Below are 72,089 nucleotides of genomic sequence, written 5' to 3'. Positions count from 1 at the left end.
ACCACCTCACATCTGGATCTGCTTTAGGGGAACCCAAACTATGAAAACACTCTGGCCTAGATTTGACATCCTTGTTCTAATGCTACTAATATTCTGGCTTAGAGCTAAGCTATTGCTTTTCCAGATAGCTATTGCTGCATAACAGACCATGACAAACCTAGTGGCTTAAAACAGCAGCAGGGTCTTCTGATGTCTTTAAATAAGAGGGATCAGTGTCCAAGTTTAATTAGTTTTACCTTATTTAAGAGTAATGTCCACAACAAAACCCTGGAATTAGGAATAGTAGAAAGGCAAATCAAGGAATATCAGACTGGCAAGATTATATTTAGTATAAAATTTATAGTAACTTTTTAAAAGTCTTTTTAAAACTTTTTTTTTAACTTTATAATCTTTTTTTTCCCCCAAGCTCCTGAGTCTTCCATCAGGGCAGAACTCAGCAGGGAAGGTTCATCTTTGCTCCATGTGCCATCAGCTGGGCCTACTTGCCTGAAGCTGGAGAATCCTCACCCAAGATGTCTCATTTATATGGTTGGTAATTCAGTGCTGGCTATTGTCTGGCTTCCTCACAGGCTGGTGTCTGCGTTACAAGAACCAGAGTCCCAATAGACAAGGAATGGAAGCTGCCAATTTCTTAAAACCTTAGCATTGCGTCACTTCTACTGTGTGCTATTGGTCAAGCAATCATAGACCCCAAGTTCAAAGGGAGATTCCACCTTTCAATGAAAAAATGTGCAAAGAATTTGGCGTCCATGTTTCAAAACTGCCTCAGTGAATGGCTCAACCATGGTTCAGTGTAGGAAAGAGATCTCACCCTAGATATTTTAAGAAGAAAGTATGTAATATAGGTAGATGCTTATGAGAGTACAGGAAGGTTAGAAGAAGCAAGTTTTAGGTTGGTCTTCCTCAGACTTCTGGAACAATACAGGTGCTTCACTAGGGCAGCTCCTGTCTTGGAGGCTGCCTCAGAAACTCTGCTAAACACAAGACACCAATGTGAGGGATATAATTGCCTCTCATTTCAGAGAAATTGGAGAATGGACACCCATCTTTTCAATTAGGAAGTCAGATCAGAAAGATGTGTCTGCTCAATTGCACCTCAACACTCAGGAAGCTGGAGAATAGACTGCTGTACAAAGAAGCCTCAAGTGTCCACTATCTTGTTAATCAGCTACCAATAGCCTAGAAGTGGTTTTCAAACTTCAGTGTACATCAAAATCAAATGGAAATCTTGTTAAAATACAGATTGCTGGACCTACCTCAACAATTTCTAACTCAGTAAGTTGAGGGTGGGGTCAAGAATTTACACTTCTAACAAGTTCCCAAGTCACAGTACTGCTGCTGGTCAGGGACCAAACTTGGAGAACCACTGACCTAGAAGTATCAGAAGGTGGCCCTTCCCTCAAGTCTACCCCCAAGTCTCTTATTGAGTATAATGTGTAGAAACTGATTTGAAATCAGAACCATGGTTGTGAGACAGCATAAGAAATGTAGTTTTTAACTTTCCAACCCTACCAACAAGAAGAAGTTTATAAGGGGGGATGAGAGATCTAGTCCAGACACTTAATACTCAGAGATCTAAACCACTGATCACATAAACCATTGATGTACTACGCTGAGTTGATTTTCAGAAATTCAGAATGGGTTAACATTCACCACTATCAAATTCTACTGCACGTATTTATTGAAATTATTGTAAAAGTACTAAAGTCATCACTGTGAACACGAAACATCTCTATTTTCTATGTGCATACATGTGAAAATTAAGCTTACAATGTAGTTTTCCATGTCTTGGTGTCCAAAAAAATCCCAATATGCACATGTATTTTGTATGTGGAAGATTTTCATGGGACCTAAAGGAAAGTTTTTATTTCATGCTATCTTAAACTAAATTGGCATTTTCTCAATGAGAAAGAGAAATGATTTTATTATTTATTGATTCTCTTTCCAAATAATAAGATTTGACACATGTACATACCCATCAGTTTTTTATATCCCTCCTTCTTTAGCAGAGCAGCTTTGGTGACCATAAATATGACTGTCTTATATTCATTCCATACCTCAGACATAAAATTGGAGATGGGAAATTTGTATTCAGTGGTGATTTGAAGAAGGTGCAGATGAATTTTATGCTGTTTGCCAAGTTAGTCTCATTTGATTAAATAGCATGTTTGCACTAAAGAGAAGAAGCAGGAAAGGTATAAGGAGGAAGACAGCCCACCAGTACACAATGAGTTGGCACATATGCTGCACTGAACATCCCCTGGGTGATGGTGGCTTGTGTGATAATTATTTCGCAGGTGCAACAACCTCATTATTCAGGTACATCAGGAAGTGCTAAGACAATTCCCAGCAGAAGTAAAAGTGGAACTCAAACAATGGTAACTCAGCTGGGTACATCAAATGACATTGGGTGTTTCTGAGCTTGAGGCTGATCAATAGCTACAGGCTTGTCATAATAGTTTGCCTTAACTCTTCATAAGCAAATATCTTAGTTCTATATTCTTGTTTGATAGGCAAAGCTGAAAGAGTGTCTCACTTAAGAGTATATGACTTCTGTTTAATTAAGCAGATATGCATCCACAGCATAAATTTTCAACTCTCTAATCCATAACTCAGTCCTGATTTCAGCATCCATACCTCCAATGCCACTAGGCAATAATCAATACTTTTAAATGACCACATAAATTAGGGCACCCTTAAGAGCCTTTCTGGAAAAAATAAATATCCCATGGCTATCTCCTAAATAATGATTGCTAAATCACTTTCAGCAAAAATGGCTGATGGTAGCCCTCTCTTTGCTGAAAAACATTCCCCAAACAAGTCTGCTAAGTCATTGCAGCATTTTTTTCATATCAGCTTCTGTAATAAGGAGCATTTTATTTAACACTAATATAAACTTTTGCAATGAGTCAAATACTATGGGAAAGTGAGGAGTAAGAAAGGGAGCTAAACGGGGAATTCTTTTGAAATGTGATTAAAATGTAAGTAAATTAAGATTTCTGAAGGCAGAGGTGTCTCCTTCAGGATAATACAGGTCAGGGTTTCCTTTCCTCTGAGTGTTATACTATCATTTCATATCCAATTCATTCAGAAATCAATCACTAGAATGATCAATCAATCATTGTCAGCACCACTAATTTGGCACTTAGTATATACTGTCTAGTGTGTTTCCCTGTTTGTAGTGTCCAAGTTTGCTAAAAATAAACATATTTTATTATTCAGAAAAAAATTTAAAAATAAAACAGGTTACTCTGAGCCTTTACAATGGTTTTCTGTCAATGTACTATGATTAACACAAGTGTTTTGAACAGTTTATGTTTGAATAAGATCCATTTTTTATCCGGGAAAGGTGTCAAAGGCTCAGACGGGTGGCGTAGAACACAAGGACTGAGAGGAGAGAGAAACAGAAAATGAAAACACAGGCTAATGGAGTCGGCAACGTCTTCCTGCAGCCTTCATTAACACAGCAAATGAGAAACAGTGGGTTTACATACTTTGAGTTTTAATCTACATTCTTTAATTTACTTTCATCTAAGTGCAGAAGAAAATGAGTTTTGGGTAGGTTGTTCTAATGGACTAATACTAAGGTTTCTTTTTAATGTCAAAGCTATAAATATTTAAAAGACACAGAGTTTTGTTTTAGCAATGATATTGAGAGGATATCAATAGAAAGACTTTATGGTCAAGCAAAATTATAATTTTTAGTTATATGAAGAATTATTTGTGCAAGAGTTCCAAGAACTCTTAGAAGTAATGATTGGTAAGATGATAGAGACACTAAACTGTGAGAATCCAGAGCTGGACAAAAGACAAACACAGATAAAGTTGTATAGGAATTCAGGCAGTTGTGTCTGAGAGGTTGGGAAGAATGTGGCAAATCATTTATTCTTTCACTCATTCGTTCATTCATTCACCACATACTTACTGAATGTCTACTATGTGTCAAGTTTTTGCTCATCTAGCTAATAGTCAGGGTGGGTCAGAAGGGGAGGGAGGACAAGGAGACACATAACCATGTAAGAAAATACATGAGTGAGTTAATTTCTGAAAGTAATAACCCATAGAAAACAGAACACAGTGACATGACAGGGTCTTGAAGAATAAATAAAATGTAGACATTGGTAGTTGAAAAAAGTTAAGAACTGGGAATATATATAGTAGGAGCAAAAGCAGAGAGCCTAGAATGGGGGTCAGGCAGAAAGTAGTAAGGTTTGAGTTAGTGTGGGCCTGGAAAGGAATGGGGGGAAATTAAACAGGGAAATGTCAACAGGCTTGGCTGAGGACTAGATATAGGACCTGAATGATAGGAAAGACCTAACGATGGCAGGACTAAACATCAAGGAAAAGTTAAGGCTGGAGACTTGGATGTGAGTGGAACCCAAAAGCAAGTGATAATTGAATAAAGCTCAATATTAATAATTCCTCATATATATGCAATTATATTTTTAATTTACATGTTTATTTCTCTCACTAGACTTTGAGTCTTTCATGAAAATAGTGTTTATCTATCTCTATATTCCCAGTACCAATAGAGCATCTGGAGCCTAGTACATGTGTAATAAATATGTAATAAATAGATGAGTAAATGAACAAACAAAATTATATGTCTCCCAGAACTTTGTAAACAAGGCAAGACTGATAGCCAATGATTGGTCTGGTCATATTGGTTGTTTATAGCTAGTGTCCATTCTGATTAGTCAGTGCACCCGTTTTGTTTGATCAGGATCCATACTATACTAATTGTGAAATATTTTTAATACCACTGTGGGAAATAGTTGTTGTTATTCCTAGTTTACCAAATAGGAAACTGATGTTTGAAAAGTTTGGGAATGTTTGCACTACATAAGCCAGTAAGAGCTACGGATGGGCTTCACAGCCTTTTCTCAGGTTGTTTGATCCTAAACTGCCTGTCTTTCATCAGTCTTCTCCCATAGTTTCAACAAGATGGCTAAAAGGCAAGGAAGTTTAGCTGAGACTGTTCTGATATTGTGATCTATAGTAAGAAATATATATTTGGTCTTTGTCCCCATTTCTGGCACAGAGCTCCTAAAACTCTTGGAATTTCCTAAGTGATAAGAGCAATAAAGTGTCTTTTGTTGTGATAATGATGACTTTTGGAAAGCACCTTAGGATGGGAGCTGGTTGCCAGGACAGCCAACCCTGTGACCTCTGACTTCTGGGGAGGGGAGAAGACCTGGAGATTAAGTTCAATCACTATTGGCCAATGGTTTAGTCAATTATGCCTATGTAAGAAGCTTCCATTAAAAACCCCAAAAAGAAGGAGGCTCAGAGAGCTTGTTGGTTGGTGAACACCTAGAGATGCTGAGAGACTGGCACCTAAAGAGGGCACAGAAGCTCCACACCCTTTCCCCACACCTTGTCTCTGTGCCTCTTTTTCATCTAGTTGTTCCTGAGTTATATCCGCTTATAATAAACTGGTGATTTAGTAAGTAAGACGTTTCTCTCAGTTCTGTGAGCCACTCTAGGAAATTAATAAAACCTAAGGAAGAGGTCATGGAACCTCCAGTTTGTAGCCAGTCTGTCAGAAGCACAGGTAACAACTTGGACTTCTGACATTTGAAATGGGCTTGGTGGAGGCGAAGCGAGGAGGGGAGTCTTGTAGGACTGAGCCCTTAACCTAGGAATCTGACCCTCTCGGGTAGATAGTGTCAGAATTGAGTTGAATTCTCAGACACCCTGCTGCTGTCTGAGAATTGCTTGTTGGTATGGGAAAGCCCCACTCCCCCCCACACAAAACACAAACTCACATAAATGCACTTTGGAATTAGTTTCAGGAAACCCAAAGTGCTATACATTGTTGAGAATCTTTATTTTCAACAGACTGGATCTGTCATGTTTCACACACACACACACACACACACACACACACACACATGCACACACACACACACCCCAACCCACCACGATTTTATTGAATCTTGTTAATTTTAAATTCCTAGTAGGGTTGGAAATTCCAAGTCTGCCTTAAATTTCACAAAGCATTAGAATATTCTCTAACATATTCTAAAATGAAGTGTTTTTAAAAAATTTTTTTTAATGACTGAACAAGGTAAAATATACTCCTCTAACCAAATTGATTACAATACACATTATATGGAGATTTCAGAACAAGGAAGATGAAAACTCCCACAGCAAGAATGCTCTGTGCTGAGTTTAAACTCCTATTTGGTTGGTGTTCCACCCTTACCTTTGTTGGTAGCCCAGTTAGCCGCTCTCTTTCTTTCTTTTTATCTCCCAAGCATTGGGCACTTGAAACACTGATGCTGTATCTTGCATTAAAGAGTATTTCCTAGTCCCTTTCTTCTTCTTCTGTACTTCTCAGATTGGTCCATCTAATAGTACTTCTTGTTACTGGACTTCTCCAGGACTTTATCAAGTGTCTCCATTCTCTTGACAGTCAGTATAATTTTCTGGATGCCCAGCCATTCACATCATCTTTGGTCTTTATTTCTGAACAAATTTTAGAATTTTTTTCATCTGCTTTCTGTTCTAGGACCTTCATTGATCTTTAATCTAAACATTTCCTTTTTACTCCTTTATTTTTTCCTCCCAGGATTTGTTTTCTCTTAAGGACTATTTTGCCTTATATTCTGGCTCTGCTTGTTTGCTTTCTGGTTTTCTCCTACTTTTATTTCCATTGTTTTACAGTCTTTATCACACTTTCCAATCAAACTAAAAATCTATCTGTAAAGAATTTTATTTCAAAAGTTGTTTACCTCTATTTCATTTCTTTTAAAACTCATATTTATAAACCAGGATTTCTCAACAATCACACTCTTATATTTTGAACCAAATAATACTGAGCTGTGGAGACTGTCCTGTGCATTGTAGGATGCTGCTAAATGCCAATTGCACCCTCCAACAAACACACAGAAATTGTGACAACCAAAAATGACTTCAGATATTGTGGAATATTCTCTGGAGGGCAATATTGTTCCCAGTTGACAGCCACTGCTGCAGAGGCTGATAAGGCTAGCTTTTTTGAGTTAATTTGGCAGGAACTTAGGAAGGGCCACAGAATCTTGGGTTGAGCCCTGGTTCCTTAAGTTATTAGCCAAAAATCTTGAACACATGATTTCATTTGGGCTTTCAGTTTCTTTATCTGTAAAACAAGGTGTGAAAAATTATCCTAACTGGCTCAAAGAATAATCTTGAAGGTCCAGTGAAATAATATGTGTAAAAGCTCACTGCACACTCTGCAACATCAAAATAACAGTTCTTCCCCTAACTTTCTTTTTCCTTTTGGACTATGAACGAGAACAGGGGAAAAAGTCTTTAAAATTATATTGGATGAGACAATGAAGCCTTCTATTTAAGGGGGAAAATTGCCCCAGTTGGCAGGTTAACTAGATTGCCCACCCACTCCTTCCTTTTCTAATTTCCCAGACTATGACGAAAATACTCAAAGAGCTTTGTTTCCATTGGAAAATTATAAGCACACAAAGTTCTCTTGGGCTTTCTAATCCCACTTGTCCAATGCAATTGGTATGTCAAAAACCAGAAAGAGTTATGTTTATGATGGCTCAGAGTAGAACTGACATCCTTTAGGCACTGATATTATTTTTATATGGAGCAAATAGGTTGAGAGTAAATATAATGTGCTACCCACAGCACCTTAGGTCGAAAACATTTTGCATATAAACATTTTAACACACAATTTTCATCACATTAAAAGAAAAAGAGTGCATAACATGAAGAAGATATACTTAACTTCTCTCAGAATGAGATTCAAAAACAACATCATCTGGAAATTTGGTTTTCTCACGGGGTACTCTTGATTACAAAGAGAAAGGTGCCACTTAGTAAGAAAAGAAATTCATTTCCTTGCATTTCATTTTTCCCTTGTTCACATTATATTGCAATTCAGTTGCCACTTTAGCTAAGTGACCCCCTTGAATAATCTCATTTACACCTACACAGTTTTTTAACTTGGTCTGGATTTCTTATACCAACATGTGTTGTTCGTAGATGGAAGTTGCTGAGCTTTTCATTCAATTGGGATAATTTCAAGACCATGATGATACCCCTGAAATAAATTATTTAATATATTTTTTGAAAATAGTAAAGCAACTCTTCTGGGTAATTGATGCGAGGTAAGCTACAGCATTGGTTGTATATTCATTTTTCTTCAATGTATGCAATTATCCACTCAGCCTGTACCCATTAATATTATTTTTCTTCCTAAGCTGGAAGTATTTAAAGCCATTAGAAAATAATCCAAAGAATTCTATTTGCTGAATAAATTTTAATTTGCATGGCACCAGGAATTTTTTATTAATGGGAAATAAATTATTGCAATCTTTGGGAAGGAGACAAGTTAATAGCTTTGTGAAAAGCAATGGAGAGAAAATGATCTTGAAAAGGTCAGGTCTCCTGTCACAGTGTCTTCATGCACAATTAAAACAAGTCAAAAAAGTGGCTATATAATCAGGACCATGAATATGCATTATATCCTAATGAGAGTGTGAAGATGTAGCAGGCTTAGTGCTAAAGTCATGGTGGGGTGGTGACATAAAAATGGTAATTTGTGATGTAGTACTTAACTGTGTTTCTCTTCTTACAGAAAACTTAACTCTTTAGTAGCTAGTCCATCCTACCTTGGTGTAATTAAGCTCTTTCTACTTTTCATGGAACAACAACAACAAAAATAAAATTAAAAGAACAACCTTATTAATTCTGTGAGAGAAAGAAATAGACAAACATTATCTACTGCTATGTTTGTGTTAATTTAAGGACTAAATTTTTCATTTTGCCATCAATTGCTTTGATCTTTCAAATAGTTGTATATGTCTGTGTGTGTCTGAGCACATGTATAAGTACATTTTAATTCAAAATAAATTTTACTAGTCCTATCCTTTACTAGTCATACCTGAGCTATCCATGTCACCTCTATTTTTCTATCACCCTTCTTCACTCAGTCACCCTAGGATATTGCATGAATCCCTAACAAATGACAAGGCAAAAGAATAGCATCATGCTTTGATGGAATTTTTAAAATCATGAGCAGTTTTTATCTTGAACACCTTATTACATGATATATTATTTATGAGTGCTCTTTTCTGTAGGAAAAGCCTTTAGAAATGACATTAGCAGAAATAACTGGCTACATCAAGAAGTTAACTTAAGTTCTTAAGTGGTCAATTACCTCTGGGTAATGGCAGCTTCACTGGGTCATTCTGCTGCTGCCCTGTGTGCTATTGAGTCAGTTCTGGCTATTCTACATTTTAATTGAAAAGCAGTATGAACATTCTGATTCAGTGGTCATTTAATAAAAATGGTCACTGAACAATGATTCTGATTAGCTAATGGCAATTTAAAGGTTTATAGAACCTTTCACAATTCTGCCTGCTTATTCTGGAATATTAATAGAAGAACTTGAACTAAGATTTCTGTTTTTATCTTGATAAGAAGGAAAAAATTTTGGAGAAAAGCAGGAGTTTCTCTTCTTGCATTTTGGATGGCAACTGTAAATAGATAACTCTGAGTGTTTTTGACAATCAGAACCAACATGGGAGGGGTCTTTGTCTCTACCTCTGCTGGAAGTGAACACCAGTCATCCTGTTAGCCTGGTTACATTTTTCAAAGAATTGTTTCAATGTTTCTACCTAGGATCTCAGTTTATATTCTCTAGTCATTTATAGTGTGAGACCTTACCTCTAGGACTCTGTAAAGCTGAGGGGTGAACCTTTCTTACAAATAGTACAGAATGCTGTGATTTCAGAACAAATCAACAAGCCCCCACAAATATTCTTCTATTTGATGCATTTCAACAATTAGAGACTCGCTTATTTGGCTGTTTAAATGTGTGGTCATTAAGAATAATAATACGTGTTACAGAATGCTACAAAGAATTCAGAAAGTAGGAGCTAAGGATGTTGAAAACAAGTTTCATCCCTTTATAATTTTCCCAAGGGTCAGCCCTAAACATATTCTAAATTGCATAGCACTACGTATTGCATAGTTTTTTTTGTGTAGGACTTAAATATATGTAGGGTTAAATATTTTCTTTCTTTGCATCAATGCTATTCTTGCCTTATATTAATCATTAAGTACATATTGCTAACTATATAGTACTGATAAGCACAGGAATCAGGAGACTGGAAACAAAAGAAGTGTCTACACTGGAGCGGGTTTTGAAATTGAATTCATCCCTAACAATACAGTGATGGAGTATAATTTTTTTAGGGGGTAGTTAGGTAAACATACTCTGCAATATCCACTAAGTGCAGTCAAAAACAAGCTTGATAATACTTAACTAAGCATAAAACAAAAGCATTATCTGGACTTAGTATCATGACTACCCTGAAATAGAAAACATTAAATAACCCAAAGACCACTCACCTTGAAAGCTCTGGGTTGGGTTGGGTTTGGTTTGGTTTGGTTTTGTGTGTGAGCTTTATTCAAAGGATAATCCCCTTGGACCTTGGTCAGTACCTCTTAACATGTAATATATGCACAATTCTAAAAGTTGGTTTCCTTGGGCCATTTTGAGGAGTGTGTGTATCAATGTGGATTTAAAGTCATTAAACATGGAGTTTGAGTCCAGTTCTCACATTTAGTTAATTATAGTTCCATTTCTTAGTAGTTGTTTGACTTAAGCAAGCTGATTAAATTTTGAGCTTAATTATCTTTTTACCAATGAAGAAGTAACAATAGCCACTTCACAGGGCTGTAGCAAAAATATGTCAGTGTCTTAGCAGAGTATCTATTTAATAGCAGAACATTGAGACAGGTTAGTTTCCTTTTTTTATTCTCTCAGTCCGAAGCAGATTAGAAGTAGGACAGTTTCTCCATTGTCCATGGCACTTCCTTATCGATCAAGTCACCCTCATTGATGGTGTTGAGGGGGGTATCCAAAGCCCTGAGGTGTACCACTTCCAATGGTTCCCCAGGAAGAGGCAAGAATGGACATTGCCTGACAATTTCCTCCCTTCCTCATCCTGCAAGATGAAGCTAGAAAGCAGCATGCTTCAATCAACAAGGGAACTGCGCAGAGTAGAAACTACATGGAAGCTGTATCTGTGCTTCCCCCTCCTTCCAACTACTTCTTTTCCTCCCTTCCCTTTCCCATCCAGACGCCTTGGGAATATGAAGGGGATGGAAAAATGTCTAGACTCCACAAACAGATCAAACTGTGGTCCTCATCAAACAGAAGGCATAACATCAGATCTTCCTCAGCCTTGGCCTAGGAAATTATGGGGAACAGAAGGAAGAAAGGACAACAAAAAATACCCAAAGAAAATAAAATATAAGATAAAAATGGAAATTGTAAGAACTATAGGATGGTATCTATATACACTTATTAGTAGACTAACCACAAGATTATAAGTTTAATACTGAATCCAATGAAGGTGGATGATATTTTTTAAATGTTGCTACTGTCATGATAAATTATCAACATACTGATAAATTAAAAATATTTTTTCTAAAACTATACAGTAATTGAATAATAATATGATTTAATTCTCAAATTATTGGTTTAAAAGGCTTGGGTGCCATGAGAACAGCTGAATATTTTGCAGGAAATGGGTCCAACATCACATCATTCACTCATTAAGTAGATAGTTATTAAGAGGCCTAAATAGGGAGAAAAGGTTTTAAACAAGCAACCATTTAACTAAATACTACTGAGTAAAAAATTTAAAAATACCTTGGTTCAGATTTTATTATAAAATGTTTTTGAAGAGAAGATGTGTTTTTCCAAACTGTTTTTCCATATCATAATGTATTTACTATTTATAGCACACATGAAATAGGAATTTCCATAGGTATGCTTCCCATTTGAAAGATGAAAACCTTGAGGCAAGGAAATGCTATAAAATTGACCAGACCACCCAGGCAATTAATCTTAGGGCTAGAAATTGATGGAATTTCTCTGTTCCTTAGGCATGATGGAATTTCTCTGTTCTTAGACAACATTAATTGATTATAGGATTTGCCAGAATAAAGTCTAATGTCTAAATAGCAAGTGTCCTATCTGAGTTTTTCATTTTTTAAACTTACTGATTCAAAATACAATTTAATTTAATGGCTATTTTCTGAGTTCCTATAATGTTGTTGAACTTAGATGAGGCTAAGGTTTTTGCTATTCCTACAAGAAACTTACAGTCTAATAAAATTCACTAACCTGCAGGTTTATAAAGTACCTTCATGATTATCATTGTTTTCCAAATTCTGCTTAACCAGAAGGCATGTTAAATGAAGTATGACACTTTAAAAATGTATCACGATGCACACATTTTCGAATTTCTGTCTGCTTAAGAATTTCATGGGCTGGTCAGATTCTGATTTAATAAGATCCAAGGATCTGAATGATGTTCAATAAGCACCTCACGTGATTCTTATGCCTGCGGTGGAGACCCCACTTTCAGAAGATCTGCCTCAACCTCCTTCCTTGTCCTGTGCTCACTCGGCCACTGTGTTATTTCTGATTTAATGTAGGTAGCCAGAGTCTCAGCTGCAGGTTATAGCACTCACACAAATGCTAAAGAAGCACCAATTATAGTGTACAGGGAGGTCTGTATGTTAGGGAAGATTTTTATTTTAAGATGAGATACTATAGTGGAAAGATGAAGACCACAATAGGAAGGAGGCAGGAACACATCTAAAATGGAAGAAACATGTTGTTGGAAATGAGGATATAGGACTGATCAGAGTAAAGGCTATGCCAGCATGGAGACAGATCAAAGTCCTTTAAATGTAAGAGAGAAATCACCAAGAGGGAAGGCTGCCCAAGCCCTAGGTAATCAGGTCAGTTGAATATAGAACCCACTCCCCTTTCTTCCTTCCCCAATCTTAGAAAAAAGGAAAATATTAATGTCAAGGAATGGTGAAATATTTTTCATTTGCATGGACTTCAAAGACTGTTATGTGTTAAACCAATACTAACATAATGAAGGGACATGCTTGATTAGGGCTTCAGCACTAACGTGGCTTCTTCTAGAACAAATTATGGAAGACTGTGACTTAGAAGGACTGTATATATGCCAAATCTCATACCCAAATGACAGAGTTCATTATTTTAATATGCAGGAAATAGAATATCTTTTTGTTGCACAGAAATGTCTTTGCTATGAGTGGTTCATCTGTGTGCATTTTTTCACATTCAAACCCATTAATTCACTCATTCATTCATTCAAGAAGTATAAATTGTGTGTTACTGTGCATGGAATAATAACAGAGAAAGAGGAATTTAAAAATTAAAAGTATGTTTTTTCCTGAAGGAGCTTAAATCTAGATTATAGAAAGGAGACAGATTTTAAAGTAAACCACTGTAGATAAAAAGGTAATCTCTTTATTGGAGAACTAGACAAAATGTAGAAGAAAAATCACACCTGGTATAGGCCAAAGAACTCAGGGAAGATGGAATTATAATGAAGTTGTTAACCAGGTGGACCAGAAAGACGAAGGTGCACGAGGCAGCATACATAGTGGCTGCAGGTCAAGGCAGCCTGAGAGAATATGATGTGTTTGGAGGCTTGGAGAGAGATGAGGCTGAACGAATTAGTAGGGAACAGCTTATGGAGGTTCTTGTACACTGTGCAAAGAAGTTTTAAATATTTCTTCTATGGAGAGAGACACTGAGAAAATTTTAAACAGAGTTTGACATTGTGTTTTGGGGCCAGAAAGGTCATTCTAGAAAGTTCGTGAAGAAAAGTTGGAATGAGAATAAGTCGCAAAGATTGATCATGAAAGACTTAGTACATCATTATAAAGGTTTTTGAGAGATCATGGAGAGCTACTGAGAGGTTTTAAGCAGGTGAGTAATCTTATTATATTTACATTTTAGAAAGTAATTTTTCCTTTTTTGGAAACAACATGAAGGTGGGGTTGAAGGCGACAAGACTAGCTCGTGGAATGGGCAGGTGTGAAGTGAGGGGGAGGAGACAGATACCTGAGCTCTTCGTGAGATAAAAGCCACCGAACTTGGCCTTGGTTGGATTTGGTGTGTTAGAGACAGCCAAGTAGAGGATGACTCTTAGTACTTCTAGATTTCAAAAATCTGGGTGCTGCCATATGCCAAATATAGGCAGATTTTGAGGGGAAAGAGTATGAGTTAGTTTTTTAGATCTGTAGAGTTTAATGAAACTTGGAAAATTCAATTGCTATTTGAGGCAGATTTGCCACAAAGCTGATGAAACTTAAGTTTCAGGGCCCCTCCCTCATACAGATCCCTTCCAAGGTCCCAAAAGCTAACCTAGCAAATTTGTATTTATAGTTTTATTTTCTATAAAGAGAGCCTCAAAAGTATAATTTTCAAGTTCCACAAACCTGGATCTTCCCCTCCTAAGAGGCAGATGACACTGTGAATCTAAACCCATGCAGAGAGATGGGTGTAAGAGAGCAGCATGTACAGAGGGAAATGAAAATGTTATTGTGTTGGTGGTTGCTTGAAATAAATGAGCTATCAGCTCTGCTTTAACTATTTGTTTGATGTAAAGATATTTGTTTTAATAGATATTTGATATACATAAGGTTTAAAGCATGTAGTGATACTGATCCCTACATGTCATTTTCACAAATTCTTTCTGGACTGTTGTAAAAGTATCACTGAATTGATGAGTAATTGGGTAGAGAAACTTTAAAATTCCCTTGAGCTTAAAAATTTCATGACTGGCATAACATGGTGGTTATGCTCTGTGGCCCAGCCATTCCAAACCACTTGTAGTTCCTGGGAAATGTTAGTTTGTCTGTTCTTTTCTTAGTACACTTGACAGAAACCTATTCATTTCTTATACCAAGTTTCTTCTGACCACTTCTACCCCAGAGAACTGGCACTTTCTCTTTCATGCCCCTGTACCTATTACTAGCAAATTACTTATAACACTTTACTGCTCTTAAATTTTATGTCCCTCAATTATATAGAACAGGGGTCATCAGACTGTAGCTCAGAGGCAAAATCCAGTTCACCATTTGTTTCTGTAAATATAGTTTTATTGGAAGACAGTCACATCAACACATTTATGTATTTTCTCGGGATGCTTTTGTGCTATATATAGACAAAGTTGAGTAGTTGTCACCGTGGCTTTATGGCCAACAAAGTTTAAAATATTTACTACCTGGCCCATTACAGAAAAGAAGTTCACCAACTCCTGATATGAAGAATTCTTTGAGAGAAATTAACACAATGTATTCCTTTTCTGTATCCTCAATATTTAGCAAGTTCCTGGAATAAAGGAGGTACTCAATAAATATTGAGACAAACAATTTCATCACCATCATCCTTCTCATCACATTGGACAGTTACATATCAGTGTACAATTTTCCAAAATGTTTAAAAATAATCAGAGATGTTTCCAAAAAGGACAAAGAAAGCCACTGAATTGGGGGGATTTGGGAGATTTTGGAGACTCAAAATTGAATAATTGAGTTAAGCATGATGGTCTCCAAAAAGCAAGAAGAATGTAAACAAAACAAGGATGAGGTCAAGACATGTGGGATGAGTAGAGCACCTTCAACCTTTCTCATTTTCTCTCTGTCTCTCTTTCTCGCTATCTCTGTCTCTGTCTCTCTCCTTTCCCTCAGAAATTCATAGATATATACACAAACACACACACTAAAAATTGATTTCAACCTATTTATCATCAAGAGAATAAAAGAAGAGAGGGAGAACTTAAAAAGAGGGTCTATGACCATTAACAAAAGACTTTCTAAATGATAATCTAGTGGATTTCATGATCAGATTTATGGTGATTTTTTTCCGGAAACCCAGAAGTGTCATCTACACTAATAAGGCCTTCTATTTATCAACAAATTATTCTGTTTGGTATCCTGACTTTTGAAGAAATGCAGACACAGGCGCAAGAAACTTGTCAGTCTTTGCAGCCTGTGTGGCCATTTGGAATGCAAACAATAAAAGGAATTAAAATATAAACATCAACTGTATTTTGCTTTATTGAATTCACAATTCAAAAGCTCATAATGTCAACAATGTTGACATAATTAAATAACATAATTAAAACAATTTTAGAATTAAAATATGCTGGCTTCTTTGATGATTACAAAGATTATATCTTGGAAAGAGGGCAAAATAAATGGGGACTACTCTTTTTAAGCTTATAAATTACAAAGTTGAAAGTCAATTTATGAATAAAAAGTCAGCACAAACTTTGAAGAAATTTATCTACTTCCCAAATACAATGTATAGTACAGTTCTAACATGTATACATCAATATAAAAATTACAGTCAACATTTAGGCCAAAGGTCTAAAGTTACAGGTTTTAAGGGTGGACAGAGGCAAAATTATTCCTTAGAAATAATTATCCCTCTCTTGTTAAGTCTCCTTCTTACTCCTCAGTAATGGCTAAGAGGCTGTGGTAGATTATTTGCAAAAATGACCACAAATCTCTCTTCCTTAGACATGGGCCCCCTTGCAGTGTGGCTTTGCACTCTTCTCATGAGGAGGTGGGATCTAATTCCCTTCCCTTGGAATCTGGACTGTCCTTGTGACTAGCTTTGATTAATGGAATGTGGTGGAAGGAAAGCTGTGTGACTTCCAAGTGTCTGTCTGAAAAGACCTTGCAGCTTCTGCCCTTGCAGAAGCTGAGACCCCCATACTGTGAAAATTCCAGAGATGCAAAAACATGGAGAGAGAGTCCCAGCTATTGCAACCATCCCAGCCACTTAGCCCGATCCTCCAACTGACTGAAGCCTCATGAGTGAGCTAGGCAAGAACAGCAAAAGGACTGCCCAGTTAACACAAGTAATAACTTGTTGAAGTTTTCAGCCACTATGGTTTGGGGCTGGTTTGTTATGCTGCAACAGATAACTGATACAGGGGTCAAGACTATTTTAGAGACTACATAGGACTTATCACCATTTATCCTAAGACTATCCATGTGAGAGTGGTAGAAGCAGCTGCAGCACTCATTTTTACAGTGTTCATGATATTTTTAAATGCCAAACTATCATTATCTTTATTGGAACAATGTTATATTTTTTGTTTATTAAAAAACCTAAAACCTAAATAATTTATGCCTTGAGACTTACTCAGAAAATCAATGTTACAATAAAATTCTGATTCCAACAAGTTTGCCCTCATTTGGAATGTATTCTGAACATATCTTTTCATGTGCTTAAAAATCTAGTTATCTCCTTATTTTAATTTTCATTTCTTAAGTTGATTGGGAATCTCTTATCTTTTATATTTATAATTCATTTTTATTTCCTGAGTCAATTTTGACCACCATCAATTCCAAGGTCTCTGCTGGAGTGGTCTTAGAATGGAGGTGTGTGATAGTACTGAAAGCAGGGGGAAAGTACCATTGGGGACTAGCAGGGGAGAAAAGAAGAGAAGTAGATTCTGGGAACCAATTCTCAACCTTCTGAATTCTGATAAATTCCTTTCCTCAAGGACTGAATTCCTTTGGAATCCTTCTCTTTCACTTGCTAAACCTTCCAGGTCTTGACTTTATTTGTTAGGACCTGGCCTACTCCTCTCCAGTAAAATTTGTCTTAATCAAAACGTGCTTCACCAAACATCCTACCTAAAGAGACTCAGCTAGGGAGACTCAGGCCTGAGAGATATGGTCCTGAGCAGACATCTTTTCAAGGACAGTAATAACTAATAAGTCAGAGTAGAAAATGATGGATATTGTATCTGACTTTTTTTCCTGCTATTTCAACATTGGATAAATAAATATAAAATTCTGGTATGCTCACTGTGCCCCAACATTAAAATCAGTAAGAAAAGCTTGTTCACTGCTGTCAAGAGATGAATTCAATTTGAATTTTAAGGTTTACCACTTCCATAGGGCTTTGGCTCACCTCTAGTTATAGCCTCTAGCTTGTTTCCTCATCAGCCAGCTCCCTCCACCCCCAACACTACCACCAACCACCATTCCACATTTGGCTCTTTGAGCAATCCATGACCATCACTCAGTCTCACATGTGGGAGGGGATAAGGCATGAACCAATCCTCCAGGCCCTGTGAGAAGACTTCACAATTTTTGACTTCCTGTCATTGAGATTTATACAGCATCCTTGCTTCTGCTTGATCAAGAGTGTGTCCATATGTCTTCTCTCTCCCACAGCCCATCAAGTCCCCAAATAATATAATAACTATCACTTCTGAGCATTTACTATATGCAAGGCACTGTTCTGAGAGTTTTATAAGTACTCACATTAAATATTTACATCAGCATCGTTATTACCATATTGTCACCCTTAAGTTCTGTGATAATGTGTTTAGTAGCTATTCTTTATAATATGAAGCTACTTACACCAATTTTCCTCTGCCTGGGGGCTTTACCTAAAATCCCAAATACTTATTACAAAAGTGTAAGAAATATTTTTTCCCTCCCACAGCCTTTTAGAGAATCACAATATACATTAGCATGGTGAAAGTCTTGAGAAGTCTTATAGTTATTTTTTCAATTTATTTAATCTTATTTAACTAATTGCTTCCTAAACTTATTTACCATGGAAACTTTCTCCTTAGCCACTTAACAGTTTTGCAGACACATTTTGAAAATGGTAAATTCTATAAATATAATCAGCAAAACAGTGGGATTCTGATAACAATTTCTATTTCTTCTTCATGCAGAGCTGGTGAAAACTCCTCAGCAGTACGGCAAAAAGAATAGCTCATGTTCTGGTTCTATCTGGATCGTTCTCCATTTTTTATTTTTTAATATCCCACACTTTTCTAGATCTTTGCTGGTCTATGATAGAAAGTCATTATTTCATATGGAGGCCCTTAATCTTAGTCATCATGTATAATTTATTAAAGGTTCATTTTAAGAACATGAACAAGAGGTCTCTTAAAGGTTCACTCCTTTTACTGCCCAGAGGTGATTGACCTCTGTTTCTTGGATATTGCATCTCTTTTTTCTAATTAGAGTGATCTGTTTGTTATCTGCTCCTGGGTTCTGGGTGATCTTTTTTCTCTTTGTGATGCAGGGACGGTGTAGTCTTTAAATCTCCTTTTGGCAGGAAGCATAACTTTCTGATATAAATCTGAACTGGAAAATGTATCTCCTTAGGCAATGACATGCAGATACCAGAACACTTCCTTTTGAACACTTGCTTGTAACAACTAAAAGAGGTGGGGTAAGGGATGAGGTATCTACTCTCAATATTCCCAGTGACGTTTGTCTCTGTTTGAGGACAGAATACCCAGAAAACATGCTATATGTATGACATTCTCCATTGTCCGACAGTAATCTCTTATAGAAATAGGCCAGGCCAATCTATAAAAACATTGGTGCATTATTGAAACTGTTAGGAAAAGAACCAAGGGAGCCACTACAAGTCCTTTGACAGATATAACTCCTGGCATTTGAATCTTACTCTGTGGTTTTGTTGGCAGTCAATTTAAGGTCATTTTGATCCACTTAGTGCCAGGAATGGTTGTGCCTATATTGTATGTCTGAAGTAGCAGAAATTTTCTCAAGAAATATGAAATCAAAAAGGAAGGAATTTTTGTCATTCTGCAATAGTCTACTTGGGGTGCTCTTCTAAGATAGCATTCTAAGGCAACATTGTCCAAAAGAAGTTTCTACAATATGGAAAATCTTCTATAATCTGCATTCTTCAATACAGTAGCTAATAGTCACATGTAGCTATTGAGCATATGAAATGTGGCAAGTGTATTGGAAAAAAATGAATTTTAAATTTCATTTACTTTTAATTAAATTTAAATTTGTATAGGCACATGTGGCTAATGCTACTGTTTTGAACAGTGCAACTCTAAAATGCTTACAGCACAAGTAGTCAGTAGAACTGTCAAATCAAAAACATCCATTACTTTTATTTTCCAAAATTAATAAAATTAAAGGAAAAACACACAGGTCAAAATCTGTAGTGTGCAATCCATGTTTCTGTTTATAGTAATGTTTATGTGTGAGTTATCTGTGTGTGAGACATAGCAACTATAGGTCATCAAAAAGATAGAGTATCTAGTAGGCATCATGCCTGGTACTAGGTACAGGAGAAAATAAGAGACATCAAGGTAAACAAAGTTGTGAAGAGCAATTTATAGCATCTGGGATGAATTGGTCATGAAATAAGAAACAAAACAAGCAAAATAGTAATTAACTCACTAAAGGAAAATGTTATATACTAAAAAGCAAAATGTTTAAACGATTTGGGGTTTCCTTCACTGACCACAAAACAAAAAATGAAAACATAGAGTTAGTGAAAAGAAAGTCTAAATTCTGGACTTGTTTTGTGAGGATCTCCTGTCCCTGTTCTTACGTCCTACCAAATAAAGTTCAACATCCAGATCTTGATTGAATGTTTCTGGATTCTAGAGGGTCCAGAAGTCAACCCATTCAACAAAAATAAGGTCTTCCCAAAGACTCCTGAAACTTAACTTTAGCCTGGATTGACCCAGGTTTAACTTTCAGTCATTTGTTTTCTTGTAACTTTAGCATGCTGCAAAACAAAATTGAAATGTCAATAAAAAACATATATTGCCAAATACATTGGAACATTAAAAAGGCCACAGGGGAGAATTTGACAACTAGTGATAAAGTTAAATTTGAAGTACATAAGTACATACAATTGGCTGAAGTAAGTATAATTTACTTGTCAATATAACAGTCCTTAAAAAGATCACATTATCAGGAGGTTATAAACTATTACACTAAGGTTGAGTTATAATATTCTTTCTAAACATTAGCAGAGTAAATTGAACTGGATGAAGCAAAGAAATGTACAATGTGGAGGAGGAAGAGGGATGGACTGGGAATTTGGGGTTGGTAGATGCAAACTATTACATTTAGAATGGATAAACAACAAGGTCCTACTGTATAGGACAGGGAACTATATCCAATCTCCTGGGATAAACCATAATGGAAAAGAATATTTTTTAAAAATTCTGTGTGTGTAAAACTGAGTCACTTTGCTGTACAGCAGAGATTGGCACAACATTGTAAATCAGTTATACTTCAATTTAAAAAAAAAAGAAATGTACAGATGTGAAAAAAAAAAGATGAAGAAAAAGTAAAATGTAATACAGGAAGAATAAGTTAGTTGAAAATATCAAAGCAAAATAGCCAGACTCCAGCAAGAAATGAATTCTTTGATGTGTTGTATCCATTATCTGATTTTGGATTTAAATACAAAGTAAAAATATGAGAAAAGCTTTGACATCATAATGTATTCTCTTTGCAGATATCTGAATTGATTCTTACATGATATGATAAATATCTGTGAATAAAAAACCCACATGGCTTCTAGTTTTATCTCCTCAGCCAGTTATTAACGAATCTTTTCTAAAGTCCAACATTAAATGGATACCAAAAAACCTAGCTTCATTTATTTTGCTCTGAATGACATTTAATAATTTTAAAGTTTTTTAACATGAAGACTTTTCTTATACTTTTGTTTAAATGCTATTTGATTTTACTTTGTCTTATTAAATACCCTTAGTACACCCCTTAATGTGTCTATGTATTTTTTTCCTTCTTTTTAAGTGATTTGTTGAATTGATTTCTTTCTTTCTTTTTTTCTTTTTTGTATTGAAGTAGAGTTAACTGCCAATCTTATATTAGTTTTGGGTGTACAAAACTGTGATTCCATACTTTTATAGATTATGCAAAATACAAAGTTATTACCCTATTACTGTGTGCTGTACACTATAGCCTTTGACTTATTTATTTTATAACTGATAGGTTGAAACTCTTAGACCCTTCACCTATTTCATACATCCCCTCACCCATTACCCTCTGGCAACTACTAGATTGTTCTCTGTGTTTGTGAATCTATTTCTGTTTTATTATATTTGTTTGTTTTGTTTTTCAAGTTCCACATATAAATGAAAACATACAGTATTTGTTTTTCTCTGTGTGGCTTATTTCACATAAATAAGGCCCTTTAGGCCCATCTGTGTTGTCAAAAATGGTAAAATTTCATTCTTTTTTATGGCTAATAATAACCACATCTTCTTTATTTATTCATCTGTCAATGGACACTTAGGTTGCGTCCATATTGTGGCTATTGTATTGAATAAATATTGCTGAAATGAACATAGGAGTGCATTATCTTTTCAAATTAGTGTTTTCATTTTTCAGATAAATACCCAGGAGTGGAATTCTGGATTGTATGGAAGTTCTATGTCTTTGTTTGTTTGTTTGTCACTTTATTGCAAGATGGTTGAATTAATTAAAAACTTAAACTATAACTTGATAATCTTTAGTCCAGTACCAAATTTTATTCAAAACAAACTGCTTATTCAGAAGTGATCATGGAACAATTCAATGCAGAGCAAGAAGGATAAGAGAAACATCTTACTGGCCAATAGATTGTTTTATTTCTCACATTATATGAAACTCAAACTTTTCATTTTTAGGAAAGGTCAACCCTAACTTCAGTAGACAGCAATATACAAAGATTCTGTCACATAGGCTAGTTTCCATTTAGTCAGTCAACTATTTCTAGCTCTCTCAGTTGGGATAGATGCATTTACAGAACTGGCTGTACTTTAGTCTTCTTTGCGAGCAGCTTTAGATGTGCAATGCACTTGTCAATTGTCTCCTTCTCCTCCTGTGCAGAGATGCTCTGCACCACGTGCTTCTCCACCCAGTCTATCATGTGCTCTTGTTCCTTTTGACGCATCATATTCTGCACAGAGATATGACAGTCCAGGCGATTCTTTACCTCCTTGTATACTCTATGCAACTGTTCCTGTTAAGTAACCTCCAAGGCCATAGCAATGTTATTCCTCTGGATATCAAAAAAGTAATGGAGCTTTAGAACCAGTGCCTGCTGTGACTTCTTCAGATCAATCGCATCCTGGATTTGTTTGATGGAAGACTGTTTTGCCTCTTCCAGTTGGGCAATTTTTTGCTCATTGAGTTTATCAGCAAATTCCCCAATAGAGGCACCATATTTTTTAACTACATAGACAAGCAATCCTATTGTTGATATTGTGGAGAAAGTCTCTGGAGTTATCACGTATATTTCTTTGGAGAGTAAATATAAGATAAGCCCAGTTCTGAGCACATAGGGTCCTGTTACACCAGTTTCAGGGTAAAGGAACTGGAAGAACTCCTCAGGGATCAGCCCAAAATGAACTTTTCCTCCATATTCAGGAAGAGGTGGTACAGGGGCAAGACTTGGCAGCCCTGTATGAAAGATCCTTATTGCCTGTAATACACCTGGACTGAGGAGGGCTGCATTCTTCAGAGAGGGGGCTGCTGCAGCAGCAGCAGAAAGTACCACCCGGTAGCATCTACACAGCAGTATTGGTGCCCCAGTAGCAGTTCTATTATTAATTTTTGAGGAAACTCCATAATGTTTTCACAATTGAGTATGATGTTAGCTGTAGGATTGTCATAAATGGACTTTATTATATTGAGGTATGTTCCCTCTATACAATTTTTGTTGAGAGTTTTTTTTTTTATCATGAATGGATGTTGAATTTTATCAAATGTTTTTTCTGCATTTATTTAGATGATCATGTGATTTTTATCCTTTGTTTTGTTAATATGGTGTATTGCATTGATTGATTTGTGGATATTGCACCATCCTTGCATCTCTGAAATAAATCCCACTTGATCATGATGTATGAATCTTTTAATGTATTGTTGAATTTGGTTTGCTAATATTTTGTTGAAAATGTTTGCATCTACGTTCATTGGGGATACTGGCCTGTGATTTCTTTCTTTTTTTTTTTTTTTTGGTAGGGTCTTTGGTTTTATTATCAAGGTAATGCTGGATTTGTAGAATGAATTTGGGACTTCCCTGGTGGTGCAGTGGTTAAGAATCCATCTTCCAGTGCAGGGGACATGGGTTCGAGTCCTGGTCCTGGAAGATCCCACATGCCGTGAAGCAACTAAGCCTGTGTGCCACAACTACTGAGCCTGTGCTCTAGAGCCCATGAACCATAACTACTGAGCCCATGTGCCACAACTACTGAAGACAGCGCTCCTAGCACCCTTGCTCCACAAAAAGAGAAGCCACATGATGAGAAACCCTCACACCACAACAAAGAGTAGCCCCCATTCGCCACAACTAGAGAAAGCCCATGTGCAGCAACAAAGACTCAACACAGTCAAAAAATAAATAAATAAATAAAATAAAATTTAAAAATATATATTATTTAAAAAATTATATGTTTAAAAAAAAAGAATGAGTTAGAAGTGTTCCCTCCTCTTCAATTTTTTAGAACTCGGTTGAGAAAAATATGTGTTAACTCTTCTCTTTAAATGTTTGGTAGATCTCCTCTGAAGCCATCTGGTTCTGAACTTTGGTTTATTGGGAATTTTTTGATTATTGATTCAATTTCAATACTAGATTTTCTATTTTTTCCTGATTCAGTTATGGAAGATTGTATGTTTCTAGAAATTTATCCATTTCTTCTAGGTTGTCCAATTCAATGTCATATAATTGTTGGTAGTATTTTCTTATGACTGTATTTCTGTGACATCAGTTGTAACTCCTCTTTCATTTCTAATTTTCTCTGTGTTCTCTCTCTTTTTTTCTTGATATGAGTCTGGCTAAAGGTTTATCAATTTTGTTTATCTTTTCAAAGAATCAGATGTTAGTTTCATTGGTCTTTTCTATTGTTTTTGGTCTCTATTTTATTTATTTCCACTCTGATCTCTATTATTTCCTTTCTTCTACTAACTTTGGGCTTTGTTTTCTGTTTTTGTTTTTTTTCTAATTTCTTTAAGTGTAAATTTAAGTTGTTTATTTTAGATTTTTTCTTGTTTCTTGAGGTAGGCTTGTATAGCTGCAAACTTCCTTATTAAAACTGCTTTTGCTGCATCCCATAGATTTTGGAAAATTGTGTTTCTATTTTCATTCATCTCAAGGTATTTTTGATTTTCTCTTTTATTTCGTCATTTACCCATTTGTTTTTTAGCAGCATGCTGTTTAGTCTCCAAGTGTTTGAGGTTTTTCCAGTTTTCTTCCTGATATTGACTTCTACTTTCATAACATTGTTGTTGGAAAAGATGCTTGATATGATTTTAATCTTCTTAAATTTATTGAGACTTGTTTTGTGACCTAGCATGTGATCTGTCCTGGAGTATCTTCCATGTGCACTTGAATAGAATGCATGTTCTGCTGTTTTGGATGGAATGTTCTGTAGATGTCTATTAAGTCCATCTGGTCTAATGTGTCACTTAAGGCCAATGTTTCCTTACTGAGTTTCTGTCTGGATGATTTATCTATTTTTGTAAGTGGAGTATTAAAGTCTCCTGCTATTATTACATACTGTCGATTTCTCCCTTTATGTCTGTTAATATTTGCTTTATGTATTTAGATGCTCTTATATTATGTCCATATATGTTTACAAATGCTATATCCTCTTTATGGATTGACCTCTTTATCATGATGTAATGCCCTTTTGTCTTTTGTTATAGCCTTTGTTTTAAAGTCCCCTTTGTCTGATAGGAGTATTGCTACCCCAGCTAGCTTTCTTTTCATTTCCATTTACATAAAATATCTTTTTATATCCCCTCACTTTCAGTCCGTGTGTGTGTTTAGCTCTTAAGTGAGTCTCTCGTAGGCAGCATATAGATGGGTCTTCTTTTTTATCCATTCAGCTACCCTGTGTCATTTGATTGGGGCATTTAGTCCATTTACATTTAAAGTGATTATTGAAAAGTGTGTATTTATTGCCCTTTTGTTACTTGTTTTCTGATTGTTTTTGCAGTTCTTCTCTGTTCTTTTCTTCTTTTTTTAGTCTCTTCCCTTGTGATTTGATGATTTTCGTTAATGTAATGTTCGGGCTCCTTTCTCTTTGTGTGTGTGTATGTATTGTAGGTTTTTGGGTTTTCGTTACCATGAGGTATGTTTATATGTAGATTAAAAACATATGTATATATACATATGTAAATGTACATATATATTTAAGCCAATAGTTGTTTAAATTCAAACACATTCTAAATGTTCTACATTTTTTACTCCCCATCCAACTTTTATGTTTTCATATCATATTTTATGTTTTCATATCATATTTTATGTTTTCTTATGTATCCCTTAACTACTTACTGCAGTTATTGTGATTTTATGACTTGTCTTTTAACCTTCCTACTAGCTTTTTAAGTGGTTGATCCACTGCCTTTGTTATATATTTGCTTTTACTGGCAAGATATTTTTCCTTTGCATATAAACACATTTCTTATTATGGCCTATTATTTTCCACTTAAAGAAGATCCTTTAACATCTCTTGTAAGGCCAGTTTAGTAGTGATGAACTCTTAGTTTTTCTTGTCTGGGAAACTCTTATCTCTCCTCAATTCTGAATGATAACCTTGCCTGAATGATATCCTAGGTTGTAGGTATTTTTCCTTTCAGTATTTTAACTATATCATGCCATTCCCTTTTGGCCAGCAAAGTTTCTGCTGAAAAATCAGCTGATTGCCTTAAGGAGTTCCTTTGTATGTGACTCTGTTTTTCTCTTGCTGCCTTTAAAATTCTCTCTTTAACTTTAAATTTTGCCATTTAAATTATGATATGCCTTGGTGTGGATGTCTTTGGGTTCATCTTGTTTGGGACTCTCTATGCTTCCTGGACCTGGATGTCTGTTTCCTACTGCAGGTTAGGGAAATTGTTCACCATTAAGTCATCTCATATGTTTTCTGCCCCTTTCTCTCTCTCTTCTCTTTCTGGAACTACTGTAATGTGAATGTTAATACTCTTGATGTTGTCCCTAAAGTCCCTTAAACTATCCTCACTTTTTCAAATTTTCTTTGTACTGTTCTGATTGGGTGATTTCTGCTATTCTCTCTTCCAGGTTGCTTATGCATTTTTCTGTATCATTTAATCTGCTGTTGATTACCTCTAACCTATTTTTCATTTTATTTATTGTATTTTTCAACTTTGATAAGTACTTTTTAAAAAATTTTCTGTTGAAATTCTCACTGTGTTCCTCAATTCTTCCAAGTCAGTGAACATTTTTGTGGCTGTTCCTTTGAACTCTTTATCAGGTAAATTACTTATCTCCATATCATTAGTCCCCCCTGCCCCCCCTCCCAGGGGATTTATCTTGCTCTTTCACTTGGAACATATTCCTGTTTTCTCATTTTGTTTGACTTTTTGTGTTTCTCTCTATAAATTAGACAAAACAGTTACCTGTCCCAGTCTTGAAGATGTGTCCTTGTGTAGGAGCATTGCTATGTAGACTGAGTGTGTCTGGTGGCTTTAGAAAGAGTGCTGGAGCTAAAGCAAGCCCCAGCTGGGGTCTCTTCTGGTGCATGCCAAGACCACCACCTTGGTGTGTCTGGGGAAGGGATCTGGAGCTGGAAGTGTTAAAGCCAAAGCCTGGCACAGGCTGGGGCTTCTCCTGGGGTGCATCCAGGGCTGCTGCTTTGGTGGAAGGTGGCTAGAGCCAGAGCACAACACCAGCTGGGGCTTTTCCCAGAGTGTGCTGGGAGCCACTACTTTGGCAGTGGTGTTGGAGCCAGAGCCTAGTGTGGGCTGGGGTGCATGCTGGAATAGCCATGGAAGGCTGGCTAGAGTGTCAAGCACTTTTCAATCTGATGCCTGTGTGCTGGGACTCAGAGCAAGTAAATTTGTCTGTGTGCCCTTTAAGAGTAGATTCTTAGTTTTCTACAGCCCTCTGGCTTTCCTGGTCCTAAGCCCTGCTGGTTTTCAAAACCAGTTAGGGGGGAGTTGTCTTTCATGTACTGATCCCAGGGCTAGGGTGCCCAAAGTGAACTCTAACCTCTCACTCCTTAGGGAGGACCTCCAAGTTTGAGATATCTCCTTTCACTTTGTGTTGCCTACTGGGGGTGTGGGTCTTGACTAAATTGCTTCTCTTCCCCTCTTACCTGTCTCAGTGTGTTTTTTTTTTTCTTCTTTATATCCTTAATTGTAGAACAGCTGTTCTGCTAGTTTTTAGATCATTCTCAGAGAGACTTTTTATATACGTACTTGTAGTTTTGATGTGTCAAAACTAGGAGGCAGTGAGCTCACAGTCTTCCTTCTCTACCATCTTGATCCTGCCTCAGTGTGTCTATGTTGAAATGCTAGGAAGACTACTTAATTACTTTATTGAGCTCCTTTTCTCAGAAAAAAAAAGTCCTATTACATTGTATTTAGTTTCCCACTGTAAATTTGTCCCCAAATTCTCTCTTTCCTAGTATTTACATTCTGGTACGTAAGACACAGGATACAAAGTTATTTTTCAACATTTTGAGTTTGTCCTGTTCTAAACATGTAAAATGATGAGGGAACTTCACATCTCAACTACTTATCCAAGGAATACCCAAGATTTTGTTTCATCTGTTTGTTTGTTCAGCTATTGCTTTCATTGAGCCCTATCAGTTGTTTGGTTACCTGAAATCCTCTTACCAGCAGCCCTATGGCTTGATTTTTTGGTCAATTCCCTGAGTAAATTTAAGTGTATTGCCCAATGAGAAAATGATGCCTCCCTCATTCTCACCTAAATAAAGAAGGAGTTATGCCAGTCCAAGTTATTGTAAATTGAGACAGGGTATAAAAAACCTGAAGTGATTCTAGCACCTAGAGATGAGCTATCTGTCTTACCTTGAAGCCCTGAAACTTCTGAGTATTTTGCTTAGCTACAGAGGTTGTGGCCAGCACCGTGGACTGTAGGCTGCTAATAACCCATATAATTTTGTTGCATATACAAATTACAGTCATTTGTAGAGTACTCTAAAAATATTTTATTTTTTATGTTTAAAAACCTATAAATTTATTGTTTGTTAGTATAAATATTTTATTATGAATTTGTTTTTTATGTTCATCCTTTATATCCTGGAATCACTACAGCATAAACTATTATATAAGCTCAGCTATATGGATCAACTATCCTTACCCAACTACTTGAAAACATCTAATGTACTGATGGTTTTTATTTTAGGCTTTTCTCAAAGCAGATTCAAATGTTATTTTCTACCTTTGCCAATCTTTGGATATTTTAACATTATTGCTTTACAAGAATCTCCTTCATCTTAAATAGATATAAATTATTAGTCCATTAATTGGATGTGATAAAGAACTTCCATCAGTTAAAAATATAAATCTTATTGACACAGGGACACAAGAATTATTCATTTGAATATTGCCAACTATTACCCTTCACACATACATCAGAAAGCTGTGTTCTCACTCTCTAATTTAAATGCAATTGATAATTAAAATGTAATCTTAAAGTGTGACCAGAATTTATATTTCTGTAAATTATTTAAGTCACAAACATCAGAGGACTATATAACTAAAATGGCATATATTTCACACATGATGAATAAAAATTTATATTTCCAGGTATCAGCAGAAAAAAAGCAAATATGTACTTTATACAGATGTAAATTAAAATCTAGCAATCCTTTCACCAAAGGACATGTCCGCAGGATATTTCAAATCATGAAGTGTGTGGGTACACTCATTAACTCATGGGAATTAACCATCTGGCACATGATATCCTCACTGGTTTGAAAGAAAAATAGGTCTTTTTAAACAAAACGCTCTCCATTCAGTATGCAGAACAGTCATTAATAGAATACTCACTGTTGGGTTGAAACACAAGGAAATACGATCTGGGGCATAGAACAAGTCATCCTTAAAAAGTTATTAGAATACCAGTGACATTGATAAAAGACCACACAACAACATTTTGCCTAACCAAAGATTTGACAACAAATAAGACAGCTGTATATGAAATAGAGGTTCTACTCACTACCACCTACAGGAGTTTATATTACAGGTCCATCTGCTAACTATATAACTATCTGTGTACTTATACCTATAATAATACCTATATAGCTACTTATATGCCTGTAGTAGGATTCTATAGATTAACATCTGCTCCTTCCACCCATGGACCCAGCTTTGGAAAACTGTGCTCTGCTGATTGAACCTAAAATGTACCTGTGCTAATAAGCAGTCCAATTTTATTTGAATCTCTCTAGTACTCCACTACCAACCAAAGCAGCAACCTAACTCTTTCTCACCCCAAATAAATGGAATAGGTAGAAATGTTTATAAAAGTAAAATAATTTACCCTAAAATTGCCATATTAAGACACAGTACACTGTAACTCTGAGTAATATAAATTATGGAATTTTATATACACTATTAATTAAAAACCACAAAAATTAAACATTTGCTCTGTTACAAAACCAATTCTTATTACTCTATAATAGGGAGTCACAGTAGGGGGATGTCATCATCTGTTTTATAAGCATTACTTAGGTGCCTCCTATGTATTCAAGCTTCCATTTTGAGGCTCAAAGAGAATATAAAAGAAGTAAAGTATGTTGCCCAGGAATTTACCATGTAATTAGGTCAGAAACCTACACATATATGAGTCAACTTGGAAAAAATTCTAAGGCTACATGCAAGTTTAAGAGAGTATATATTATGATAAAATAAAATACCAAAGTTTAAGTAAGGTAAACTTAATAAGCAAATGCTTCTTATACCCAGTGAAACTTAATATGAGCTTTGAAAGAAGAGGAGACTTTGGGTTGAAAGATAGCAAATAGAAAAGAATTATAAGAGAATAGGTAAGGACTGGAGGAGAGAAAATTACTTCCCTTGTTAGAATAGAAGACCCTGTAGGAAGAGTGAAAGGTGAGTTGGGAAAGATACATTGGGGTTAATGGAGATCCTGATATCTGCATAATGGATTTGAAGAAATAGGAAGTCACTGTAAATTCATGAGCCAAGCGGCACTGTGACAGAGAGCTCCTGGAAGCAATATACAAACTGGAGTCCAATAGAAAGAGACTGAATATAAAAGGCATGAGGACAAGGCAGTTCATATTTGATTTTATATAAATGGGCAAGATCCCATGGCTCCCAAACATTCACAGGCTAATCCGTGGAATAAACTACATACCACGTGATCAGAAAGGGAAATAAGGAACATATAAGAGGAATAAAAAGACAGGCCTCTTCCCAACCTTGACTATCCTCACAGTACTTGCTTATTATTATATGAAAAGTCTACTTTTCACCCTGCTTTGAATGCTTAAATGAGCCCAGTATTTCAGTTAAGTCCTGAACCTCCAAAATTCATCTGGCTTCATATCACATTCCATCCTAGTTATACTACTCCTCCTTTCTTGGTTCTCTCAAACCCTCTCTCCATTTAGTGTGACTTTTCCAAACCCCACTTTCATTTTGAGTGTTTATGTTGGCTCTCACTCCCTTACTGGAGTAATACTCTGATTTTGATCTTACCATCCCAACTCTCACCTTAGAGCCTTTCCTCTCATTGGAAGCCTCAACTTCTGAGCACCATACACACTTGAGATTGGGGTCCTTGTCTATTGTGTGCCCAATTATATCTTATATCTAGCAGGCTTTACACAAATAATTAAAATCTGAAGATTATAGCAAAAAGGGAATTTGGACCGTCTGTGATACCAAATCCACTTTTAAAAATATATTTATTTTATTAATCATTCTAGCCTCCTATGTCCTCAAACTAGAGAAGTTTTATACTGTTTCTGGAACCAAATTTATTAATCCACAGAGCTTCAGACAAAGCCCTCCACTTTTGGAATTCAGAGCAGTGCCCTATGATAATTGCTTCACAAGCTAAGACGTGGAAAGTTTGGTAACCACACAGAAGATTGAGATTATCTTCACACTTACTTACTTGACACCTCATTTGCTGTAAATCTGAAGGACAGTTTTGTACAGAACGTCACATGGCTCACTGTCCAAATTCCTAACGAAAGCTTCTTTAAGCGAGACTTCCTCCCCTTACATTTTGTGCTTTTCCTTGGAGAATTCCCCCCCAAACACAAGATGAGATACATTTTAGGTACTGAAATATGTCAAGTCTTAACCCCAGGTGGTATGACTATAGGCATTTCACAATTGAGAAAAATCATGAATTTTTAATAATTTTGCTGGTGACAATTGTCTTTTCTTATTGTTGTTAGATTATTCTTTTCCCTCCCACTCACATTTCTATACCATTCTTTAACTCCAGTTTTAAAACAAAACACCACAACTTTTGAAAACACAGTTGGGAACATTTGACCACTTGGTACACAGAACTGCCTAGCAGTAGCCCCTCCCCACCCCCTTGCTAAACGTCCTAGATTGGGCATGAACTTTAAAATCTCAGGGGACTTCCCTGGTGGTCTGGTGGGTAAGACACCACACTCCCAATGCAGGGGGCCTGGGTTTGATCCCTGTCTGGGGAACTAGATCCCACATGCATGCCACAACTAAGAGCCCACATGCTGCAACTAAGAGTCTGCATGCCACAACTAAGACCTGGTGCAACCTAAATAAATAAAATAAAATCTCAGATACAGAGACAATTCTACCAAGTGTTGTCTGTTCTGGAGTGGATATAAAAAGCAGTGCTCTGAATACCACATTAGAGGCAGGAATTTTGAAGGCTGAAAACCTACCTTCCTTTATTAAATAATTCATTTATTCAACCACCACTTACTTGTACTTTTAAGAACCAAAAATAATTTTTTCCTGCGAGGTATTTTTTAATAGACTTTAATTTTGAAAACAGTTTAAGGTTCACAGCAGTATTGAGCAGAAAGTATAGAGATTTCCCATACACCCTCTGCCCCAATCCATGCATGGCTTCCCCCATTATCAACATCCCCCACCAGATGTAAGTTTACAACTGATAAACCTACATCAACACATCTTTATTACCCAGAGTCCATAGTTTATATTAGGGTTTACTCTTGGTGTAGTACATTTTATGGGTTTAGTCACATATATAGTGACATGAATCCACCATCATAGTATCATACAGTACAGTCTCACTGCTCTAAAAACCCTCTGTGCTCTGCCTATTCATCTGCCCCTCACCCCCACCCCTGGCAACCATTGATCTTTTTACTATCTCCAAAGTTTTGCCTTTTCCAGAATGTAATATAGCTGGAATCATACTGCAAGAAGTTTTTTAATTTATCCCTTCCACACCTCCATGTGTGAGTGTGTGTGTGTGTGTGTGTGTAGCAACAGGCTAATAGTATAATGTAACACCAGCCTCCCCACTTCAGCTCTGAGGACATTGATAAATAGCAAAACAGATTATCTTACTCATTTGGAGCACAAGCAAAAGACATATTATTAAATAATGGAAGACCTTGGATTGCTGAGCTTATAGTACATCCCTGATACTCACTGCTCTGCCCAAAATTAAAAACTGTCCTTTAGTAGAAAAATGATAAATGGGGTTGCTAGTGCCCTGTCATGCTGACAGAAACTGTTATCCAGGTAAAAAAATAATCATTTTATGCAAAGAATGACCCATCCCCAAGCGACTGCCTAATTACTGTGCCCCAGATTTCAAATAATGATGAGAACTATCAGGATCCCTTCCAAGAGTTGATATCCACTTTAATCAGGGGTTTCAACCTAGATGTGGTACAGTTTTCTGTATCTTTATCCTTTTTAGCAATTAAGATAATCTGGATGTAAGGGCTGGCAGGGATGAATCCACCTGAGTCCCCCAAGTGATTGAGCTTGTCAAGCAAATGTACAGAGAGGGCTAAACCAAAGGTTTTATAGAAATCTCCTGTAGATCCACCAGGGCCAAGAACTTTCTCTTGGGGAAGATTTTTAATTACTTCACCTATTTCTGAAAGTAAAGGGGAATCAAGTAATTCCCCAGTCTTCTGCAAATCACCTAGACAACTTGGAAGGAATGGGAACTGTTTATCTGTTCATGATATTGAGTTCTAATTTCTATATCACTCTTCATCTTATTTTTTAAATAACTTACTAAGGAGCCCTGGGCCTGTGTTTGTCTTTTTCTCCTTTGGGCACCTAACTTCTATCATAGTTAGGAGTTTATTGTCAAAGCTCTCATCCTCCCACTGGTGTAGGTATTGCCTAGCTGAGTGATGGATATCTTCACTTTATGGATTATGAGTGAGCTCAGAGTTGGTGGGTTGAAGGAAAAGTTTGCTTATGACTTTTGGCAGAGGTTATCCTCCAAGTCTGCATTCTGTCTTTATTTCCTAGAAAGGTTGTTTTCTCAAGCAACTTTCCCCATGTATTTTTTTTATTGAACAGAGAACAGGAGTCACAAAATTGAAACAAGAGAGCAGACAACAATGTTCAAGAAAACAAACAGCTATCATAAATCCTTTTGGGAAATAGCTGTATACAAGTAAATCTGATAAATGAAATATAGATTATTAATTTTCACACCAGTAGAAACATTTTAACTGTGGTAATTTGTGTCATCCAGTGTGTTTTATGACAATTTTGGGAGCTAGACCAGGTAATCCATTTTACAAAATCTACTTTCATTCATCTAAAGACCCTGAAAGCTTCATGTAATAAACATTTTATTTTGCTAAGAAGACATTCACTTTGATAAATTAGGAGTTTCTCAAGTGACAATGTTTGAAGAGATTTTTAAAAAATCTTTAAAGTAGATCATAACTAGATCTAAATCCAACCAAGCTATAACTATACAAGACACAAAGATTCATTTTTATAGGTTTTCCCTCTAAATAAATTAGTGGCAAGCCTTGTAGCCCTTGATTTAAAAGAATCTATTTTTCAAATTACAGTATTATCTATTTCAAAGTTTAGGTCCCCATTCAAATATTTCATAGCACATCATATATTTTTATTTATTGTCAAACATTTTTATTTTCATTTTTTTTAATCTTCAACTTTCACATTCAATCCTAACTCAAGTCACGCCACATTTTACGTTTTAAGTTTTGCATTATTATATAGACTCTCAAGCTTAAACTCCTTCTAGCTATTTATTTGTTATGTATTTTTATGATCATTATTAATAAAATTAATTGAATTCTGTAACATTTAAGTAAATTTTAATGAGCTTCTTCAGATACTTGGCATTGGGTCTCCAAAATTTGTTCTGTGTTTTCCAAGTTGTTTAGACAGCAACTTGATCAATATGGTAATTTTCTGGAAACTCTCTTCTTATTATTGTTGATTATTTTTAATTAACTCAAATTTAGTTGCTAATCTGTTATAATCCTTAGCGATGCATGGCACAAGTATGTCTTTTCCTAGTAAGCTAGCATTGATAGTAGAATTTCTGGGCTCTGTTCTCCTATTTAGACCTAAGAAAGTGCTAGCATTGTTAGTAGAATTTCTGGGCTCTGTTCTCTTATTTAGACCTAGGAAAGTGCTAATTATTTGTCCCCCTGGGTGCAGAAAGGAAAATTAAAAGACTTGCAGTGCAATTCTTCATAAACTTGGAATTTTGCCCTTCGTCAAAGACCTTGAAGAAGAAGAGGTTGGACCGTCTTTGCTAGAAATGCCAGTTTATAGTTCTGGTGACCAATGATCTTAGATTTTTCCAGATATATACTATTTGAAATACTCTGTCCTGTTGTCTGATCATATGTCTTTAATTTCGATTTAGAAAATATGATCACTGTTGTCTGACTTATCATCAGAACCTACTCTTAAAGTACAATTCCCCAAAATTCCTGACTCTCCAAACCTCATCTAGGACAGAACCATGTAACACCTACTAATTTATAGAAAGCCACTAAGTTCCAAGAAAGAGAAAAATCCAAATGTGCCTTTTAGTAAGGTGGTCCTTGCTCATCATAGAACTTCTTGGGAGCTAACAAATCTAGGTGCTGTATAATAATCACAACTTACATTCATAAAGCTTTTTTATTTAATTAACTTATTTATTTATTTTTGTCTGCGTTGGAGCTTCATTGCTGAGCATGGGCTTTCTCTAGTTGCGGCGAGCGGGGTCTACTCTTCATTGTGGTGCGCGGGCTTCTCATTGCGGCGGCTCCTCTTCTTGTGGATCACGGGCTTTAGGTGCATGGGTTTCAGTAACTGTGGCTCGCAGACTCTAGAGCCCAGGCTCAGTAGTTGTGGCCCACGGGCTTAGTTGCTCTGCGGCATGTCGGATCTTCCCAGAACAGGGATCAAACCAATGTTCCCTGCATTGACAGGTGGATTCTTAACCACTGCACCACCAGGGAAGTCCTTCATGAAGCTTTTATAGTTTATAACACACTATCAGCTCGCCTAAGCTTCACATCTCTTTGAGACAGAGATTATGACCCCCCAGTATACAAAGGAATATATTACTTAACTCTAGCAATTCAGTCCAAGACTTGGACTCTCCTCTTCTCCTCGCTGCTCTTCCATGACCCCACAGTTCTTTCTGGATTATACTTCTTTGGGTATTGCAGACAATGGTTATGAACATGCAGTGACCCTTTCCTGAAGCAGGAAGTTTGCAGAAATAGCCTGGCCCAGTGTCTGCACAACATCTCACTAAAAAAAAAACACACACACACAAAAACAGCAACTCAAATCCATTCTCTCTGACAATAAGGCAGATTCTCTCTGACAATAAGGCAGATCTTTGTTTTGAGTTTCCTTAAAGAGCACTGTAGTAGTTTCACACAGTTCTTCACATAGAAAACCTTCTTAGATTTTTCTCCTTGGACACTACTTTCTTCCCCTAGAATTTCAAACTCAAAGCTCCTGCTAAAATCTTTTTCTATCCCTGACCATCCCCCTGGACCCCCATAATCTTTATGACATCTTTCTATTGCTTTTCTCTTCACCCCTTACTTCCTCCATCTCTCCTGTCATCTCTTCCCATCACTAAAGTTTTTTTATCCACCAACCTGCCTAGTGGGCCACTGAAAGGAAAGATTCCTGAAAGTCTTGTTTTTTTCTTACCCTCACAGGTTTTCTCCACAGAAAATCTTGTTGAGAGTCCCTCTCAATAACAATAGTACTTTGTAGGAGGGAACAAAGAGAGGAGATTTAACATTTGGGGAGTGTTTATTTTATGCCATGTCCTGATGGGCAGTGTGAAGTGGTAGAAAACTAGATTTAGATTAAGATTGCTCCACTTATCGGCTATGTGACCTTGGGCAAGTTGTTTATTTTCTATTTTGCCTCAGTTTCACTTGTAGTACTGTTTTGAGAATGAAAAGATATAATGTATGTCATTTGCCTGGTGTATAGACACTAAATAAAGTGTATTTTTGTAATGGCATAAAGTAAATTTTGCAAAAGAGGAAAATGAGTTTTTCAGAAATTTAATACTGAACCTAGGACACAAAGCTCATAAATAACAAGGCCAAAAAGAGAGCTCAGTGGATACCAAGTGTGTTGACACTACATTAATTTAGTGCAGGAGGTGTTCAGTAGTGAACTTCCCATATGGAGAGTTAATTTTTGCCAAAGATCTACCTTTCTGCAACTTCAACCAAGAAGTTTTCATTTGGGTTTAGATCAGCAGTTCACATGTTTGATCATCAATATTACTTCTGTTCTCCCTTCTGCCCCATGACAACAAAAGTGCACGCAGTTACATATGATAGGACAACTGAATTCAGTACTATTTTTCTTGTCACAGTTCTGCTTTCTCTGATAGCTTGAAAGTTATGATTGTCTGGACAATTTTCAAAATATTTAAAATAAGCTTTCATTTCAACTGAAAAGAAATCAATCACTTCATCTGAACTGATGGGAATAGCAGGGTTCCTGGAGTTTCCTTTATGCCTAGAACAAGGTCAAAATACAGAGTGTTCTTGTTTGACTTAACTGCCTTCAAATATACTTAATAGTATCTATTTTATAAAGATTATTTGTTGCTAAACCCATTGATATTTACATTTTTTAAACATCTTTATTGGAGTATAATTGCTTTACAATGGTGTGTTAGTTTCTGCTTTATAACAAAGTGAATCAGCTATACATATACATATATCTCCATATCTCCTCCCTCTTGCGTCTCCCTCCCACCCTCCCTATCCCACCCCTCTAGGTGGTCACAAAGCACTGAGCTGATCTCCCTGTGCTATGCAGCTGCTATATTTACATTTTTTAAACTACAAGGCAAGACAAATTTGATCAAGAACAATTTTCTTGAAAGCAATTTAAAATCCATTGATAATAATAAATGCTTTTATTGAACATGCTCTCCTCAACACCCCAAGTTTTTGATCAAGAAAATGGATGTCAGCCTTAGGCAAACTTTAAAACACTTAAAATTTGACTCAACCATTTCTCTCCTCAACTTTTGAACTCAATGTGTTATGGCACATTTATTTTTTCTTCTCTGACAGTAAGACTTTATTATTATGTAGGTGCATTTATCATAAGATCTTATTCCTCTCAGAGCTATTTGACTTTCAAAAGAGGACAACAAAAATGTCTATGTTTAATTCAAGTAATAGATGGTACCAAAAGAGACTAAGCATTTTGAAAGCATTACAGTTTAAAAAGGACTTTTACATATGGTATCACTTTTGTTCCTCTGGGTAGCCATATGTAGATGGTATTATTATTCTTTTATCCCTTTTTTTCCGAATAAGGATACTGACACCTCAGAGATAAAATGAGTTGTCCATGTGGTCAAATAGTTCAAATACAGACCTTCTTACCCCAGAGACCATACTCTTCTCACTATATACTGACCAGCTTCCCCTCACATGAAATGTCATTTCCAGACACTAGTGGGTGAAGCACAGGGGAACTTGAGAACAAAACAATGCAATCAATAACAAAACAATGCAATCAAAACAAAACAATCAATAAATTGATTCATAAATAGTAGAAAATTCTATGTTGATACTACCCATGGTGTATCCATCCAAGAGTTGTTTTGTTATACTTAAATCAGAAAATAACAGAACTGTGGTCCTGCCAGAGAGAAGTAGAAGATGACATGAATGTTCAGGACTTCTTTTGCTCTGCAAGGAAAATATTTGTTGAGCAGGTTCTTCTAGGGTTACCTAGAAGAAATGAGAAGCTGACATAATAAAACAATACCTACAGTTAGCTAGCTTTATTTGACAGATTAGGGAGCTAGGATGTGATCAGGATACAGGTTGACCTCTGAGATTATTGTGACAAATAAACTCAATTCCTCTCTTTTCTTCTTCTTTATTCCCTCATCTCCATTCTCTATGATAAAACAAAGAATTTGTCTAGAATTCTTAAATAGCATTTTATTATAAAACTACTACAAACTCAATGCAGAAAATTTTTCAAATACAGAAAAATAAAGTATTCAAACCACCTTACATCCCACTACCCAGAGATAATCACAGTTAACATATCGGTACACTATACAGTTGACCCTTGAACAACACAGGTTTGAACTGCTCAGATCCACTTACACGCAGATTTCTTTCACTAAATAAGTTCTAAAGTACTATAGGATCCATGGTGGATGAATCTGAGGATTCAAAAACATGGATACGAAGGGCTTATAAAGTTATACATGGATTTTCAACTTCAAGGAAAGTTGGAGCCCTGTGTTGTTCAATGATCAACTATATATCTTTCAAGTAGCTTTTTTCTTTAAAATATTACATTACACATATAGCTTTATATATAATTGTTATCACTTAGTATAGTATACCTTTTCACTTACAGAAATTTGTGTTAAATTGATTGAATATATGGTCCAAATTTTTCATGCCATCCTGTGTTCATTCTTGTTCTTGTACCTTCACACACTGACCCTCGGCTTGGCCATGTGACTTGCTTAGGCCAGTGGACTGCAGCACATTTGTAGCAAACAGATCCAAGTCAACAGAATTTCCCTCCAGACCTCTCTATAGACTTTGAGAGGTGGTTGTTTTAAGCAAATAGATTTGGGGGTAGCTTATTAGGCAGCAGTAGTTAACTGATACAACATTCTATAATAGATACACACACATGCTAAATTTATTCTTCGCCCTTCTATTATTCTATACAGATCAACCAAAGTTATTGTCTTAAAATGGAAATAAAATCATGTTATTTCCTTTGTAAAACATTTCAATCACTTCCTCACTGCTTTGGAATACAATCCAATCAACTCAGCATGGCCTATAAGCCCTGGGTAATCCACTCCTGCCACTCATCCAGCCTTATTGCTTGGTTCCTCCCCCTCATGCACCACACTCCAGCCACATGGGTCTTTTTAAAATGTCTCTTCCCCACAGAGCCATTGTACAGGGTATTCTCTCAACCTGGAATGCTGACTGTATGCCACTGCTCATCCAACAGCTCTGATCTTAAATATCATCAACTCAGAAAAAGTTTTCTTGATGATACTATCTAAAGAAGTGTCCTTCAACCTCCAGTTATTTTCATCCTCACATTTCTCCCTTAGCACTTGTCACAATAATAAACACTTCATTTATTGGCTTAGTTGCTTCTTGTCTATCTACCTTTCTTGGTCATAAAATCAATGAGGACAGGGTCATGTCTGTTTTATTCACTGTGGTATCCCCAACATCTATCTGAATATCCGGAAACCTGTGGGTTCAACATATTTTGGGTAAATGTATGAAAATTTATACCAAAATTAAATTTTAAAATACCCTATTATTGGACATACAGGCAGTTTTTATATGTATATATTTGACACATATGCTACATATTTATCAAAGTTTTTAAAAATCAGCAAGCAAAAATGTTCAACATGATAAATGTAATTAACACTGCTGTGTGTTATACATGAAAGTTGAGGGTAAATCATAAGCATTCTCATCACAAGGCAAAAATTTTTTTTTTCTATTTCTTTAATGTTGTATCTGTATAAGATGATAGATGCTCACTAAACTTACTGTGGTAATCATTTCATGATGTATGTAAGTCAAAACATTATGCTGTACACCTTAAACTTATACAGTACTGTACATCAATTATATCTCAATAAAACTGGAAGGGAAAAAAATCAATGAGAAAAAAAGATGGAAACCCAAAAGAAAATCAGAGAAGAATATGACAGGCAATTTCATTAATAAAAAAAAGAAATACAGATGAATAAAAGCATATATATGAATGTCATACCTCAATAGAAATGAAAAGTAAAATGTTATACAAAACGTTATCTAACATTATTTATAGTTTGAAAAAATGTAAACAATTACATTACAACAGTTCAAGAATAAGCACTCCTATACCCAGCTGACTCAAGCATAGATGGATGTAATTTTTCTGGAGGCTTCATAGACATGAGATATCATGTGTATTAAAAATATGCAATTCTTTGACCTTACAATTCCACTTCTGGGAAGTTACCTTAAGGAAATAGTAATGAAAGGTTACCACGATTGTAAAACCTACCCATATACCGATGAAGTGACAGCCAAGACTCTGCCCTGCACTGGTCACTTTCTTGTGCATATTTCTTTATTTACTAGGTGTTTTTTTCCCTAGGACACAGGATTTGCGATGTATTCTTACCTCTGTTAAGACTCCTTTTTAATATTTTTTTGGAAAACAAAAAGCTTCATTGTCCTACTAATGATTACCTACATTCCATAGTCTCCTAAAGAGTCAGTCACTTGGATAATATTGGAAGGCATAATAGGTTCAACTCCATAGAACAAAACTTAATTACTCAACTTCCTAGAGTCTCAAAATACTTAATGGGGATTTTAAAATGATATTGTATGTGAAATTGCTTTGTCAATTCTAGTTGATGGTTTTACTAAAGTTTTTGTAGTGGATTCTTCACCCAGATCTCTGATGTCTCCTTTTATAGTCATCTTTATTAAGAATTCTTGTACTTAAATGTTGGCGTACCCCAGGATTCTGTTCTTAGCTTTCTTTTATTTTCAAAATATATATAATCCCTGAGCTGATTTTATCTACTATAATATCTTCAAACAGCATTTATTATTGATGGTTCCCAATTTACGTTACTGTCCATCAATGTTCTGGTTCTGCTTTTTTCTTCTAGGCGTGTATATGAATAAGATTGTGTTTTCCTACTCCTTTGAAGCTACACATGCCTGTGTGACTTTCTTTGGCCAGTATAACTTTAACCAGAAGAGACACGTGTGACTTTCTTTGGCCAGTATAACTTTAACCAGAAGAGACACGTGTGACTTCCAGGCAGAAGTCTCTAAAAGATAGTATGCAATTTTATTGATACAAAGTTCTCTCCTGTTCAAGGACCAGTCACTTTCCAATTGATAAAGTCTCCTTTATCTGATGTCTTAAGTAAGAGTTAGAGAGATATGTAACATCAGCAGAAAATAAAACTGTTGTTTTTAAGTCACTAAGTTTTATGGATGTTTGTTACTGCAGCAGAACTGACTGACACTGCCTCAATTCCATTTTATTTTTCAGCCTGGACGTCTATACTCTGATGCTCCACAGACAAAGTATAACATAATCTTCCCTTCAAATTGATTATCCTCTGGTGTCCTCCATATCTGTTAATGGAACTTCTGTACAATTAGTTGTCCTGGTATTCATCTTAGTCCTTCTCTATTACACCCACATCTAATCAGTTATGGAACCCATTCATTCTATCTCCTAAATACCTTCATATGAAACTCCACAGTCTGTTTTAACTGGTGCTACCTTGATTCATGCCATAGTTATTACAAATCATTCCCAGTTAGCTTCCAGTTCATCTGCTTAGCACCCTTCCAATCTGTCGTTCACACAACAGCAGCATGTTTAAGCTTCCTAAAACTTAAAAGTGATCAAATCACTTCTCAACCTAAGATGATTCAAGCTTTTACCTCTGGCTACCTTTCAAGTCTTATTTCTCTCTCACACACAGACTTTATGCTCCAATCATACTAAACTCCTTGTATGAATATGTCCTACTATTTCCTACATTTATGCCTTTGTCTTTGCTTTTCTCAAACATCTCTATGTCAAATCCCTAGCATTCGAGTATTCTGAAGATAAACATACAGTGTTAGCTACTTCTTGGATGGTGTAACTGAGCAAGTGGGCTCGTTTCACACTGTGCAATGGAAAGTCCAAATACCAAGGCAACGGTCTTTTGCAGAGAGAAAAGGCTTTAACGTAGAGTGGCCAAGCAAAGAGACAGAAGGCAAGGCTCAGTTCTGTCTCCCCAATCAGCTTTTGTGTGGGATATTTACTGTGGGAGGAGGGAATAAGAGGGTGTTGGGACTAAGAAATGATTGGTAGGAGGGTAAAGAGACGTGTTAAGAGTCTTCTGAGCAGGTGCAACTGTCTTTCATGTCTCTTCATGGGTTGTATGTGTAAATTCAGGGGGGTTCATGTGTTTAATGCAGTAAATTTTCAGCCCATGACATCTAAAATTCACTGATCATTCTAGTCCTTAAATACATCTGAGTGATGTTCAGTCAAAGGAAGATGTCAGCAGCTGTTTTCTCATCTGTAGTTTTCCTATTGTTCTGCATACTAAGCTAAAGGGTCTTAATTAATCACCTTTTGCCTTATTTTAACCCAGTAGGTATGAGCATACAGTTTCAAAGGTAGAGTGATTTGTCTTGAAAAATTAGCTAAGAATGGGAAAAAAATCCACCAACTCATGTTTTATTAAGAAAATATTGTCTGTGTCTCTGTAGACTTTAAATATTTTTTAAATCACTGTTCATCTTAGAATTCTCAATGTGAAACTGAAAACTAAAACGTAAGTCATTTTAAAACTTCAAATAATAGAATTTTTAAGGCTAGAATAGAATCCATTCGGAATGGTTAAGCTGCCATACATCATGATATACCAGTGTAATGTCTTCTGGGTGGAAATAATGTGTACTATTTAGAACCCAAGCAAAAATGAATATCAAAACCAAACAACTTTGATTCCATAAATTGCTGAGACTCTCTCCATGTCACTACTGACTTCAACATGACTTCCCTCCAATAAAATATGTGACAAAGAATTTTCAGATGCTGTCAGCAAGCTCCAGGTAGAATAGCTTCTGTTCTTAGTGAGTGGCCAAAATGGCAGTAAAGGAAGACTCTGACCCCACCTCCTCCCACAGGGAAACCAAGATTGTAAGAATTTACAGAGAAACTATCCATGAGAACAACCTGAATACTATCAGAAAAGATCTCCTACAGCTAAAGATATAAAGAAGAAACCACAATAAAACAGGTAGGAGGGGCAGAGACACATAAAGTTAAGACCCATACTTCTGGGTAGGCAACCCACAAAAAGGAGGATAATTACAATTGAAGTGGTTCTCCCCAAGGAGCAAGGAATCCAAGCTCCACATAAGGCTCCCCAGCCAGGGGGTCTGGCACCAGGAAGAGGAACCGTCAGAATATTTGGCTTTGAAGGCCCGTGTGACTTACATTCGGGAGAGCCACAGGTCTATGGGTAATAGAAACTCCTCTCTTAAAAGGAATGCATAAAATCTCACACACTGTGAGACCCAGGGCAGCAGTAATCTGAAAGGAACCTGGGACATACCCACTTGGTGATCCTTCAGAGCCTCCCAGTGAGGCAGGAGGCAATTAAAGCTCACCCTGGGGACATACATGCTGGTAGCAGCCATGTTGAGAAGCTCATCCCACCACAGGAACACTAATGCTGTTAAGTGCTATTTTGAAATCCTTCCTCAAGCTTATTAGTGCCAGGACCCAGCCCCACCCACCAGCAGCAGGCAGTCTCCACACAAGGCAAGGTCTGACAACCAATTGGACCAGGGCCCAGCCACACCTATCGGCATGCTCACAGGAGTTGGCCTGGCCACAGCAGAAGGACACCTGCAGCCCACATAAAGAGCACCCCCAAAACATATAGCTCTCATAATCAGAGGTGAGGGTGCTTCTGAGCCCCATAGTACATTTCTTACATAAGACCACTCCTCCATGATCAAGAAATGTAACCAACCTACATAAAAATACACAGAAATAAAAACAGCAAATAAGACAAAATGAGGCAACAGAGAAATGTGTTCCAAATGAAGGAACAAGATAAAACCCCAGAAGGAGAACTAAGTGAAGTAGAGAAGCAATCTACCCAATAAAGAGTTTAAGGTAATGATCATAAAGATGTCCAAAGGACTTGGGAGAAGATTAGATGAACAGAGGAAGAAGTTAGAAGTTTTAAACAAAGAGTTAGAAAATGTAATGAAGAACCAATCAAAGCTGAAGAATACATAGCTGAAATAAAAAATACACTAGAAGGAAGAAGCAGTAGATTAGATGATACAGAGGAACAGATCAGCAAACAAGAAAGCAGAGTAGTGGAAATCACTTAAGCTGAACAGAAGAAAAAAAAGAGTTTAAAAAATGAGGGCAGTTTGAGATGTTCTAGGACAACATCAAGTGAACTAACATTGACATTATAGGGGTCCCAAAAGAAGAAGAGAGAGAGAAAGGGGCAGAAAGTATATTTAAAGGCATAATAGCTGAAAATTTTCCTAACCTGGGAAAGAAAACAGACATCTAGGTCCAGGAAGCACAGAGAGTCCCAAACAGGTTTCCAAAGAAAACCACACCAAGATACATCATAATTAAAATGGCAAAAATTAAAGATAAAGAGAAAATATTAAAAACAACAAGGAAAATGCAACACTGTGTACAAGGGAACTCATAAAGGGCTATCAGCTTACTTTTCAGTAGAAATTCTGCAGGACAGAAGGGAGTGGCACAATATACTTAAAGTGATGAAAGAAAGAAAAAACCTTCAACCAAGAGTATTCTATTTGGCAAGGCTTTATTCAGATTTGAAGGAGAGATCAAAAGTTTTACAGACAAGCAAAAGCTAAAAGCACCACCAAAGCAGTTTTACAAGAAGCTAAAGGGACTTCTCCAAACTAAAAAGAAAAGGCTGAAACTAGAAATATTAAATTATAAAAGGAAAAATCTCATTGTTAAAGGGAAATATACAGCAAATGTAGTAGATCAATCAACTTATAAAGCTAGTAGGATGGTTAAAGACAAAAGTAGTAAAATCTTTTATATCCACAATAAGTAGTTAAGGGATACACAAAACAAAAGGATGCAAAATGTAATGCCACAAACAGTAAATTGGTAGGGTGGGGAGTAAAAATACAGGGTTGTTAAAATGTGTTTGAACTTAAGAGATCAGCAACTTAAAATAACCATATAGATATAGAAACGTATATAGATACTGATTGCTATATATAAACTCCTAGTGTCCACAAGCCAAAAATCTATACTAGATACACACACACACATGAAAAAAATCCAAACATATCACTAAAGGTTGTCATCAAATCACAGGGAAGAGAGCAAAAGAAGAAGAAAGGAAAATAAAAGAACCACTAAAACAAAGTAAAAACAATTAACAAAATGGTAATAAGTACATACATATCAATAATTACTTTAAATATAAATGGACTAAATGCTCCAACCAAAAGACGTAGAGTAGCTAAATAGACACGAAAACAGCACTCATATATATGCTGCTTACAAGAGACTCATTAATGATCTAAAGAAAAACACAGACTGAAAGTGAAGGGTTGGAAAAAGATATTTTATGCAAATGGAAATGAAAAGAAAGATGGGATAGCAATACTTACATCAGACAAAGTAGACTTTAAAACAAAGACTGTAACAAGAGACAAAGAAGAACATTACATAATGATCAAGGGATAAATCCAAGAAGAAAATATAATTATTGTAAATATATATGTACCTAACATAGGACCATCTAAATACATAAAGCAAATATTAACAGACATAAAGGGAAAAATTAAAAGTAACCCAAAAATAGTAGGAAACTTTAACACCCCACTTACAGCAATGAACAAGTCATCCAAACATAAAATCAGCACAGAAACATTGACCTTAAAACACACGTTAGACAAGATAGACTTAATAGACACATATAGAACTTTCCATCCAAAAGCAGCAGAATATACATTCTTTTCAATTATACAAGGAACTTTCTCCAGGATGGATCACATGGTAGGCCAAAAAACAAGTCCCAGTAAATTTAAAAATACTGAAATTATATCAATCATCTTTCTTAACCAAAATGCAATGAGACTAGAAATCAACCACAAGAACAAAACTGCAAAAAACACAAACACTTGAAGACTAAACAATATGATACTAAACAACAAATGCATTACTGAAGAAAACAAAGAAGAAATCCAAAAATATCTGGAGACAAATAAAAACCAAACAAAATGATCCAAAATCAATGGGAAGCATTAAAAGCAGTTCTAAGAGGGAATTTACAGCAATACAAGCTTACCTCAGGAAACACGAAAATTCTCAAATGAACAACCTAACCTTACACCTAAATGGACTAGGAAAAGAACAAACAAAATCCAAAGTTAATAGAAGGAAAGAAATCATAAAGATAAGAGCAGAAATAAATGAAATAGAGACTTAAAAAAAAAAAATGACTGATGAAACTAAGAGTTGGTTCTTTGAAAAGACAAACAAAATTAATAAAACTTTAGCCAGACTCATCAAGAAAAAAAGGGTCCATATCAACAAAGTCAAAAATGAAAGAGAAGTTACAACCAACACCACAGAAATACAAAAGATCATAAGAGACTACTACAACCAATCATACACCAATAAAATGAGTAACCTAGAAGAAATGGGCCAATCCTAGAAATGTACAATCTCCCAAGATTGAATAAGGAAGACATAGAAAATATGAAGAGAATAATTATCAGTAATTAAATCGAATCAGTAATTTAAAAGTCCCAAAAAACAAAAGTCCAGGACCAGAAGACTTCACAGGTGAATTCTACCAAACATTTAGAGAAGAGTTGACACCTATCCTTCTCAAACTATTCCAAAAAATGCAGAGGAAGGAAGGTTTCCCAACTCATTCTATGAGGCCAGCATCACCTTGGTACAAAACCCTGATGAAGACAGCACTAAAAGAAAATTACAGGCCAATATCACTGGTGAACATAGATGCAAAAATCCTCAACAAAATATTAGCAAATTGGACCCAAAAATACACTAAAAGGATTACATACCATGATCAAGAGAAATTTAACCAAGGAATGCAAGGATTTTTCAATATCTGCAAATCTATCAATGTGATACACCACATTAACAAATTGAAGAATAAAACCCATATGATCATCTCAATAGATGCAGAACAAGCTTTTGACAAAATTCAACATCCATTTTTGATTAAAAAACTCTCAACAAAAGGGGTATAGAGGGAACATACTTCAGCATAATAAAGGCCATGTATGGCAAGCCTACAGCTAACATCATACACAGTGGTAAAAAGCTGAAAGTATTTCCTCTAAGATCAGGAACAAGACAAGGATGCCCACGTTCACCACTTTTATTTAAAAGAGTATTGGAAGTCCTAGCCACAGCAATCAGACAAGAAAAATAAATAAAAGGAATCCAAATTGGAAAGGAAAAAGTAAAACTATCACTGTTTGCAGATGATGCATTATTATACATAAAAAATCCTAAAGATGCCACCAAAAAACTACTGGAACTCATCAATGAATTCAGTAAATTTGCAGGATACAAAATTAATATACAGAAATCTATTGCATTTCCATACACTAACAATGAACTATTAGAAACAGAAGTTAAGGAAACAATCCCATTCACAATCTCATCAAAAAGAATAAAATACCTGGTAATAAATCTAACTAAGGAGGTAAAAGACCTGTACTCAGAAAACTAAAAGACATTGAGGAAAGAAATTAAAGATGACACAAACAAATGAAAAGATATACTGTGCTCATGGATTGCAAGAATCAATATTATTAAAATGACCATACTACCCATGGCAATCTACAGATTGAATGCAATCCCTATCAAAATACCAATGCCATTTTTCACAGAACTAGAACAAATAATTCTAAAATTTGTACGGAAACACAAAAGACCCCAACTAGCCAAAAAAAAAAAAAAAAATCTTGAAAAGAAGAACAAAGCTGGAGGTATCATGGGCTCTGATTTCAAACTATACCACAAAGCTACAGGAAGCAAAACAGTGTGGTACTGGCACAAAAACAGACACATAGACCAATGGAACAGAATACAGAGCAGAACAGAATAGTTCAGAAATGAACACACATTTACATAGGCAATTAATCTATGACAAAGGAGGCAAGAATATACAATGGGAAGAATATAACCTCTTCAATAAATGGTGTTGGGAAAACTGGACAGTTACATGCAAAATAACCAAACTGGACAACTCTCTCACACCACAAAAATAAACTCAAAATGGATTAAAGACTTTAAGTTAATACCTGAAACCATAAAACTCCTAGAAAAAAACATATGCAGTACACTCTTTGACATTGGTCTTAGTAATATTTTTTTGGATCTGTTTCCTCAGGCAAGGGAAACAAAAGCAAAATGGTGAGACCACCTCAAACTAAAAACCTTTTGCACAGCAAAAGAAACTTATCAACAGAAAGAAAATCTTGCCTACCTAATGGAAAATGATATTTGCAAATAATATACCTGACAAGGGGTTAATATCCAAAATATACAAAGAACTCATACAACTCAACATCAAAAAAAAAAAAAAAATCTGATTAAAAAATGGGCAGAGGACCTGAATAGACATTTTTCCAAAGAAGACATATAAATGGTCAACAGGTACATGAAAAGATGTTCAACATAATTAATCATCAGGGAAATGCAAATCAAAATCACCATGAGATATCACCTCACACCTGTTAAGATAGCCATTATCAAAAAAGACAAGAAAAAAGAAGTGTTGAGGAGGATGTGGAGAAAAGGGAACCCTTGTTCACTGTTGGTGTGACTGTAAGTTGGAGCATCCATTATGGAAAACAGTATGGGTTCCTCAAAAAATTAAAAATAGAAGCATCATACGATCCAACAATTCCACTTCTAGATATGTATTGGAAGAAAAATTGAAAAGATATATGCATCCTTATGTTCACTGCTGCATTATTTATAATAGCCAAGATATTGAAGCAACCTAAGTGCCCATCAATTAATAAATGAATAAAGAAGGAGATTAGATAGATAGATAGATAGATAGATAGATAGATAGATAGATAAATAGATAGATAGATAGATGGATAGATGGATAGATGGATGGATGGATGTAGTGGAATACTACTCAGCCATAAAAAAGAATGAAATCTTGCCATTTGTAATAATATGGATGGACCTAAAAGGCATTATGTTAAGTGAAATAAGTTAGACAGATAAAGAAAAATACTGTATGTTTTCACTTATATGCAGAATCTAAAAAGCAAAACAAATGAACAAATGGAAACAGTCATATATACAGAGAACAAATAGGTGATAATTAAAGGGGAGGAGGTTTGGGGGAGGAGAGAAATAGGTGAGGGAGATTAAGAGGTACAAACTTCCAGTTACTACAATATAAGTGACTGGTATGAAACGTACAGTGTGGAGAAAATAGTCAATAACTATGTAATATTCTTCTGTGGTGACAGATAATTTAAATTATCATGGTGATCATTTTGAAATGTATAGAAATAGCGAATCACTATATTGTGTTCAAGGAACTATCAGAGTGTTGGAAGCCACTTACACTTCAAAAACAAACAAACAGATAAACTCATGGAAAAAGATCAGATTTGTGATTTCCAGAGGAGGGGGTGGGGGAGAGGGTAGTTCAAATGGTACAAAGTTCCAGTTATAAGATAAACAAGTACTAGGGATGTAATGTATAATATGATAAATATAATTAACACTACTATATATTATAAATGAAAGCTAAGAGAGTAAATTCTGAGAGTTCTCATCACAAGGAAAAAAAATTTCTATTTCTTTAATTTTGTATCTATATGAAATGATGAATGTTCACTAAACTTATTGTGGTAATCATTTCATGATGTATGTAAATCAAATCATTATGCTGTACACCTTAAACTTATACAGTCCTATGTGTCAGTTATATCTCAATAAATCTGGAAGGAAACAAAAAGAATAGTGTCTACCTTTTGGAAGGTGAAATACATGAAGCTATAGTCATCCAACTTCCACTATCTGTCAGGAGCAGGATTTCTGGGAGTTGGAGGAGGTCAGTGTATTTAACTGGAAAATATCACCCCGAAGTCTCATTACCACAAAATACAAGATGTTATGTATAAATGACATTCCTCAACTTCAAGATTAAAAAACTACCTAAATACGGTGTCCCAGACTTCTCACTTTCACTTCTCACCTGTCAATGTTCCAAAGAACTGATCAGAAGCTATTTCTACCACTAAATTTGGGGGGACTGATGATGTAAAATTCCTTTCAGAGCACTGTCACCAAGGTGATCCAAAAATTTAATTCAATATATCTTAAAGGCTTTATGATTTAAAGCATCTCAAAACTTGCCTTCAATCAGTAACAGTGATGAGAAAAAAAGTATTTGCCTCACCAATTACCTGACTTCAGACAGTTTCAGTTTGTAACGTTTCTTTTTTTTTTTTCACTTTCAGAAAAATTAAAGTAAAACAGCCATTTTAAAAGGACATTTTAATAGTATGCTATTTGTGATTGAGACTAATTTGTTTTAAAAATTGTTTTATTTACTTCTAGTAATAATTAATTGGAAAAGAAAATGCTGGCAAAAAAGAAAAAAATATATGTATAAATAAAACAGTTTGGGGTTATACCCTACTGATGTCTATTCAAGAAAAGCAAATCCCAAAGCAGTCAGTCTTTTAGAGTCTTTGGACAGCCCAATGGAAAGGAACACAAAATGTATTGTCCAACTGGCTCATTCAGGAACAACTGATCCTTAGACAACAAGAAGATAACATGTTTAGCAAAGCTACATTCTATTATTTTAAATTATTAAATTATTTTTCAACGTATTTAGGAGATAATATGTTACTTTCTTTAAATGGACTTGGATTCCCAGAGCTGTTTTGTCAAACCCTTAATATCATTTACTTCTCTGAGTATTTACCTGTCTGAGTGTTTACCTTCTAAGACAGAAACTGGTGGAAGGAAGCCAGTGTTTGTGAAGGAGTGCACTGTACTTTCGAAAGACGTGTCTTCTCTTATTTTATGATTCTGATGCAGCCTCCTTGCCAGCCTGACTTCCCTGATCACGGATTCCAGTCTAGGGCTATAGTTTAGTGCCCTTGCAGACTGCTGGTAAACAGTGAGCTAACAATGAATTTCTACTTTGGAGATAAGGGAATGAAACATTTCCATGAGAATTCTAATAGCCACAGGGAAACACAATAGCATGAGTAATCTTTAAAACCATAATTTCTGAAAATTGTTAAATTCTATCAAATAATAAAATTCCATTCTGAAAATCAAACCACAGAGAAGGTAAACAATTCCACTATAAAGTAAACAGTACAGCTTACTACATATTTGAAAGAATGAGAGATTTGATTTTGAGCTATACAGGCCTGAATGTGTATTCCAAAATTGATAAAAAAAACATCCATTTCCCATTTTGTGTTACCTATCTAAATGACTTTTTAACAATTATGGATAAAAATTAAAATTATTTGCATTGTTGAAATTTTTCAAGTACAATTCTGATTTTTCAGTTATTTTCCTAAACAGTTTTGCAATATTTATTTGGCTTCATAACTAAAGGTAACAAAAATAATCAGTGTTGGAAATGATTCAGAATAACTCTCTTGTATTTCTTCATGTCTTGCAAGTGAGGCACTGACTTACCATTGTTCCTTTGTTTTCAATGATGATTGTAGTGTAAATGGCCTTGGAGGATACAGATAGCACCCTTTTCTGGAGAAAAACGCAGTCATGCCTACTATCAAGTATGAAAGATTCCAGATCTTTAAGCTCAGAGTTCTTTTCCTGCAATTCAACCCACCCACCCTGTATGCAGTAATCATCTGACCCTTTGGGGCTTGGAAAACCAGCTCAGAAATGCTGATACTCTGGCTACTGCTAATGCTGAGTAGTAAACTGTCTTTTGTCCCTGACCCAGGAGTTTCATGTCCTCTACTTGCATTCATGAAATGTGTCAGGCAAACTTTCAAGCTTATGAGTAAAATATCAAACCCTTCACAGTTCTTGACAACCAGGTGTGTCGCATTGAAGATGGGTCTCAAACAACTAGTTGGACTTAGTACAAGTTAGCAATGAGCCTATCATTTTATTGGGTTAGAATAGAGATAACCAACTTTTTCTTAATGATCTTGTTACTAAATATTTTAGGCTTCTGGGGCCTTACATTCCCTGTTGCTGCTACACAACTCTGCTGTTATAGCACAAAATCACAATAGATAATATGTACATGAATAAGCATGGCTGTATTCCTATAAAACTTTATTTGTAGATACTTAACTTTGAATTTTCTATAACTTCACATGTAATTAAGTATTATTTTTCTTAAATTTTTTTCCAACCATTTAAAAATTTTAAAACCGCAATTATCTCACAGGTTGTATAAAAGCAAGTGTCAGGCTGAACCAACCACTGGAATAGAAAAAGACTGCCAAAAAAAATTAAACATATTAGTTTATTTTTTGTTCTTTCTGTTTTGATTGATCTGGAAGAACCGTAAGCACATGGAGCATTTGGGATAAGAAATATTTTTATAAGTAGAATATAAAAATTTACTGTCACTTAACCCTTCATTTTCCAACCTCAGATTCTAATGTTTTTCAGTTTGTCTGTTTCATAATCTAGAGTGCTATATGAATGCAAAGGAAATGTACCACTAAAAGGACAATTATTGGCATTTAACATTTCAATTTCCTTTGAACTGTAATGATTTAATAACTTTAGCACTATTTTTGCATATATTCTTTTAGTCTTCCATGAAACCCTCTCACTGGTAGGCATCATGTCTATGATTAGTTGGTGATGCTTCACAAAGCCTCGTGCCCATAAAGAACAGAAAAAACAAACAGGTTTCCTTGCCATGTTATATTATATTAAATTTTATGATTCGCTCAAACCTAAAAATTATTTAAACCACTTCGATAACTTAAAGAAAGCACCTAGTACAGTGCCTGGCAGCTAGTACAGGCCCAATATGTATTATCTTGTTGGCTATTAATAAATGTTGGCTTTATTATTAATATTACCCTGAAGTTAGACTCAAGCTTACCTGAACTGGGTCATGTAGGATTTTCCACATCTTTCATTTACACAAACAAGAAAGCAAAGCATACACTCATTTGCATAATGCTTGAGACTGAATTTGGATTCATACCTATATGAAGTTTGCTTTGGTGAAAATGGATATCTCTGTTTCTTCTCAAGGAAGGAATTTATAAATAATTAGCAAACATTGAATGAGTGAGTGAGTGAAACTGTCACCATCAACTTGACCTTAAGTTCACTGACTAACCCAGAACGTAGGCTTCAAGGGGCAGATTTCATAAAAACCATTAAACTAGGTAGCTGTGTTTTACTTCTCTGTTTAAATTATGAAGCTTTTTTTTTTTCCATCATGAATACAGATTAGAGAATGACCCAGCAGAGCAAGACCCCACAGTTTGACCCTAATCAGCACCAGATAATATCCCTGAGTGAATATATTACCTAATTTGCTGCATAATAGCCACGGAGCAATACACAAGTCTCAAGTTAACACTCGGCTTTGCACTTCTCACACACACATTCTTTCAATCTAGACAGTGTTTTTAGTCAGGACTTAAGATTTTCTGCAGGTTTGGAAGGAACCTATTCTTTATAAATCAATGTTAGACTAATAACATTAGCTATTTGCCAAGAGAAGAGTTATAACCCTATTGTAGCTTGGTTGACAACAAACACTTTGGTAATTTCTTAGGAAAAATATTTCCTCTTGACCATTAAAAGCCAAATTTTGAGTTGCTTCCCCCTCTGGATTAAATAAATACTATTAGTTTTTCAACTGTATACAATAAATATGGATTTCAAGACTCGTTTGTCTGCATTTCTTAAAACATTTATGAACATTGAACAGATTAATTTGTTTTAAGCATATTTTTTTCATTTGAACACTTTTCCCAATGGTTTGTAACATGGATACTGTTCATCACATATTGAATAAAGCAACTTTTACTTTATTTAATGTCTTGACCCAAATCACATTGTCTCCATAAATATTTTATAGTCTGTGGGCAACGAAAGTGAGATTACCACAGTCACGTCTGCACTTGCAGGTAATACACTATAAAACATGGGTTGTTTTCTCTCCTCTAGTTTTTGAGAGAGGGAATTGGTGCCTGTATTTGCCCAAGTGGGTTTTTTCTTTTTCTTTTTTTACACTAACTAGCTCCTTAGGGGTAAGATGTTGGAAACATGGGTCTGTGCCAAGTTACTGTCTCTATAAAATTCACAAAAGAACAAGAAAACATTTCTCATTTTATTTCTTTCCAGCCGCTTTTCCCTGAAAGAAGAAATGTTGAGACTTTCATTATCCTGATAAACAGAATGAAACTACTCCACAACTGATTGGGAAGAAGTTACACTGCCATGAAAAGAGCAAAATAAAATAAAATAAAATTGAAATATGTCTTTCTTATGAGAGCTGGCAATCATCCCTCCTTTTAGCAGCTGATTTGTCACACACTTTGAAATTAGAGTATTTCATATAAACATCAATACTTTGGAAATGTACTTAAAGAGATTCAAGAAAGATAATATGGTTTATAAATTCTGTAGGTCACCTTTTGCTCTTACAGTGCAAAAAAGCATTGACACCCTTGATGGCTCAGTGAAGGGCAACTATACTGGGTAATTAAACAGAGAGGGTTCTTGCATTAGTGTTTTTCTCCCCCACAACCCCAGAGTGGTATAATCATTTTATTCCTTTTTAATTCTTATCTACTGAGGTAAACTAAATAAAATTTGTGTAATTAATAAAGGACTTCCCTAGATGTCTAAGAACCAAGCAGCCCTTTCACAAAGGAACTCTTTTAGCTTTTGTCTCCAGTAATTAATGGAGAGTCTATCCAGAAACTACCTTGTCTAAATACTTTTAAAAGTAATAGAGAAATAGCAGAATGAATACACATTTACACGTTTATGCTTTTTATGTCAGCTCACAGTAAAATAGCTATGTCACATGTGTATGAGATAATCATAAATTATCCTGCGAATTTGTGTAAGTATGCAGAGGAAGCTTGACTATGATATTTTATAAATGATATAACATGGAGGAGCTTCAAGATGGTGGAAGAGTAAGACGCGGAGATCACCTTCCTCCCCACAAATACATCAGAAATACATCTACATGTGGAACAACTCCTACAGAACACCTCCTGAATGCTGGCAGAAGACCTCAGACCTCCCAAAAGGCAAGAAACTCCCCACGTACCTGGGTAGGGCAAAAGAAAACAGAAAAAACAGAGACAAAACAATAGGGACAGGACCTGCACCAATGGGAGGGAGCTGTGAAGGAGGAAAGGTTTCCACACACTAAGAAGACAATTCTTGGGCGGAGACTGTGGGTGGTAGAGGGGGGAAGATTTGGAGCCACAGAGGAGAGCGCAGCAACAGGGGTGCAGAGGGCAAAGCAGAGAGATTCCCGCACAGAGGATCGGTGCCGACCAGCACTCACCAGCCCGAGAGGCTTGTCTGCCTACCCGCTGGGACAGGTTGGGGCTGGGAGCTGAGGCTCGGGGTTCTGTCAGATCCGAGGGAGAGGACTGCGGTTGGCTGCGTGAACACAGCTGAAGGGACCAGTGTGCCACAGCTAGCCGGGAGGGAGTCCAGGAAAGTCTGGAGCTGCCGATGAGGCAAGAGACTTTTTCTTGCCTCTTTGTTTCCTGGTGCGCCAGGAGAGGGGATTAAGAGCGCAGCTTAAAGGAGCTCCAGAGATGAGCGCGAGCCGCAGCTATCAGTGAGGACCCCAGAGACGGGCATGACACGCTAAGGCTGCTGTTGCAGCCACCAAGAAACCTGTGTGCAAGCACAGGTCACTATCCACACCTCCCCTCCCAGAAGCCTGTGCAGCCCGCCACTGCCAGGGTCCCGTGATCCAGGGACAACTTCCCTGGGAGAATGCACGGTGGGCCTCAGGCTGGTGCAATGTCTCACTGGCCTCTGCTGCCACAGGCTCACCCCACATCCGTACCCCTCCCTCCCCCTGGCAGGAGTGAGCCAGAGGCCCCGAATCAGCTGCTTCCTTAACCCCGTCCTGTCTGAGCGAAGAACAGATGCCCTCAGGCGACCTACATGCAGAGGTGGGTCCAAATCCAAAGCTGAACCCCGGGAGCAGTGTTAACAAAGAAGAGAAAGGGAAATTTCTCCCAGCAGCCTCAGGAGCAACGAATTAAATCTCCACAATCAACTTGATGTACACTGCATCTGTGGAATAGCTGAATAGACAACGAATCATCCCAAATTGAGGAGGTGGACTTTGGGAGCAATGATATATATATAGTATTCTTTCCCCTTTTTCTCTTTTTGTGAGTGTGTATGTGTATGCTTCTGTGTGTGATTTTGTCTGTATTGCTTTGCTTTTACCATTTGACCTAGGGTGCCATCTGTTTTTTGGGGTTTTTTTTTTTCTTAAAATTTTTTTTTCTTAATACTTATTTTTTATTTTTTATTTTAATAACTTTATTTTATTTTATTTACTTTATTTTATTTATCTTCATCTTTCTTTCTTTCTTTTTTTTCTCCCTTTTATTCTGAGCCATGTGGAGGACAAGCTATTGGTGCTCCAGCCAGGCGTCAGGGCTGTGCCACTGAGGTGGGAGAGACAAGTTCAGGGCACTGGTCCACAAGAGACCTCCCAGCTCCATGTAATGTCAAATGGAGAAAATCTCCCAGAGATCTCCATTTCGATGCCAAAACCCAGCTCCACTCAATGACCAGCAAGCTACAGTGTAGGACGCACCATGCCAAACAACTAGCAAGACAGGAACACAACCCCATCCATTAGCACAGAGGCTGCCTAAAATCATAATAAGGCCACAGACACCCCAAAACACACCACCAGACGTGGACCTACCCACCAGAAGGACAAGATCCAGCCTCATCCACCAGAACACAGGCACCAGTCCCCTCCACCAGGAAGCCTACAAAACCCACTGAACCAACCTTAGCCACTGGGGACAGACACCAAAAATAAAGGGAACTACGAACCTGCAGCCTGCAAAAAGGAGACCCCAAACACAGTAAGTTAAGCAAAATGAGAAGACAGAGAAACACACAGCAGATGAAGGAGCAAGGCAAAAACCCACCAGACCTAACAAATGAAGAGGAAATAGGCAGTCTACCTGAAAAAGAATTCAGAATAATGATAGTAAAGATGATCCAAAATCTTGGAAATAGAAAGGAGAAAATACAACAAACGTTTAACAAGGACCTAGAAGAACTAAAGAGCAAACAAACAGTGATGAACAACACAATAAATGAAATAAAAATTTCTCTAGAAGGGATCAATAGCAGAATAACTGAGGGAGAAGAACGGATAAGTGACCTGGAAGATAAAATAGTGGAAATAACTACTGCAGAGCAGAATAAAGAAAAAAGAATGAAAAGAATTGAAAACAGCCTCAGAGAACTCTGGGACAACATTAAATGCACTAACATTCGAATTTTAGGGATCCCAGAAGAAGAAGAGAAAAAGAAAGGGACTGAGGAAATATTTGAAGAGATTATAGTTGAAAACTTCCCTAATATGGGAAAGGAAATAGTTAATCAAGTCCAGGAAGCACAGAGAGCCCATACAGGATAAATCCAAGGAGAAACACGTGAAGACACATATTAATCAAACTATCAAAAATTAAATGCAAAAAAAAATATTAAAAGCAGCAAGGGAAAAATGACAAATAACACATAAGGGAATCCCCATAAGGTTAACAGCTGATTGTTCAGCAGAAACTCTGCAAGCCAGAAGGGAGTGGCATTACATATTTAAAGTGGTGAAGGAGAAAAACCTACAACCAAGATTACTCTACCCAGCAAGGGTCACATTCAGATTTGATGGAGAAATTAAGAAGTTTACAGACAAGCAAAAGCTAAGAGAATTCAACACCACCAAACCAGCTTTATAACAAAAGCTAAAGCACCTTCTCTAGGCAGGAAACACAAGAGAAGGAAAAGACTTACAATAATAAACCCAAAACAATTAAGAAAATGGTAATAGGAACATACATATCAATAATTACCTTAAATGTAAATGGATTAAATGCTCCAACCAAAAGACATAGACTGGCTGAGTGGATACAAAAACAAGATCCGTACATATGCTGTCTACAAGAAACCAACTTCAGACCTAGGAGCACATACAGACTGAAACTGAGGGGATGGAAAAAGGTATTCCATGCAAATGGAAATCAAAAGAAAGCTGGATTAGCAATTCTCATATCAAACAAAATAGACTTTAAAACAAACACTATTACAAGAGACAAAGAAGGACACTACATAATGATCAAGGGAACAATCCAAGAAGAAGATATAACAATGGTAAATATTTATTCACCTAACATAGGAGCACCATAAGGCAAATACTAACAGCCATAAAAGGGGAAATCGACAGTAACACAATCATAGTAGAGGGCCTTAACATCCCACTTTCACCAATGGACAGATCATCCAAAATGAAAATAAATAAGGAAACACAGCTTTAAATGATACATTAAACAAGACAGACTTAATTGATATTTATAGGACATTCCATCCAAAAACAACAGAATACACATTCTTCTCAAGTGCTCATGGAACATTCTCCAGGATAGATCATATCTTGGGTCACAAATCAAGCCTTGATAAACTTAAGAAAATTGAAATTTTCAAACATCTTTTCTGACCACAACGCTATGAGACTAGATATCAATTAGAGGAACAAATTTGTAAGAAATACAAATACATGGAGGCTAAACAACACACTACTTAATAACCAAGAGATCACTGAAGAAATCAAAGAAGAAATCAAAAAATACCTAGAAACAAATGACAATGAAAACACAATGACCCAAAACCTATGGGATGCAGCAGAAGCAGTTCTAAGAGGGAAGTTTATAGCTATACAAGCCTACCTTAAGAACAAGAAACATCTCAAATAAACAACCTAACCTTACACCTAAAGTAATTAGAGACAGAAGAACAAAAAAACCCCAAAGTTAGCAGAAGGAAAGAAATCATAAAGATCAGATCAGAAAAACATGAAAAAGAAATGAGGCAAACAATAACAAAGATCAATAATAATAAAAGCTGGTTCTTTGAGAAGATAAAGTTGATAAACCATTAGCCAGACTCATCAAGAGAAAAAGGGAGAAGACTCAAATTAATAGAATTAGAAATGAAAAAGGAGAAGTAACCACTGACACTGCAGAAATACAAACGATCATGAGAGATTACTACAAGCAACTCTATGCCAATAAAATGGACAACCTGGAAGAAATGGACAGATTCTTAGAAATGCACAACCTGCCGAGACTGAACCAGGAAGAAATAGAAAATATGAACAGACCAATCACAAGCACTGAAATTGAAACTGTGATTAAAAATCTTCCAACAAACAAAAGCCCAGGACCAGATGGCTTCACAGGCGAATTCTATCAAACATTTAGAGAAGAGCTAACACCTATCCTTCTCAAACTCTTCCAAAATATAGCAGACAGAAGAACACTCCCAAAATCATTCTACGAGGCCACCATCACTCTGATACCAAAACCAGACAAATATGTCACAAAGAAAGAAAACTACAGGCCAATATCACTGATGAATACACATGCAAAAATCCTCAACAGAATACTAGCAAACAGAATCCAACAGCACATTAAAAGGATCATACACTATGATCAAGTGGGGTTTATCCCAGGAATGCAAGGATTCTTCAATATATGCAAATTAATCAATGTGATAAACCATATTACCAAACTGAAGAGAAAAACCATATGATCATCTCAATAGATGCAGAGAAAGCTTTTGACAAAATTCAACACCCATTTATGATAAAAACCCTCCAGAAATTAGGCATAGAGGGAATTTTCCTCAACATAATAAAGGCCATATATGACAAACTCACAGCCAACATCGTCCTCAATGGTGAAAAAGTGAAACCATTTTCCCTAAGATCAGGAACAAGACTAGGTTGCCCACTCTCACCACTATTATTCAACATAGTTTCAGAAGTTTTAGCCATAGCAATCAGAGAAGAAAAAGAAAGAAAAGGAATCCAAATTGGAAAACAAGAAGTAAAGCTGTCACTGTTTGCAGATGACATCATACTATACATAGAGACTCTTAAAGATGCTACCAGAAAACTACTAGAGCTAATCAATGAATTTGGTAAAGTAGCAGGATACAAAATTAATGCACAGAAATCTCTTGCGTTCCTATACACTAATGATGAAAAATCTGAAAGTGAAATTAAGAAAACACTCCCATTTACCACTGCAACAATAAGAATAAAATATCTAGGAATAAACCTACCTAAGGAGACAAAGGACCTGTATGCAGAAAATTATAAGACGCTGATGAAAGAAATTAAAGATGATACAGATATATGGAGAGATATACCATGTTCTTGGGTGGGAAGAATCAACATTGTGAAAGTGACTCTACTACCCAAAGCAATCTACAGATTCTGTGCAATCCCTATCCAACTACCACTGGCATTTTTCACAGAACTAGAACAAAAAATTTCACAATTTGTATGGAAACACAAAAGACACTGAATAGCCAAAGCAATCTTGAGAAAGAAAAATGGAGCTGGAGGAATCAGGCTCCCTGAGTTCAGTCTATACTACAAAGCTACAGTAATCAAGACAGTATGGTACTGGCACCAAAACAGAAATATAGATCAATGGAACAGGATAGAAAGCCCAGAGATAAACCCACCCACATATGGTCACCTTATCTTTGATAAAGGAGGCAAGAATATACAGTGGAGAAAAGACAGCCTCTTCAATAAGTGGTGCTGGGAAAACTGGACAGCTACATGTAAAAGAATGAAATTAGAATACTCCCTAACACCATGCACAAAAATAAACTCAAAATTGATTAAAGACCTAAATGTAAGGCCAGACACCATCAAACTCTTAGAGGAAAACATAGGCAGAATACTCTATGACATAAATCACAGCAAGATCCTTTTTGACCCACCTCCTAGATTAATGGAAATAAAAACAAAAATAAAAAAATGGGACCTAATGAAACTTAAAAGCTTTTACACATCAAAGGAAACTATAAACAAGATGAAAAGACAACCCTCAGAATGGGAGAAAATATTTTTCAATGAAGCAACTGACAAAGGATTAATCTCCAAAATTTACAAGCAGCTCATGCAGTTCAATATCAAAAAAACAACCCAATCCAAAAATGGGCAGAAGACCTAAATAGACATTTCTCCAAAGAAGATATACAGATTGCCAACAAACACATGAAAGAATGCTCAACATCATTAATCATTAGAGAATTGCAAATCAAAACTACAATGAGATATCATCTCACACTGGTCAGAATGGCCATCATCAAAAAAATCTACAAACAATAAATGCTGGAGAGGGTGTGGAGAAAAGGGAACCCTCTTGCACTGTTGGTGGGAATGTAAATTGATACAGCCACTATGGAGAACAGTATGGAGGTTCCTTAAAAAACTGAAAATAGAAGTACCATACGACCCAGCAATCCCACTACTGGGCATGTACCCTGAGAAAACCATAATTCAAAAAGAATCATGTACCAAAATGTTCATTGCAGCTCTATTTACAATAGCCAGGACATGGAAACAATGTAAGTGTCCATCAACAGATGAATGGATAAAGAAGATGTGGCACATATATACAATAGAATATTACTCAGCCATAAAAAGGAATGAAACTGAGTTATTTGTAGTGAGGTGGATGGACCTAGAGACTGTCATACAGAGTGAAGTAAGTCAGAAAGAGGAAAACAAATACCGTATGCTAACACATATATATGGAATCTAAAAAAAGAAAAAAAAAAAAAAGGTCAGAAGAACCTAGGGGCAAGATGGGAATAAAGATGCAGATCTACTAGGGAATGGACTTGAGGATCCTGGGAGGGGGAAGCGTAAGCTGGGACAAAGTAAGAGAGTGGCATGGACATATATACACTACCAAACGTAAAATAGATAGCTAGTGGGAAGCAGCCGCATAGGACAGGGAGATCAGCTCGGTGCTTTGTGATCTCCTAGAGGGGTGGGATAGGGAGGGTGTTAGGGAGGGAGATGCAAGAGGGAAGAGATATGGGGACATATGCATATGTATAACTGATTCACTTTGTTATAAAGCAGAAACTAACACACCATTGTAAAGCAATTATACTCCAATAAAGATGTTAAAAAAAAAAGATATTAAAAAAAAATGATATAACATTGTTCATGGAAAGGCAACGTGAAAAACTTCTACATAGTACCTTATAATCACAATTAGATTTGTGTAGTGACTATTGTTTTTGCCCTTCCATGTCCTTCCTCCCCACTTCTTTCTTCCAGTCATCGACACTGCTTCTCTTGTGCATAGGTTGGACACATAGGCAAGGCAAAGCCTGGCTAGAATGAGAGCTGCAAGGGACAGGCACCAGTATTCAGCCAGCTTGATCAGAATTGTTCCCCAGGTGATTTTTCACATTGATGCTGACGGAGAAAAAGTCTCTTTCTTTTAGGTGTTCAAGACACTATAAAAATGCAAATTTGGAGCTACAAATCATTGAATCCCCTAAAGTGATTTCAGCCAGTCCAGGAAATTGAAGCTGACACATAAAGGAACAAAGAGGAGAGATGAAGCAAAAGGAAGTCTGATGGTACTTAAGTCCCCACTTCCATTTGTCCACAAAGCCAGCTCTACTCCTCACTTTCCCATAATCTGGTCATGTGAGGCAACAAATCCCTCATTTTAGCTAAAATATTTTGACTTGGGTTTCTTTCTTTTTCAGCAAAAAGAATCCTGAACAATGGATGGATGAATATAATTAGCTTCTGCCAGATGTCAATTTAGAAAGATTGAAAGTGCACCTGGCCCAAATCTCTCTTCCATCAGTTTTTTCATGATACTAGGAAAACCTTGAGATTCTAGTTCAAGTGTAAATGTCCTTAATGCTTGTAATAAGCAAGCATTAAGAAATTATTTCTGACTTCTGGCTTTAGGATGTCAGAATAAATACAATGTTATATATAAAACTATTAGAAGATTTTTAATTTATATGTGCTAAGGAATTTTATTTTTATAAGGTTAAGGGTCTCTGGGAGTAAGAGTGGGAACACAAGCTCTATCTTAAACAAAATCGAGTGTTGCCTATTGTACCAAATTTAATAAATGACAAAGTTAAAGATCAAGTAGAGGAACAGAAAATCACTTGCAACTACTGATCTCAAACAAAGAAAGAAGAAACTAGTTCTCCAAAATAAGTCAAAATACCCTGAAGATGAAAACAAGGAAGCAAAAACACTTATTGAGATAATGATATTGAATGCATGGATTACAAATGGTAACTTGTTTAGGACATCACTGACATGAAAAGAAGGAGGCAATGCTGGGCAGAATGAGGAAATGTATGGTCAGACTATTTTTGCTGGAACCAGTGTGTACATGAGACATCAAAGAGGAAAGCTATTCTAAATTTCAAGCAGCCCTAGAGTTGCATATTTTTGTTGGCTGGGAATAAATAAAGAGTAAGACAACCCCCCACCCCAATACACATACACATACACATACACAAGAATCTTGAGCATGAGCCAAGAACATTAGCCCAGAACACCTCATTAGCCCCTCCCCTCCATGAAGCTCTGATAAATAAAAGATTCATGTAGAATTCTTATAATTCAAAAATGACTAATTATCTGTAATTATCAAAACAGTATCTATATACAAATATTACAAATAAACAAATGGCAGACAAAGAACAGTCAGCATTTTATATATATATGTATTATATATATATACACACACATACATATATATAAACAAAAAAATTACCATTGAGCAGTTAAAAACCATGATTAAATATCTTGCCATAAACTCAGTAGAAGAGCCTAGGAAAGGGAAAATAAAGCAATACATGAAGGATATATAAACACAAAGCAGCAAAAGCTAGGATAAGAAATGGAAGGGAGAACTGGAATCAAAGGTCACATTGTAGGCAACACCAAAGAGAACAAACACTGCTGATGATACAGTTAGACATATGGAAGTTAGGAATGAGAAAAATGAACAAAAGTATATGGAAATGGGGCTTCCTGGTGTTGCAGTGGTTAAGAATCCGCCTGCCATGCAGGGGACATGGGTTCAAGCCCTGGTCTGGGAAGATCCCACATGCCATGGAGCAACTAAGCCCGTGAGCCACAACTACTGAGCCTGCGCTCTAAAGCCCATGAGCCACAACTACTGAAGCCCATGCACCTAGAACCCATGCTCTGCAACAAGAGAGGCCACGGCAATGAGAAGCCCACACACCACAACGAAGAGTAGTCCCTGCTCACTGCAACTAGAGAAAGCCCGTGCACAGCAACGAAGACCCAACACAGTCAAAAATAATTAAATAAGTAAAATAAAATAAAATAAAAATTCTTAAAAAAAATGGAAATGAACCTAGATTTTAAATTTTTTAAAGAGATAATAATAGATATGAAGTATGACAAATGAGACAAAGGAGATTCAATATATGTATAATTGGTATTCCTGAAATATGAAATCTCAACAAATGAAATAAAAAAATATATTTCAAAGGTTTTATAAAAGAAAGATTTCCAGGAAAAAAAGCTTTTCAAATAGAAAAAAAGCACACTATGTCCCAGATTGCGGAAAAGATGATACCAATGGTCATATCCTGGTAAAGAGGCTAAACTTCAAATATAAAGATCCCCTTATGCATATTGGCAAAAAGATCAAATCATCTATAGGGAGAGAAATTCAGGTTAGCCTCAGATTTCTCCACAATAAACTTCAACCTGGAAATGAGTTGTACAAAGCCTTTAAGTTTTCACAGAAAGTGTAATCACAGCAACTAATGGTAATTCTCCTTGCCTAGGGAAAGCTTTAGGAGGGTATGGGGGAATAGCATGGGAGTTTGAAGGATTAGCAAAGCACTGTGGAAGTCAGAGTCACTTCTGGTTTCTGAACTGCCTTCTTGCTCTATTATTTTTAGGTTAAGAACCTGCTTGTTTCTCTCTCCATTTCCATCACCTGTAATTTGGATGTTCAAGACACTGTAAAGATGCAAGTTTGGAGCTACCAATCGCTGAATCCCCTACAGAGGTTTCAACCAGTCCAGGAAATTGAAGCTGACAGATAAAGAAACACATAAATCCTGTGATTCCAGATAGGATTTTTCCCATTAGTTGTAAGAAGTGAACAAAATATATCTGTTCCTATCTAAAAACAATCCTTATATTTCTACATGTGAATTCTAGCCTGGCCCCCTTATAGTCAATGTTTTTGCTCTTGCAAGTATACTTTTTTTCCCCTGCATTATCGTCTTTCTTTTTCTGTTGGTTCATCTCATCATCATTAGAACATATTGTCATTTTTCCTATCTGCATTTACTTCCTCATCCTTCTTTCTATCCTCAACCCACTTGTTAGATTTTTCTCCCAGCAAGCCGCTGAAAACTCTCTGTTAAAGTCTTCAACCACTTCCATCTTCCCAAATACAATCATCTGTCTCTCTTCACACTCTACCCTTTTGCCTAACAAACATGATTACAGAGTCCACAGGATGTATACCCTATTTTGGATTTATTGGGGTTAAATAGACTTCTGTGGGGATAACCTAGAGGAATAGCCTGTTAAAAAACCCACAGCCACCACAGAGTTTTCAAAATAATCTTTATAAGACAAACTTAGCCTTGTTATTTTAAAACACAGTTCACTGGGAATGGTGTCAACAAAATGGCAGAATAGGAAGTCCTAGCCCTCTTTTCATCCTCTTACAGAAACTCTGATTTAACAATGTTCTATGGACCAATTAATTCTATGAAAACATAGTTCATTTCACAATTAGGGGCTCTACTTCTATTCTTGAAGTCTTCGTTGTTTAGTTTCTGTGTTTAAGCCAGGTGTTTTTAAGCTGGTGCCTATTAGACCCCTTAAAAATGCACAAGTGGTCTTTAGAAAGACTGTGAACCCCCTTAATTCTTATGCAGATTTTGTATAAATTTACCAATGAGTATTATTTTTATGAGGAGAAGGCCCACAGCTTTAAACAAATTGACATACATGAATTAAAACAAGGTTGGGGGGACACCACAGTGCACATGAGAGCTTGTTTTTAAAAGTATAATGTCCTACTAGCCACAGCAATCAGACAAGAAAAACAAATAAAAGGAATCCAATTTGGAAAGGAAGAAGTAAAACTGTCACCGTTTGCAGATAACATGATACTATATATAAAAAATCCTAAAGATGTCCCCAAAAAACTACTAGAAATATTAATGAATTAAGTAAAGTTGCAGGATACAAAATTAATATACAGAAATCTGTTACATTTCTATACACTAACAACAAACTATCAGAAAGAGAACAATCTCATTTACAATTGCATCAAAAACAATAAAATACCAAGGAATAAATCTAACCAAGGAGGTAAAAGACCTGTACTCAGAAAACTATAAGACATTGAGGAAAGAAATTAAGGATGACACAAACAAATGGAAGAATATGTTGTGCTCATGGATTGGAAGACTTAATATTCTTAAAATGACCATACTACCCAAGGCAATCTACAGATTCAGTGCAATCCCTATCAAAATACCAATAGCATTTTTCACAGAACTAGAACAAATAATTCTAAAATTTGTATGGAAACACAAAAGACCCCAATTAGCCAAAAAAATCTTGAGATGGAAGATCAAAGCTGGAGGCATCATGCTCCCTGATTTCAAACTATACTACGAAGCTACAGTAATCAAAACATTGTTGTATAGGCACAAAAACAGACACATAGATCAATGGAACAGGATAAAATGCTCAGAAATGAACACACACTTATAGGGCCAATTAATCCATGACAAAAAAGGCAAGAATATACAATGGGGAAAAGATAGTCTCTTCAATAAATGGTGTTAGGAAAACTGAACAGCTACGTGTAAAAGAGCCAAACTAGACTACAATCTCATACCACATACAAAAATAAACTCAAAATAGATTAAAGACTTAAATGTAAAACCTGAAACCATAAAACTTATAGAGGAAAACATATGTAACATGGACAAAAAAGCAAAAATTTAAAAATGGGACTACATAAAGCAAAGCCTTTTGCATAGCAAAGGAAATCATCAACAAAACAAAAAGGCCACTTACTGAATGGGATAAGATATATCTGATAAGGGGTTAATATCCAAAATACACAAAAAACTCATACAACGCAACATCAAAAAACAGACACACACACACAAAAAAAACCAAATTAAAAAATGGGCAGAGCACCTCAATAGATGTTTTACCAAAGAAGACATACAGATAGCCAACAGACACACGAAAAGATGCTTAACATCTCTGATCATCTGGGAAATGTAAATCAAAACCACAATGAGATATCACTTCACACCTGTCAGAATGGCTATCATCAAATAGACAACACGTAACAAGTGTTGGTGAGAATGTTGGAGAAAGGGTAACTCTTGGGCGTCCCTGGTGGTGCAGTGGTTGAGAATCTGCCTGACAGTGCAGGGGACATGGGTTTGATCCCTGGTCTGGGAAGATCCCACATGCCAGGGAGCAACTAAGCCCATGTGCCACAACTACTGAGCCTGTGCTCTAGAGCCCACAAGCCACAACTACTGAGCCCTCATGCCACAACTACTGAAGCCTGCGTGCCTAGAGTCCGTTCTCCATGACAAGAGAAACCACCACAATGAGAAGCACGTGCACTGCAATGAAAAGTAGCCCCCACTTGCTTCAACCAGAGAAAAGCCCGTGCAGAGCAACGGAGACCCAACACAGCCAGAAACAATAAATAAATAAAATAAAATAATAAAATAAATAAATTTGTTTAAAAAAAAGGGGGAACTGTTGTGCACTGTTGGTGGGGAGGTAAATTGGTGCAGCCACTATGGAAAACAGTATGGAGATTCCTCAAAAAATTAAAAATAGAACTACCATATGATCCAGTAACTCCACTTCTGGCTTTTTTTCTGAAGATAACAAAAACACTAATTCAAAAAAAATATGCACCCTTATGTTCATTGCAACATTATTTACAATAGTCAAGATATAGAAGCAACCTAAGTGCACATCGATAAATGAATAATGTTTTATACACACACACACACACACACACACACACATGCACAATGGAATATTACTCAACCATAAAAAAGAATGAAATCCTGCCATTTGCGACAACATAGATGGACCTAGAGGGTATTATGCCAAGTGAAATAAGCCAGAGAAAGATAACATATGATTCCCTTATGTGTGAAATCTAGAAAACAAAACAAATGAACCAGCATAACAAACCAGAAACAGGCTTATAGATACAGATAACAAACAGGAGGGTGCCAGAAGTGGGGTGCTATGAGTGAAATAGATGGAGGAGATAAAGAGGTACAAAATTCCAGTTGCAAAATAAATGAGTCATGGAGATGAAATGTACAGCATGAGGAATACAGGCAATATTAATGTAATATCTTTTTGTGGTGACAGAGGGTAACTAGACTAATCATGGTGATCATTTTGTAATATATAGACACATCGAATCACTTTGTTGTGCACAGGGAACTAACATAGTGATGTAGGTCAATTGTACTTCCAAAACAAACAAACAAACAAACTCATAGAAAAAGAGATCAGATTTATTATTACCAGAAATGGGGGTGAGGGAAGGAGGCACTGGATGAAGGCCATGAAAAGGTACAAAATTCCAGTTATAAGATAAATGAGTACTGGGAATGTAATGACTACAACATGGTTAATATAATGAACACTGCTGTATGGTATATATGAAAGTTGTCAAGAGAGGAAATCCTGAGTTCTCATCACAAGGAAAAAAATTTTTTCTTTCTCTTGTATTTTGTATCTATATGATATGATGAATGTTCACCAAACTTATTGTAGTAATCATTTCATTGTGGTAATCAGGTCAAATCACTAAACTTATACAGAGCTGTATGTCAATTATATCTCAATAAAACAGGAAGAAAAATATAAGATACTAAAAATATTATTGTGCCCTTTCTTACAAACACTTTTGACCCTTTGTGTTAAAAAGGCAAACTTACAGAGGGATCATTTCTACAAATGAAACATTTTAATGGCCTGAAGGATTTAGTTATGTGAGGTGTCTTAGCAGAAGGAACAGAGACATGCTTTAGAAGTGAAGGTAACTGGTGCTCATGTGCTGCCCATTAGCTGGGCTGGTCTGGGCTGTGGAGTTTTATTTCGCTGAGACTGGAATTTGGAGATCCAGCAACAGTCTTCTGTCCTCTTTCCTCTCCCTTTATCTCAAAACATTATTTGAGAAATAATTGTTATTTAGTATGGAGAATCAGCCTCACTTCCCCAATCAATGTCTTTCTCTCTCTCTCTGCCAAGAGTGGGGGAGGACTTGCTGGGTTTGGCAGCTGTCAGCCCATCATTATGGGCCCACTGTCCCATCTGCACTCCTTAGACTGGTGCAGTCACAGGGGGTTTTACCCAAACAGGCTCCCAGGGGAACAGTAACATACCTCTTGATTTGGCCATGAAGTTATATTTGTGATTATTAATAGACAAGATAAGAGGCTACTGCTCTATTCATCCATGTTAGAGATAATTATTCAGTTTGAGCTAAGCTGATTAGAATACTGATAGATAACCACACCATGTTTATAGCTACAGCAAGCAGTGGCCAAGAGCCTTGACACAGTGCTGCCATTTGGGTTTATCAGATAGGAAAGAAGGGGGGAGGGAGAAGAAGAAGCTGCTTTGGTTGATTAGCAATGTGCTGCATGGGACCATTTATAATGAAGCATATCATTTAAATTTTCCTTTACAAATGAGTCCAACGTGCGTTGCAGGCTGCAGGCTCTGTTAATTGTCACAAACATTGCTTTTTTTTTTTTTAACATTATTAGCTCTTTGGCAGGATCTCCATTGTTGACTAAAAACTTGGCATGATCAGGGTTTGCTGAATAATTTAGGTGGTTGGCAGCTGGAGAAGGAGAACACACACATCTAGGCAGACAGACATGCTGCTTGAGCTCTTTATATAATAGGATTGTATACAAAGCAGAGTACAGTCGGCAGTGACTTCTGTGTCTGTTTATAGGTAAACACTGATGTTAGTTTTATAGGAAAACTGGAGGGATACTTCTCACAAATCGTATGCAGCATATGAGACAGATGCACTGGAGGACTGTTCAGATGACTCGGACCATCTCTGACTCTCACAGAATACGATTGCTAGAGTTTTCACATGCCAGTACATATGCTGCCTCTGTAGTGGGATGAGGCCTTGATTGCTGGACACAGCAGCACTAATAAGAGGTAGAGCCACCTAAAACCCTGAAAGCTTTCAAGCAGCAACATTCATGAGTCACAAAGACTATGAGACACACTCATTTACGAAGTGCATGTATATGATTATGGTTAGTGGGAGTGTACAACTACTGCCTTAGGTGGAAGGCAAAAAGGAAGGTCACAAATAGGACCACAAACATTTACTGCACATATAGGGCACTTTTGTGCATTTACCAGACCCACTGATTCTCCTTCAACTGAGCATACTGTGTTATCAGAACTCTACAAGATTTAAAAGACAAAAATTCAACACAAACTTTCTTAAGCCAACAGGATTTATCCACCCAGGTAAGTGCAAATGCAGAGGTAGAACTGGGTGTATAAAGACTCAAATGTTGATACCAAGATACTGTTTTTCTGCCTCTGCCATTGGAATTTTCTTCTTTTCATTCTCAAAAAGGCTCATCCTTTTGACAAATTGGCCACCACAGCTCCAGCCTCACATCACACCCTGTACAAAGCCAGTAAGAAAGAGTGAGTGAGAGGGTGCCAATTAAGGGTCTGGGATTGAGTCTTAAAGTTCTACTGACTAAACAGGATACAGGTTCCTTCCTAAAGCATTCACCACAGAACTGAGGGCAGGATTTGGGGAGAGTAGGATTTGGGGAGAGTAAGATACCCAAATGAAAACTGGGAAGTAAGGATATTGGATAACCAAAAAAACCCAGTTAAAATAAAAGTATAATGAGTACAGTTTCCCTTAGCTTGTTTTGTTTTAGGAGCCAAGGTCAATTTCTGTTTACCTGTCCTATTCCCTGGCCTAAGGAAAGTTTTTGAATAACAAAATATATTCATGAAATACCTGGGCAGGTGGGTAGCCATAGTCAGACCTATTCCAGCCTTGGTGATACAGCAAGAACTAGACCCCCAGAAGTATATAACTGTGGTGCAGTAAAAATTGTCTTATAGAGTAGTAAGTTGAGTACTTGTGCACTGGCACGGCCACATCTCCAGCCTATAGGAAGTCAAGTAAGCCATCTTTGATCCCAAGCTTCATAGTGAATTCCTCTCTGGGCTAAACACACTGATCCCACTAGTCAATACACCAGTCAATACTTGATTAAAATGCCCCTTAGCAAGAGTTACAAGAAGATTGTACAGAGCTCTTATTGGAGGTATGGAATTGTCAGGGAACACTTGCTAGTGGAAGTGATGTCAAAGCCAAGTCTTAAAGTTCTAG

General features: G+C 36.3%; 1 pseudogene; it reads right to left on the bottom strand.

The window, feature by feature from the left end:
• Positions 1-22,429: 22,429 nt before the first annotated feature.
• LOC133077040 (ATP synthase F(0) complex subunit B1, mitochondrial-like) lies at positions 22,430-53,628 on the bottom strand (annotated as a pseudogene).
• Between the last annotated feature and the right edge of the window lie 18,461 nt (positions 53,629-72,089).

The sequence above is a fragment of the Eubalaena glacialis genome, chromosome 17 (genome assembly GCF_028564815.1).
Source record: "Eubalaena glacialis isolate mEubGla1 chromosome 17, mEubGla1.1.hap2.+ XY, whole genome shotgun sequence".
Taxonomy (NCBI): Eukaryota; Metazoa; Chordata; class Mammalia; order Artiodactyla; family Balaenidae; genus Eubalaena; species Eubalaena glacialis.
Note: the sequence above shows the minus strand (reverse complement) of the source record. Positions and strands in the feature narration are given on the sequence as shown.